Source organism: Apium graveolens, chromosome 4 (assembly GCF_009905375.1).
Source record: "Apium graveolens cultivar Ventura chromosome 4, ASM990537v1, whole genome shotgun sequence".
NCBI classification, from domain to species: domain Eukaryota; kingdom Viridiplantae; phylum Streptophyta; class Magnoliopsida; order Apiales; family Apiaceae; genus Apium; species Apium graveolens.
In genome coordinates this window covers 130,533,524-130,605,612 of record NC_133650.1, presented here as the reverse complement: position 1 = coordinate 130,605,612, position 72,089 = coordinate 130,533,524, and the positions used below count along the sequence as shown (strand labels likewise).

At 36.0% G+C, this 72,089-nt stretch overlaps 1 protein-coding gene, 1 long non-coding RNA gene and 1 other non-coding gene across 3 annotated transcripts; 1 reads left to right on the top strand and 2 right to left on the bottom strand.

Annotated features, from left to right (window-relative positions):
- Window positions 1–39,138: 39,138 nt before the first annotated feature.
- On the bottom strand, window positions 39,139–42,156 carry LOC141718985 (cytochrome P450 734A1-like). Its single transcript, XM_074521362.1, has 4 exons — window positions 41,677–42,156; window positions 41,108–41,352; window positions 40,641–40,998; window positions 39,139–39,585 (listed from the first exon to the last, which is right to left on the bottom strand). Exons 1-4 carry the CDS (start codon window positions 42,154–42,156, stop codon window positions 39,139–39,141), a joined length of 1,530 nt encoding a protein of 509 aa, XP_074377463.1.
- A 1,314-nt stretch (window positions 42,157–43,470) lies between these two features.
- On the top strand, window positions 43,471–45,917 carry LOC141716902 (uncharacterized). The gene is made up of 3 exons (XR_012573425.1): window positions 43,471–43,641; window positions 44,547–44,740; window positions 45,506–45,917. It is a non-coding gene; the product is annotated as an uncharacterized LOC141716902 (long non-coding RNA).
- Window positions 45,918–55,056: 9,139 nt separating this feature from the next.
- On the bottom strand, window positions 55,057–55,163 carry LOC141723156 (small nucleolar RNA R71). Its single transcript, XR_012576146.1, has one exon. It is a non-coding gene; the product is annotated as a small nucleolar RNA R71 (small nucleolar RNA).
- Between the last annotated feature and the right edge of the window lie 16,926 nt (window positions 55,164–72,089).

Sequence of the window (72,089 nt, the reverse complement as noted above, 5' to 3'; positions counted from 1 at the left end):
GTTTATACAATCAAATCGATTTTAAACACAAGTAACAGTAAACAGATATATTCAATATAATAAACTCTGTTATAATGGAACTGTTCTCTCTCAGTGATGAACAAATATCACTAAGAGCTTCTAGCTTACAGTGTATAATCTTCTCGATAATGATAACACATTTAGTGTAAACCTATGTCTGTGTTTATATAGTACACAGTTACAAGATAACTTCTAATTGATATGGAATATAATTCTGCCTCCTAAAATATATCAATCAGATATCTTATACAATTCTTTTAGTCCTCTAACTCTTTCCATGCATATCTTCTTTTGTATTAGTCTCGATCTTCTAACCTATAAATCAGCTTCCTTCCTTAACTGTAAGTCCTCCTGTACTTAAGTTCTGATATGAACTTAAGTCCTGATATGACCTTAAGTCTTGACTTCCAGTAAGTATTGATTCCAGTAAGTCCTAATATTTCTTGTTTGTTAAGATCTGAAAACTACATGAAACATATTAGACATGACATCTCAAATATATCTAACAATTGTAACCTAGCAGCTCTTAATGATATTGTTCATCACTGAGAGAGAACAACAGTTTTTATTGTAACAGAGTTTATTCAATATAGTTAATCTTTGTTACATACTTGTGTTAAATCGATTTGATTGTATAAACACTGTATTCAACCCCCTTCTACAGTGTTGTGTGACCTAACAGTAGATTAATACACGACCTATATAAGAAACAGGTGCTTCTTAATCATAAAATACTTGCACAAATAGCTTTATCGAATAAAAATTGTCTTTATATGATTTCCAATGAGATCATAAAAGAAGTAGATTGGAAAGAATCCACTGGAATATTTTAAACGGAGTTCCCCGGAGAATGAACTCCGGGAGGGTAAGTCAAAATAAATATTAAATACGATAAACACTAATAAAACTAAATGAACACACTCAAAAAAAAATTATTCTTGCCCGATTCTTTTTTTCTTACGACACGATAATTCAATCTATATTTTTCGAACAAAACATCAATCTGCGTTTGAGTTCGGATTTTACTTTTTTTAGTCAAGCGAAGAAAAAGTAAACCTATTTATTTCTGGATCGAAGACCCGCAGTTCTGGTGGTCGACTCGGTTCTTTCAAACTGTTTCTCATTATTCAGAAAAGGTAACAGAGATAAAATACGAGCTTGTTTTATAGCAATATTAATTAATCGTTGTTGTTTCAAGGTCAATCTATTCACCCGTCTAGATTATATTTTTCCTTGTTCGCTAATAAATCGGCTAATTAAACTCATATTTCTATAATTAATTCGATCCCCCGATTGAATCGGGGGCAAACGCCTATGAAAAGATCGCTTGAATTTAAGAAGAGGCCGCTTGGATTTATCCATGGCCGCTTGGATTTATCCATGGTTTGTTTAGTTTAGTCCTTATCCCGAAAATCCTATTACGGTCGGATCTAAAATGAATTATTATAAATAGGATTTGTTTGTTTATATTTAATTATATTATATGTTATATATAGAATATTTCACTATGTTATATATATAATGTCATTTTTACCCTTCCTTGGAAGGGTTACATACATGTGCTCGATTCGATTTATTTCTTTATCTCCCCATGAATCATATGTTTGTAACAAAATGGACATAATTTTTTCAATTCCAATCGATTAGGCGTGTTGTGACGAATCTTTTCAGTAATATATCTGGAAATACCCGTTGATACCTTATTAACACCGTTTCGAACGTAACCGGTACATTCTAAAATAACTGTTATTCGGGCATCTTTCCCCTTGGCCATGAACCGTCTTTGGATTTTTTATTTACTCAACTCTTCTATTTTCGATCCGAAATGAAGAAGAAGAAGGAAGGATAAACTGAAGTTATTAACTTGAAATCCAATTAGTAAAAATTTCACTGCAATCAATATCAATATACTAAAAAAATTTCTAAACTTTATTGCAAATTCAAATCACAGTATTTCATTTACATTTAAGTATCTTGTATAAGAGTCTTGTCCTAGATTTAGGCCCCACCCTGTTTATTTTACCTCCATCCCTAGTTTTGATGATTGAAAAAATTATGAATAATTTATTCAATTCAAACTTGAACCCAAGTCTCGAAGCTGTTGAATACACCTGTTCTTTTTTTCTCTTTCCTCCCTCTTATTATAAAAGGAAAAAAGAGAAAAAGGGGGCAAAGGACTAGTCATAAATATTTAATTGTATTTCAAATCTCCGTTATTTGGTACCATATCAATAACTAGAATTAAAAAAAGGGGAATTTCAACGCATCTAGGAAAAAATGATTAATCCCTATCAATAGACCTGCTAAAGACCCGAACCATAGAGTACTTAATACCGGTGCCACGGAAAGATATGTTTTTAGATCTCGCATTAAAAATCTCCTTCCTTTTTTATTGTAATATAAAATATGGTAATACATATATGATCAGATGCATATGTTAAGAACCTTGTACACAGAATCCCTAATTTAAATTGAAATGTACAACTATCCCGTAAATAATTTTTTTCTTAAAACATAAAAAAACGTTCCTCTCTTCCCAAGCATTCCCGAAAACTACTCATTTATTTTTACGACAGGTTCCGTTCCGTATTTCATACGTATATAAGACTTTTCTTTTACTATTATTATATGTTAAATGGGACAAAAAAATGAAATGCCCATATAAATTGTATATATCAATGGAGGAAATAACGATGTGGAAAATAAAACAGAGATTCTATACAATGACACTGGAGAAGGGGGGTTACGAGTTCCTTACCATAACAAAAATTGATGGATGTTGCCATAGATATCATCAATTTAGTGCTTCACTTCATCATTTCCTTAAATATTTTTAGTTGGGTTTCTTTTAGTAAGATATTATCAAAATGTCTACCATTATTTAGAAATTTTTCATTTTAGATAGATAATAATTGTTATTTTCAGTGATGTTTATGTATTAATGGTCGATGATTGACATTGAGCTCAGAGATAGTTTAATGTATAAAAGTTGGTATGTTATTGGTAAGTAAATAAGGAATATCAATGATTAAAGACAGATGTGACATTTACTCGGCAATAAGTTTAGTTTTTAAAGTTTTAAGTTCTTATAAATTTTAAAAAAGTTTGGAAACATTTTATTCTTTCAAAGTTTACTTAAGGTGATTATTTGGAAACATTGATGTGATTGGGTTGTATCAATATTTATTTTTCAAATAGGTTATTCTGTATAATTTTATTTGTCTTACAAAAATAATAACTTAATTAAATAATCGATTACTTAATGCCTAATGGTAACCTTGACTGCATAATTTCTTTAATTTTTTTTTTGTGAATAAAAATATAAATTTTTAAATTTTTATTCTTAAAAAGAAATTTTAAAAAATGATTAATGAAAATATATGGTCAATACATCTTAAATTACGTGCAAAGGTCAAATTGGACAAGTAAATTGAGATGGACGAATTATTTAAAATTGAATTATATAAAAAATTGAATAAATAAATGACAATTAAAAATTTTCAAAAAATTAAGTGTCCGGAGCATATATGTACAATAAAACCTCGATAAATGAATATTCGATAAATGAATAATCTATCAATATAAATAATTTTTTATGAACCCCACATAATAAAGATAATGTATATTTTTTATTTAATAAATGAACACTCTTAATAAATGAATAAAATTATCAATTTTGGAGATTTAAGTGAAAGTTAATTAAACGGCTTGCCTATCTATATATTCTTAATGACTACTCCTTAATTTACCCATTTTCCAAATGGGTACCCATAACCCATATTAAGTATAAAATCACTAGATCCATGGATATATCCACAAAATTTACCCAATGGGTAAATAAATTTACCCATGACTCATATTAAGTATAAAATCTATATATTCATGGATATATCCATATAAGTTTACCCATTTTTTTACCCATCAAAATACTAAACATGGAAATTTTTTGAATTTTAAAATTTAAACATCTTATCTAAGGAAAGATTTGCATGATTTTCTCACATCTGTTACTATACCAAATCAATCCATAATTTCAAAATTTCAAAATTCCTATTACATGATTATCTGATTTACCATTATTATCACGTGCATCCATTTTCAAAATTAAATCCATAATTTTGTTCTTCATCTTCTTTTCTTCTTTATTATATTTCTATGGATCTATATTTTGGGTGTGTTTATCCATTTTCATTTGTATATACGTTTGATTATTTTGTAATCATACACATTTACTTGATGTATAATTGATCATTATTTTTATCATCCGTATTTGATTTTGTTTTCATGTTTTGTTGTTTGTTTAGGTTTGATTACGGCGAAGAAAAATTGTTTGGGATCAAAAATTACATTTTTCTCAGCCAAAACAGGTAAAAATTGATGTCCCCTCGTGCAATTATACAAATTTCTTTTTTGAGATTTACATGTTTGATGAAATTTTTAAGAGAGGTTATTTTTATCCTCAGGTTCAATTTTGTTCCTAACGATATTTTATCATGTTTGTATTTATGTAAGTATCTAATTTGTTTATTATATAGATTTTAATTAATTAATGTATGTGTTATGGATTAAAAACTAAGATATATAATTGCTGTATTTATTACTAAGGAACGTGAGTTTCGAGGCTCGATTTGACTGCTCTTGTGTTTCGTGACTCAATCTACCTTAACAAGATGCCTATGTACCTTGCTGATTGCCAAGGATCAAGTCAAAAAACATAATTCTGATTTGTGGGGTGAGGCCCCTTATATAGATGTTGGGAGTCCTTGAATTGGACTTGGGTTAGGAGACTTGGTGGGTAAGTCTCAGAATTTGAATGGACTTAGGAGTCCTAAGAGGTAGGAAGTTGATTCCTTATCCCACCAGATTCCTTGGAGGCCAATCTACAAGGATTTATTTCTCCATTAGGACTCATCTTATCAGCTGACTTATCCCATATTAATTAATTACGAAATTAATTAATATTCTGGGTTTTGGGCCTTTTAAAATGGGCATAGCTGTTGGCCCAATTCTGATATGATTAATGCAGCATTAATTACTTACCCAGGCCTTATTTTCTTCCCTATCATTTGCCCCCCAACTTTTGGGAAACAGTGACTAGGTTTCGCAGAAGTTAAGTTCATTCGTTCCCTTACAGGGTATCGTTTTTGGCGTAAAGTGTGGAGCGACCTACACATTTACAACGATTTTCTTTTATTCCTTTTATTCAGGAATTATCTTAATTTTCAGGAATTTTTCCCTTAATTCTGGGATTTTTCCTTAATTTCCAGGAATTTTTCCCTTAATTCTGGGATTTATCCTTAATTTTATGGATTTTTTCCTTATTTTCTGAAAATATTAACATTTTTCAGGAAAATATTTTAATGAATTTCCTTAATTATCACTTTTTTTCCAGAATTTTTCTTCTTTTTTCTTTTTCTTTTTCTCTCATTTTTTTAATACCTGGTTCGACTAGGAATCCTGTTCGACCAGGATCCTGGTCGAATTAGCCTCTGTTGTGCCTTGGTCGAAGGAAATTCGAGGAGGGTGCATTCGACCTCAAGTCCTGGTCGAATTTCGGCCAGGATTTTTACCTTTTTTTTCGACTAGGACTTTTCGGTCAGGATTCATTTCTTGACCGAATTAGCTCCCTTTTTTAGCCCTGGTCGAAGCCTATTCGACCTCAAGCATTTCGATCAGAATTTACTTATGATTTCTGGTTGAGCTGGGTCAGGAATATGTCACATATGTAATTTCACATATTTGGATTTGGGCCCTTAAACCTGGGCTGGACTTTTTTCACTGGGCCTGGATTCTCCTGGGCCAACCCTTTAGTGGGTTCTAACTTGGGCCTATCTTTTAGGCTTTGTATTTTGGAAAACATTTGGGCCTCAAGCAGGGCTTTTATTTTGGGCCTTGATTTTGTTTTTCCCACTCAATTTTTGGCCCTTTTCCTGGGCTTTGAGCCTGGGCTAGTTTATATTCTTCCAATCTGGTCCTTTTGCTCAGGCTTATTCTTAATTGGCCTTTTTTCTGAACTGGGCTTTTCCTTAGGCCCAATAATTCTTGGGTTGGTCCCCATTTCTAAGCCAAATTTTAAGAACCTTTTGGAATTTTCGAGGTTTTTATGGAAATTTTCCAAACGTTTCTGGATTTTTCCAGAAAGTTTCCTAAAATTCTTCCAACACTCTGTAGAGCATTCCAGAATATTCCTGAATTTGGGCCAAAATGGGCTTTTCTAGGCCCATTCTCCCTTTTCTCCTCCTATATTAGGGTGGGAGGAGTGTGTTTTCATTCACACTCACCACTCTCCATTTCACACATCTTTTTTCACATATTCTAACTTCCTCCTCTCTCAACTCTCCTCCCTTAGAAGTTTTTCCGGCAACTTCTTTAGCCTTTTCCGGCTTCCTTTTCCATTCAAGGTTTTCAGGTCCTTCCCAGCTTCATCAATGGCTGATAAGAATTCCGAGAGAGCGGCCAAGATAGCCTCGACTTCAAAATGAGGTAAGGGTGTTGAAATTCGTTCTTCTTACATGTCTCTGATAGATATGATCAACACTATGGGGGATGAATACCCCTCCACTGCTCATCTTGATTCTTTTAATCATTACAACATTTGGCATAACATAGATTTCAATAAATTAAATGCACGTTATAATGTTCTTCCTCCCCTGAGATTAGTTCCAGTTTCTGGTGGCGAAACCTGACACCCTCTTTATTTACACAGATGCCCTCAATGCTGGGCTTAGGTTCCTTTTCCATCCCTTCTGTGGCGCCCTCCAAACCCGGGTCAGAAGTTTGGGGTCCACACACACACTATTTATAACCTACTTATAACAATAATAAAGATAATAATAATAATATGCAGTGACCCTACTTACCAACTACCACGGATCGCAACAGGTTAAAGTATGCAAACAAGCCAACCACACTAACTTATATTACAAACCGTTCAAATCCCAACTATCCAACTCAGAACTGAGTATTAAACATTATTACAAACTTTTTACAAACTTAAAATTATTCCAAAAGAAGCCTATTAGCTCAACTCGATCAACCTGAACCCCTAGCTCTCGCGCTGGACTGGGTATCCTCGGTACCAACCGGTTCCTTCTTAACTGGAAAAGAACATAAACAACATCGCACAAATGAGCTAACTAGCTCAGCAAGTCACAATGACAAAACTGAGAATAATGATCATCAGGGTAATATGGATACGATATCAAGTGAACAATGGATTATGATTTAGAATTGGATATTATATTTTCATGTTAAAAACCAAGGTTAGGCTGCTGATTAGTCACGTACTAACCCCGAGCAAAGCACACAGCGCTGCTTTAACTACTGGATCCAAGGCACATATTGGCCTAACTTGACCATTATATGGTCTGACCACGAATCTGGTCCACAATTTTATAAAAACAATCCAATTCTACCATAATAACATAATAAGCAGTAATAAACAATAAACATGATCATTAACAACATTGGACATTCAATAATGAAAATGGTTTCAATCTGTGTAAAGATCAATATGGCATTTCCAAAGCTTGGCTGTTAGGTAATGAAAGAATTGGATAACAAAGGAATCAACATTTCAGGGTTCCAAGGATTTGATCTTTCAAAGCATAAGATACAATGGTTTGAATGTGTAAGCAATTTGGTTCAGTGTGTAATAGTTAGTTTTTATGTATTTGTGGAGTAGTATCGTATGTTTGAGGTTTGTATTTGGGTACACAACAATCAATATTCTGGAAAGAATCAGGTTTACGGCTCAAGATCAATAACTGGAATCAAGGTTTAGGGTTCAGTGCTTCAAAGCACTTGCAATATAAAACAGGAATATCAATTACTACAATATCTCGAGAAAGTTCAGAACACTTGCCTGGTACTAGCTTACTACACTGCACTTGCTCTCAATCACCACTATCTTACTCCTTGACTATCTGTTTCCCTTTCCTAGGCCTTGCCTCTTCTGTTCACATATCAATAGCATCTATCATTATTTAACTCATACGATTCTATTCGACACATACTTCTATCTACCCTTCGTTTCACCCAAATCCGATTAACGGATTGAAAGTTACGAAATAAACAAGTAAATATTGAATGTACAGACCGACAGTTAACCAACAAGTCACATATAACACATAAAACGTCACATAATCAATGGTATATCATTTATAAAGAAGTCTCGGGTCATAAATAGGCTTTCGGATATTTAAAATGATTTTTAAAACATTTTTCGGAATTAAAAAAGATCGTTGAATCAATTTTGAAGTAGTAAATAGGGTTCGGTTGGCTAATTCTGGCTTCAAAACAATTTCATAATAATTATCGAGCCTTGAAAACAATTTAAAATAATATTTTAAAGCTCGAAACTATTTTTCGGAATTTTTAAATCATTTTTAAATAATTAAATCTAATTAAATAATTAATTAAAATCAATTAATAATTAATTAAATCAATTAATCAATCAATTTTCGAATTAATTGACCAATTAATCAATTAAAAATTAACTGAAATTAATTAACTAATTAATTCAGATTTATTTTTGAATTAAAAATAATTTTCGGAATTAAAATAATAATTTTTGGAATTTTCAGAAATTAAAATCGAATTTTTATAATTAAAATAAATAGAAAATATGATTTTTGAATATTTTTAAAATAGGAATCCTATTTTTGCAAATTCTGGAAAGTTCGGGGACCTAACTGTTTCTTCCCCAATAATTCAGGTACTAAACTGTAATTTTACAAGGGTCGCCGAAAAAACTTCGGGGATGGCCGAAGAATACATTCCCGGCATCCTCACCCCACCACAAGCTCCAGATATGATCTTCAGGCAACTATGAATTGATTCATGCAATCAAAACACAACAATCATCCCTGTTCTGGCCGGAAAATGGCCAAGAACATCGCCGGTTTCTGGCGAATATCGGGAATTTTCAAAACACAACTCCCTTCGATTCAGACATCCTCTGTTAACGAGCTATATACCAATCGATTGCAAATTTTATAAGGAACATAATCCACTATAAATCAACAGCTAATAACCCCTAAATCAAAAAGCCCCAAATTTCAATTGAAAACATTCATACGGGTTATAAACCCTAATTTTAAAATTCGAGAATTAAACCCACTTTTGAGCATGTTATTGAACTCCAAATCAGACGTATGACATATGAAAATCATCAGGAAAACAATCTCTACAACATGCAAGCATCAAATCATACATACAATCATCCGAACAAAAATTCATATTTTTAATAAAATTAATTCGAAAATAAATAATTTTTCAGGAAATAAACCTTGATTTCTGCAGTGATTTGGAACACAGAATCTGATAGAACACCTCAAGACCTTTGGATTGAGTACTCGAGCTTTTCAAATGGACTCCGGTAACACCTCCGATTGTTGGTTTGATTCTCAGAAAGGTTTATGAATACATGAATTTTCTTTGGAAATTTATATAATTACTGACTGCAAATGATTTTTGATACGAAATAAAATACGGTAAAGGCTATTTATAATTACGGAAAATTAATATCCCGTTGGATCATCCCGGATATAAAACGGTACGTTTATTTATAAAAACTGATCCAAACGGTATCGGTTTTCGGGATAATTATCCAAACCAGTACAATTTGTACTGCGGTCTTGGTCTCAGCGCCTGATTACACGTACTACGAGGTGATAATTGGGATAGTTTAATAAAAAGCTCCCGTTTATCGAAAATACGAGTTTTATTGATTTACCGAAACGAATATTTTATCGAAAATGTTGCGCAGGGACCCGCGCAGGACAAACCGTACGCCGGATCGAAAAAGTCAAAACATGGAATATGCTCGGAATATTATAATTAGGTTAGGAAGGAGTTCTCGGAAGAGTTTCGGGTTCCAAAAACGTAACAACGGATGACGTCGGTTGGTTCCCATTTTTATAAAATAGATTTTAAATACCCGGAAAAAGATTTTATAAATTTCATATGATTCTTATAAATTCATAAATTAACATAAAAATAGTTAGGAAGATATGACAATTATCTATATTTTATTTTGGACATATAAAAATTAAAATACTCAATTAATAATATTTTTAAACATCCAAACACATTTAACAGTTAACAATTAATTCACATAATAGATACTGAACACATATATTAATTATTTATTAGCAAAGATAATTACACGATATATCCTGAATATTACATCCTTCCCCCTTAAAAGGATTCTGTCCTCAGAATCTCCTAAGAAAACAAATGAGGGTACTTTTCTTTCATATCACTTTCTAACTCCCAGGTTGACTCTTAAACCTTTGGGTTTCTCCTCAATACCTTCTCTCTTTCTTCTAGAATCTCTATTGGACTCTCTACATATGACAAATCTGCCTGAAGCTCTATTGGCTCATATTCTATTACATGCCTGGAGTCTGGATTATATTTCTGAAGCATTGATACGTGAAAAATATTGTGAATGTGCTCCATGTGCAGAGGTAACGCCAATTCGTAAGCTACTTTGTCAACGCGCTTTAGAATCTCAAAAGGTCCGACATACCTCGGGCTCAGCTTTCCTTTCTTTCCAAACCTTGTTAGTCCCTTCCACGGTGATACTTTCAGTAATACCAAGTTTCCTTTTTCGAATTCCTGTCTTTCCTGGACTGGTCTGCATATTTCCTTTGACGGTCCTGTGTGACTATTAATCTCTTCTGGATAATTTCAACCACTTCCTTTGCCTGCTGCACCAATTGAGGTCCAAGTATTTTGCGTTCGCCTACTTCGTCCCAATGTACTGGAGATCTGTATTTGCGTCCATAAAGGGCTTCATAGGGTGGCATCCCAATACTGGCATGATAACTGTTATTATAAGCAAATTCTACCAGAGGTAAATGCTCGTCCCAACTTCCTTTGAAATCAATAGCACAAACACGTAACATGTCCTCAATCGTCAGAATCGTTCTTTCACTTTGGTCGTCCGTCTGGGGGTGATAAGCCGTACTCATATTCAATCTCATTCCCAAACATTCTTGAAAACTTTTCCAAAATCTTGAATTAAATCTTGGATCTCGATCAGATACGATAGACACAAGAACTCCATGACGAACTATAATTTCCTTCAGGTACATATGGACCAACTTGTCGAGTGAAAATCTTTCATTTATAGGCAGAAAATGAGCTGACTTGGTAAGTCTATCCACTATAACCCAAATGGCATCATGATTAGCCCTTGTCCTTGGTAATCCAACTATGAAATCCATGGAAATATGTTCCCACTTCCACTCTGGAATCTCCAATGGTTGTAGCAATCCACTTGGTCTTTGATGTTCGGCTTTAAATCTCTGACATGTATAACATCTGCTAACCTATTCCGCAATTTCCCTCTTCATATCTGGCCACCAATAACTTTCCTTTAAATCTCTGTACATTTTGGTACTCCCTGGATGGATGGAATATCTTGAATTATGTGCTTCCTATAAAATTTCATTCTTCAGCTCCGTCACCGGTGGAATCCAAATTCTAGAAGAAAACCTCAGAATACCCTGATCATCCTTCTGCGTGCACAATTCCTCACCTACCAAACGATTTATATCTTGATCCATTACCTCTCCCTGATATTTCTTTATTTTCTCTAGCAACTCCGGCTGAAAAGTCATACTGTACACTTTTGCTTCATTAGGCCTGCAAACTTTAATCTCCAATTTCAGTTTCTGAAACTCCTTATATATCTCTTCAGGTACTGATAACACATTTAACTTTTCCTTCCGACTTAACGCGTCTGCTACAACGTTCACTTTACCGGGGTGATAATTAATCGAGCAGTCGTAAATCCTTGATCAATTCTAACCATCTCCTTTGCCTTATATTAAGTTCCTTTTGTGTGAATATGTACTTTAAGCTTTTGTGATCCGTGAAAATCTCGCACTTTTCTCCATACAGATAATGTCTCCAAATATTCAAAGCAAAAATTATGGCTGCTAGCTCTAAATCATGAGTAGGATATTTCTGTTCGTGTGGTTTCAATTGCCTTGACGCATACACAATCACCTTATCGTGCTGCATTAGAACACATCCTAGTCCTTTATGAGAAGCATCGTTATAAATTACGAAATTCCCTTGATCGTTTGGAAGTGACAAAACAGGTGCTGTGATTAATCGTTGCTTCAATTTCTGAAAACTTTCTTCGCACTTGTCGTTCCATATAAACTTTTCATTCTTTCGTGTAAGCTTTGTCAATGGTGTTGCAATCCTTGAAAAATTTTGAACGAATCGATGATAATATCCCGCTAATCCCAAGAAACTTCTTACCTCGGTGGGTGTTCTCGGTCTTTCCCAATTTGTAATTGCCTCGATCTTTGCTGGGTCCACTTTGATCCCTTCATTACTGACTATGTGTCCTAAGAACTGAACTTCCTGTAGCCAAAACTCACACTTCGAGAATTTAGCATATAACTTCTTTTTCCTCAAAATCTCCAAAGCTGTTCTCAAATGTTCCGCATGATCCTCTTCCATTTTTGAATAAATCAAAATATCATCTATAAACACAATAACAAACTTGTCCAAGTATTCTTTGAAAATTCTGTTCATCAGGTCCATAAACGCTGCCGGGGTGTTGGTCAATCCAAAAGATATCACTAAAAATTCATAATGCCCATACCTTGTTCCGAAAGCTGTCTTCGGTATATCTTCTGGCTTAATCTTCAGTTGATGATATCCCGATCTTAAATCAATCTTGGAGAAGTACTTGACTCCCTTCAGTTGATCAAACAAATCATCATTCTGGGTAACGGATACTTGTTCTTGATTGTAAGCTTATTGAGCTCCCTGTAGTCAATGCACAGTCTCATGCTTCCATCTTTCTTCTTGACAAATAATACCGGGGCTCCCCACGGGGATACACTAGGTCTGATTACTCATTTCTCTAATAATTCTTGCATTTGCTTTGCTAGCTCCTTCATTTCAACGGGCGCCATTCTATACGGGGCCTTGGATACCGGTTCTGTTCTAGGTGCTAAGTCGATTGCAAACTCAATTTCTCTATGTGGAGGAAGTCCTGGTAACTCGTCGGGAAACACATCTGGAAATTCATTCACTACTGGAATATCTTCAAGTTTCGCTGGCTCCTGACTCCTGTCAATCACATATGCCACGAAATGCTCGCATCCTTGTCATAATAATTTCTTGGCTTGAATCATCGTTAAGAACTTCTTTACTTGTTTCTGACCCTTGAACATTACTATTCTTTCGTCTTGCATTTTCACCATTACCTTCTTATTTCGACAATCTATCTGGGCATCGTGCTTAGATAACCAATCCATTCCTAGGATAACGTCAAATTCTCCTAACTTAAATGGTATCAAATTTACACAAAACTTACTACCAGAAATCTCAATCTCACAATTCCCACAAACTTGATTAACATATACTCGTTCTTGATTTTCCAATTCCACAATCATTATTTCATTTAAATACTCAACTGGACAATTTAACTTACTAACAAAATCTTGTGAAACAAACGATCGAGTTGCTCCCGAATCTATTAACACTTTGGCACATTAAGAATTCACATTAAGCGTACCTGCCATGACATCCATATCCTGGATAGCATCCTTCACAGACATGTCAAAAACTCTAGCCCTTGGAGTCTCATTCACTGCTGGGGTAGATCCCATAATCCTCAATGCATTACTGACTGGGGCTGGTGTCTTGCAATCCCTGGCTATATGTCCTGGTTTCCCACATTTAAAGCACATAAATCCAATGGCTGGAACCTTCACTGCTGGATTCCGGATAGGCTGATTCTTATTTGCTGGTTCTCTTGCTGGCTGATTTCGGCACTCCCTTGAATAGTGCCCTTTCTGATTGCACTTGAAACAAACTACATTCAACTTATTACGAACTCCCCCGTGCTTCTTCCCACATACTTGACAATCTGGAAAAGTTAATCTCAACTGATTCGGCTGATTTGCATTAACTGGACGGTTGCCCTGGCTTCCGTCGCTTGCATTCTGTCTCCTGAAATTAAAATTCCTCCCTGGCTGAAACTTGCCCTTCTTAAAATTTGGAAACTTCCCTGGTTGTGACTGACCTTCATTCCCTTCAAATTTCCTTTTCTTGCTTTCCTTCTCCTTTTGTGACATTTCACTCTCTGTCTCTGCGATCATAGCCTTCTGTACAACTCCTGCATAAGTATCCAATTCAAAAATGGCTACCTTCCCTCTTATCCATGGTTTCAAACCTTGCTGGAATCTTTTAGCCTTCTTCCTGTCAGTATCCACATACGACGACACATACCTTGACAATTCCTCAAACTTACTCTCATAATCTGTTACCGACATGTTTCCTTGCTTTAGTTCTGAAAACTTCAACTCCATCTGATCCTAGACAAACTGAGGAAAATACTTTTCTAAAAACAATTCCTTAAATCTCTCCCAAGTAATAACATCTGTACCTTCCAACGTCTTCACCATCTCCCACCAATAGGTGGCCTCATTCTTCAAATAGTAACTTGCAAACTCAACCTTCTGTTCTTCCTTGACTTTTACTAAGGCAAATGCCTTCTCTATCTCCTTTAACCAAACATTTGCTTCAATCGGCTCTAAAGAACCCTTGAATTCTGGTGGGTTAATTGCCTGAAAAGTTTTGAAAGTTACCTGGGGATTGGTCTGTCTTTGTTGTTGTTGTGCCAGGTGAACTATTTGTTGGGCCAAGATTTGAAGAATCTGGGCTATTGCTGGGTCGATGGGTCCTGGGTTTGCATTCTGGTTTGTATAATCTTGGTTGTTAATATTGTTGTTGTTGTTGGTTTCTTCATTCTGGGTGTTGGTGCGGGTATTTCTTCTGGGAGGCATTTTCTGTAAAGAATCAAACAACTTATTTAGCTTTTAAACCAAATTCTTTGCAGAAAAGAAAAGTTTTGTAAAACATAATTATTTTTTTTGAAAATAGTTATAACTAAGTAAATTGCGTGCTTCTTTACAGAATATAAATAGTTATGGAAAATAGGGTACATGGTATCATAGGGGTATAACTGGTGCAATAAATAAGGTAAAGTAAAACAGGTGCAGTAAAATGAATGACAATACTGGAAAGGAAAGGTTCTGATATATATAAATCAAAAGTTTTAGGTAGTACAAGCGTAAAGACGCTTCGGAAGTAAAAGCAAAAGGGTACAACAACCTACTCACTAGTCAGCATAGATAGTCTATAAATACAACCCAAAAGTCTACTGATACACACTACACACTACTGTACATACTACATAACCATCACAATACTGCTCAGCATCTCTGGATCTCTAACTCATGGCAAGTCTGGACCTCCAATCTCCTCAAGCTCCTCTGAAACCCACTTAGCCCACTCCACTAGGAAATCAGGGGTGATGTCCTCATGTGTAGCCTCAGCAATTCTCACTGTAGCTGCTCTACGAAATGCCTGGAGCCTCTCTCTGAGTCGCCTCTCACCACTCCCAACCTCTCTGGTACGCATAATATGTAGTAACTCCTGAATCTGACCCTGTATGAATCGTTGCTCCATAAGGCAAGCCTCAAACTGATGATATGGGACATGATAGGAAGAGAACTGGAAAGGTACTCCTGTAACTGAGTGACTAGTAAAGCCTGAATCAGCAGGTGGGGGTCCTCTGATAGGTGGTCTCATGCCTGAGGGTGGAATAGCCTGCAATGGTACGAGCTGCAACACAGGTGGAGGTAGTATAGCCAACACTGGTGGAACAACAGGACGTGGATCCGAAAACGACCCTCCAACTGAAGGCTCTGAGTGATCAGCTGATACGGGGATAAAAGAGTCGGCCATCGCTGCTATCTGAAATCATATCGCAATATAAGAATCTCGAACCATAACGCGAATTACACTAATACCTGTTATACCGAAGCACTCAACCTCTCGACGTTCTATCTTTCTATTCCTTACTTCTAATCCTAACCCTCTACACATTCCCGTCAACCTAGGCTTGTGTGAGTGACTTATAACATGTAGCTCTAATACTAAACTTGTGGCGCCCTCCAAACCCGGGTCAGAAGTTTGGGGTCCACACACACACTATTTATAACCTGCTTATAACAATAATACAGATAATAATAATATGCAGTGACCCTACTTACCAACTACCACGGATCGCAACAGGTTAAAGTATGCACACAAGACAACCACACTTACTTATATTACAAACCGTTCAAATCCCAACTATCCAACTCAGAACTGAGTATTAAACATTATTACAAACTTTTTACAAACTTAAAATTATTCCAAAAGAAGCCTACTAGCTCAACTCGATCAACCTGAACCCCTAGCTCTCGCGTTGGACTGGGGATCCTCGGTACCAATCGGTTCCTTCTTAACTGGAAAAGAACATAAACAACATCGCACAAATGAGCTAACTAGCTCAGCAAGTCACAATGACAAAACAGAGAATAATGATCATCAGGGAAATATGGATACGATATCAAGTGAACAATGGATTATGATTTAGAATTGGATATTATATTTTCATGTTAAAAACCAAGGTTAGGTTGCTGATCAGTCACGCACTAACCCCGAGCAAAGCACACATCACTGCTCTAACTACTGGATCCAAGGCACACATTGGCCTAACTTGACCATTATATGGTCTGACCACGAATGTGGTCCACAATTTTATAAAAACAATCCAATTCTACCATAATAACAGAATAAGCAGTAATAAACAATAAACAGGATCATTAATAACATTGGACATTCAATAATGAAAATGGTTTCAATCTGTGTAAAGATCAATATGGCATTTGTAACGACTGGGAACTTTACGTTTATATTATATCATGATTATAATAAAATATGTGTATTAATATGTCATTTATGTGTGATTATCTGATAAACCCTAATTGTTACGTGATACGTGTATTCCATGTCATTTCTGTATTTTTTTAAGGTATTTTTCAGATATTTTATTATGCATTCATAGGTTTTATTTCAAACGTTTTGCAACCCAAACAATGATTTTAAAGCCAGTATTTCAAATAAAATAATGGGCCTTATTTTTCATCAAACGGCTTTTACGATCGCAATATTCTGAACATCTAGATATTTTATAAATTTTCTCGTTTTACGAAAAATGACTTTTTCGGGCCCCATTGGGTGTCAAAAACCCCACAAAAATCACATTTTTATTTTTATAAAATTATAGGACTTTCATTTATATTATTTCTTTGCATTTTTGCATTATTCACAATTTTTGGGAATTTTTGGCATATATATTGCATATATAAAATATTTATAAATTATATTTTAATACTCAAAAATTATAAAAATTAGGGCCCAATATTTTTAATTAATGTATAATTAGCCCCTTAATTTTAATTAGGAGTATTATTTTTACTACTATAAATAGCCTAATTTTTATTTAATTAATTATAATTAATCTGCAAAATCTGCAAAATTACCAAAAATCCTCTGAAATCGGGTCGGGAAGAACTGGTTCGGGTCAGGAATTCAAGTCGTGATTTTGATCTGATTACAGCACCAAAACAAGTGATTCGAGTATCCAAATTGAAGGTTTTGATCTGTTCTTTCTGTTTCTTGCATCAATTTCACGTTTTATTGCATCGTTTTTTTATTTTTGATTTCTAGGGTTTATGTTCGAATTAGGGCTTTTTGATTCTGGGGTTATTTTGATGTTTTGATGATTGATATAGCTTTGTTAGATGATTTACAGTCGATTCATGGTGTTCAATTGAACAAATGTTGCTTGGATAGTGATTCACGATTTCTAGGGTTTAGGTCGAATTTTCAAAACACAACTCGATGATTTCTGTGAATAATTGGTTCTTGTAATGTTAGAGCTTTGATTGTATATGTTCTTAGCTTCATTTTGCACTATATAACGTTTGATGTTATGTACAAATGAGTGATTTGGATTTTTTGCCGGAGTTCTTGATGATTTTGATCGGAGAATGATATCCAGGGATGTTTCTGGTCGATTTTGGCCTGAAACAGATTGGGGAAATAGTTTGGGATGTTTTGGGATCAAAAATGGAACCAAACGGTGTCCGTTTGGCCAGGAATTGGACTCGCCGGAGTCCGGTGAAGTCGCCGGATTCTGGGTTTAAACCCAGATTCCGGTGGTGTTCTTCACAGACCCGGAATCCAACCCGGTTGACCCGTTTCCAGAACCCGGTTTTGATCACATTGTCAGATGTCTGTTTTCTGACATATGTTTCTGGAAATTATTTTTACTTTTTATTTTTATTAATTTTAAAAATCAGTTTTATTTATTTTGTAAATTGATTAATTAATTATTTAATTAATTAATTTATATTATAAATAATTCTGAATTATTTTCTAAAAATTAGATTGAATTATTTTCTTAATTATTTATTATTTATTTATTACTTATTAATTATTTAAAAGTGATTAATTATTTTGATAATTAATCAAATAATTTTCAATAAATCATAATAAATTCATTTTAATTTCAAAAATTATAGAAAAATTATTTTTAATTCTGATTTTCTTAAATAATGATTTAAAAATTATTTTTGTGTTTTAAAAATTAGTAATAATTATTTATAATGATTAATAAATGGAATTATCAGTATTTAATTAATAATAATTCAACCGTTAGTCCGTTTTGCGTGAAACGAAAGCCCGTTCACTCAGAAAAATAAATCCTTTTCATTAAAAATAATATCAAAGCTTAATTTCTTTTAGAAGTTAGTTGATCTTGTGACTTGTTTGATTATCAGTCGAGTTACGTGCCGAGACGAGTCCGAAAAATTCCGGAAAAATAGGAAAAGAGTCAGATAACGATCAGTTGAGCAATCAGCGAGTTGATTTTGGTTTTAAAAATTATTTTAACCATAAAAATGATTATGTGCTTATGTGTATTACGTGGTTAATCGAGTCTTACTTGCTTATATGTAATACATGAGTCAGTCATAAGCGCATGGGTAGATGTTAGGATCGGTTTGAAGTCGATTCAAGATGCAAATGAAGTACGACGTGACTTAACCAGTCTGTTTTACCAACAGAAGCTAAGCCAGCCAGGCCAGTTGAGTCGGTAATAGTCCAAGGTGATAGACAGAAGTGATTCAATTGCAGTGAGTCGCGCAGAAGGCAAGTTTCTCCCCTATTCTAATTTCAGAATAGTAATATTCATTTCAAATTCTTATTACGCTTGTATTCCTTTAATTTCTTTATTCATATCTCAGATCGATTCTTGAATTATTCTTTTCATTTGAATTTATTATTCATATTCCAATTGTTACTCACAATTATTGATATATTCTGGTGATTAGAATATACCAAAGCATACCGATTGTTCCGGTTGCTATTCCAGGGACTGGATAACATTACTTTTGGGATTAAGTCTACTTAATCCTAAGGACCGGGACATAACCGGATCCTTGAAACGGGCCGTAGTGCCTGGGTGCCCGACGGGATCTATATAGTGAGATATAGATCTGCACTCTATCCTGGCTGATCAGCAGGGTATAGCTGCGAACTTGAGTCCAATTTAGTTTATTTGTACTCGCCAGTAATGGCCTTCTTTCTATTCTCGTGAGGTTATATCTTGGCAGATATACCTGGGATGGCGGATTCATTTAAAATGCTTTAACACTGTTTATATTTTTGTGGACTTGTTGAGCAATTTTTAGCTCACCCCTTTTGTTGTTATTCACCTTATTGTTTTCAGTTAAGAAGGAATATGAAACCCATCAGGACACGAGTGGTAAAGAAGCGGGTCAAGCCTCGGGATCCTCTCATACCCAAGGTGTTGATCCCAATTCAGGAAGAAAGCTTTGAGTTGCCCGAGCAGGTGGAGTGTTGATAGATAGTATGTGTGTGTTTGAATAAAAGCTGAACTTAGTTTAAAAATAAATTAGACAATGGTTTGTAATAAAGAGAGTTTGTGAGATTTTAAATGTTGGTTTGTAATAAAAGTAGTTAGTGGTTCTTGTTTTCATACTTCAACCTAAAAAGGTCATGGTTAGTGATAAAGGGGTTTAATGTCATTTCTTTATTATTTATTAATAAGCTTGTACAGGTTTGGTAATTAGCTCGTAACCCCCAGACTTATACCCCGGGTTTGGAGGGCGTTACAGTTTGGCATCAGAGCTGTAGGTTTGGTCCCTGAAAACAAGAATATTAGGATTAAGATAGGATAGGGAGATCACATAAGATAGGGATAGTCAAATTAGGAAGAATAGTGTTAGGATTTAGGTCAGAGTAGAATAGGGAAATAATCTTAGGATTGTTAGTGACCTTTTCTTTTCTTTGGTACATTATCAGATGGCATCTTCTGGTTATTCTGCATCTTCCGAGAGGACAGTCACTGGGCCAGCAGCATCAACCATACCTCCAGTATCTGAGTATATGTTTCCTCCTCTACCACTTCCACCACCATTGCCACAGGAGCCGGTACCACCAGTTCAGGGGATAGTTCATGACCCCATAGAGATGTTTGATCCTTTTGAGTTCTTCGAGCCGATAGTTCCTTTTCCTATTGAGCATCAGTTTATACCAGGTATTGAGCAGGAGTTACCACCACCACCATTGTTACCTCCTATACCAGTGCATGCCCCAGAGCCGGACATAGTTCAGATGATTCCAGTCGAGGGGATGGGAGAGCATGATGTGGATCTACAGCTAGGATTACCACAGCAGGGTGCAGGTATTCCGAGGGTTCCTTCCCAGGAGTCTGTAGGTCAGGTTGCTCAGCCGCATATGGTACCATACCGTGAGTATAGAGTTATGAGGGATGATATGGAGTATTGGCGGGCACAGTGTCGAGAGATTATGCATCTGTTTGATCAGAGGGACAGAGGACCGTTAGCGGCCCTACAGCTGGATTATTACAAGAGACAGCGATTACAGTCAGTGTTGATGAGTGCTACTTGGGAGCTTGATGAGTTGACCCATGATGGACCTCCTTTTTTTTGCAAATTCTGGAAAGTTCAGGGACCTAACTGTTTCTTCCCCAATAATTCAGGTACTAAACTGTAATTTTACAGGGGTCACCGGAAAAACTTCGGGGATGGCCGGAGAATACATTCCCGGCATCCTCACCCCACCACAAGCTCCAGATATGATCTTCAGGCAACCAGGAATTGATTCATGCAATCAAAACACAACAATCATCCCTGTTCTGGCCAGAAAATGGCCAAGAACATCGCCGATTTCCGGCGAATATCGGGAATTTTCAAAACACAACTCCCTTCGATTCAGACATCCTCTATTAACGAGCTACATACCAATCGATTGCAAATTTCATAAGGAACATAATCCACTATAAATCAACAGCTAATAACCCCTAAATCAAAAAGCCCCAAATTTCATTTGAAAACATTCATACGGGTTATAAACCCTAATTTTAAAATTCGAGAATTAAACCCACTTTTGAGCATGTTATTGAACTCCAAATCAGACGTATGACATATGAAAATCATCAGGAAAACAAGCTCTACAACATGCAAGCATCAAATCATACAAACAATCATCCGAACAAAAATTCATATTTTTAATAAAATTAATTCGAAAATAAATAATTTTTCAGAAAATAAACCTTGATTTCTGCAGTGATTTGGAACACAGAATCTGATAGAACACCTCAAGACCTTTGGATTGAGTACTCGAGCTTTTCAAACGGACTCCGGTAACACCTCCGATTGTTGGTTTGATTCTCAGAAAGGTTTATGAATATATGAATTTTCTCTGGAAATTTATATAATTACTGACTGCAAATGATTTTTGATACGAAATAAAATACGGTAAAGGCTATTTATAATTACGGAAAATTAGTATCCCGTTGGATCATCCCGGATATAAAACAGTACGTTTATTTATAAAAACTGATCCAAACGGTATCGGTTTTCGGGATAATTATCCAAACCACTACAATTTGTATTGCGGTCTTGGTCTCAGCGCCTGGTTACACGTACTACGAGGTGATAATTGGGATAGTTTAATAAAAAGCTCCTGTTTATCGAAAATACGAGTTTTTTTGATTTACCGAAACGAAAATTTTATCGAAAATGTTGTGCCGGGACCCGCGCAGGACAAACCGTACGCCGAATCGAAAAAGTCGAAACATGGAATATGCTCGGAATATTACAATTAGGTTAGGAAGGAGTTCTCGGAAGAGTTTCGGGTTCCAAAAACGTAACAACGGAAGACGTCGGTTGGTTCGCGTTTTTATAAAAAAGATTTTAAATACCCGGAAAAAGATTTTATAAATTTCATATGATACTTATAAATTCATAAATCAACATAAAAATAGTTAGGAAGCTATGACAATTATCTATATTTTATTTTGGACATATAAAAATTAAAATACTCAATTAATAATATTATTAAACATCCAAACACATTTAACACTTAACAATTAATTCACAGAATAGATACTAAACACATATATTAATTATTTATTAGCAAAGATAATTGCACGATATATCCTGGATATTACACCTTCATTCCTCACCTTCTAGCTAATTTACAAATAAACCCAAGCCAGCTTCCTCCAAACGCTTGAAGGAACATTTTATGTTTTATGGTTTGCTGCCTTAGGGAAGGTTTTCCCCTTTCTGTAGCTGTTTTTAGGAAGATTTTTCAGTGTTATAACAGCTCTTCTAGTATTTGTGGTTGGGTCTATGTTAAGCAAAGGCCCAAAAGTAAGCATATCTTTAACAGCGCCTCCATCCCCGATAACAACCAAAATTGGAGGAATAGTTTTGTCGGGTTACGTTGGGAGAATGGCGACTGGGGCACACTCTTCAGATCTTCCTTCAGGAAGGTTAGTGATGGTAGCCTCAAATCCATTCACTTAACTCCCGAGGAAACTATTATTTATAATGAGCTTACTCGGGATGATGGCACTATTACCAGCTGGACTCTCTTAGAGGAGTTCTCCCTCATTCATGTGGGACTATCCTCTGTTTCTCAACAGGGTATTTTTCTTCCCTTCTCAATTTTATGTCATTTCATGAATTATTGACACCACTTATTTTGTTTTTTGTCTTGTTTTACAGCTGCTAAGGAGATCAACGAGGATAATGTGCCTCCCGTTGAAGAGACTGCCAAGATGAAGAAAGCTCGACTCGCAGGCTTAGACACTCGAGGGAAGGCCACGGAGCCTATCTTCTTACGGAAGCACAAGGAGCCCATGAGGGAGGCTTCAGCTGAGGGAGCCGAAGCTCCTAGTGCTCCTATTACTGTTGCTGCTCCTGTTGCTGCTACAGGCGCTTTCCAGCCTCTCTGGGGATTCCGCCGAGGGGATACCGTGGTTGGATCCACGAAGCATGCTTGGGATTGGTCATAACATGGCGTGACTCCCAAAGACTTCACGGACGTGGTGGCTACTCCTGATCTTGAGAGGATCAAGCTCATGGGAGCTCAGTCCTTAGCCTCGGTATGATTATTTCTTGGAATTTATCCTTCTTACTTGTAGCAATTACTTGCCTTACATTTTGTTTATTATTTTATTTCAGTCTAACGCCTATTTTCAAGGCGCTGTGAGGCAAGCCGAGTCATGGAAGAGGGCTTCTGACAAGGCCGACAATGCCCTCAGGAGGCAGCAGAAGAAGTATGCTGCTCTAGAGAAGAAGTTCAAGCGCAATGAGGAAGAACTCGGAGAATCTAACGCCGAGCTGGTGGTGCTTCGGGCCGAGAAGGATAAGGCTATAAATAACTATCTGGACTCAGAGGAGTTTACCCAGTCCATGAGGATAAAGGATGACTCAATCTTCCCCGGGTTTTTTAGGACTGGTTGGGACACGACCCTTGGGACCGTGAACGAGGCTTATCCTGATATTAACCCGGTGGACTATGTCTACCCTGATGACGAGGCTTTGCTGCAGAGGTTTCGCACTCGAGTAGTTATCTCGAATCACGTCCCTCAGGACCCGCTTCTTCCTCCTCCCGAGTCTTCTTCCAGGCTTGCTGAGGACGACAGCTCTTCCTCCTCTTCCGAGACGACAGAGACTTCTAGCGAGAGCGGAGGGGATGACGATATGGATGCCGAGGGCACCTCAGCTCCTTAGAGTTTTTTCAGCCCTGTGTGGCTTGTTTACTTCATCTTATTTTCGAGACTTTATTCATCAAACTCTTGTAATATTTATTTGATCTATTTTATTTATCAGATTTTATGCTTGCATTTCACGCATTTGGTTTTTCTTGCCTTGCCATAGAGATTCAAGTATATTTCGAACACTTTATGAATTTTCATAAATTGTTTGGGATTCATCCCTTACACGAGTCTTAATAAACCTCAAAATAAAACTAGAACATATAACTCCTAAGCAAGCAAAGCTTCAAGGTGCTTTTCAACCTACTTGTCATCTTGATAAGTGAGAATCGTATTCAGTCGCCCTACACATAGTAAACCTTCAGATTTTGTGCATGCCAAGTTCTTAGGACTTCAAAACCATCCATAGTCTCCAGGTTGTAGGTTCCTCTACCTTGAACACTCTTGACTTTGTATGGCCCTTCCCAATTCGGGGCAAGCTTCCCTTTCTGTTCTACACTAGAAGATTTTATCTTCCTCAAGACTAGGTCACCTTGTTTGAAAAACCTTTCTTTAACCCTTAGGTTGTAGTAGAATGAAGCCTTTTTCTGGTATTCCACTATCTTCGCATGTGCCTCATCTCGCACTTCATCAATTAAGTCCAGGGCTAACCTTTGTCCTACCTCATTCCCCTCAGCATTAAAAGCTTGAATCCTGGGAGAGGAATGTGATATCTCCACGGGAACAACTGCTTCTGCCCCATATGCTAACATGAAGGGAGTTGCTCCAGTCGTGACTCTCCAGGTAGTCCTATAGGCCCATAGTATTGGGAGTATCTCATCCACCCAATTATTTCTTGATTTCTCGATCCTCTTCCTTAGTCCATTCAGTATTATTCGATTTGCTACCTCTGCTTGCCCATTGGCTTGCAGGTGAGCCACAGAGGTGAACCGTAACTCAATTTCATTTTCTTCACAATACTTCTTGAATTCCTCGTTGTTGAATTGTGTTCCATTGTCGGTGACTAGGATACGAGGAATTCCATACCGGTACATAATATTTTCCCACAAGAATTGTGCAACCTGCTTAGTTGTGATTTTGGCCAAGGGTTTGGCTTCAATCAACTTAGTGAAATAATCAATGGCTACAATCAGGAACTTCCTTTGTGTCGTGGCCATGGGGAAAGGCCCCAGAATATCCATTCCCCACATAGAAAAGGGGATGGGCGAGTTGATAGAGGTCAACATCTCGGGGGGTTGTCTAACAACCGGTGCATGCTTCTGACAGCGGTCACACTTCTTCACATATTCTTTGGCATCAGCCATCATTTCCGGCCAATAGAAGCCTAAACGGGTTATCTTATGAGCCAAGGCCCTGCCCCCCCAAGTGTCGCCCACAGATACCTTCATGTACTTCTTCAAGAGCCAATCGTGCCTCATCGGGCCTGAGACACCTTAAGTAAGGAACCACAAAAGATTTTTTGTACAGAATCCCATCTATCAAAGAGTACCTTAGTGCCCGAACAACTAATTTCCGTGCTTCAGTAGCATCGTTTGGCAACCAACCGGTTTGAATGTGGGCCTTAATGGGATCTATCCTTGACGTCCCCAGGCCTACAGGAGCTACAAGCTTAACATCTATGCCTGGGCTTTTATTGCCGTCCATGGTTTGTACTTGATATCGAACTCTCCCAGCTCTATTGCCCACTTGATCAACCTCCCACTAGTCTTGGGACTATGAATGATATTTCTCAGGGGCTGATTTGTTAGCACCTCAATTTGATGAGCCTGAAAGTAAGGACGTAACTTTCTTGAAGCCATCATCAAGGCTAGAGCAAATTTCTCAATAGTTGAATAATCCAACTCAGCACCATGCAGAATTTTGCTGACATAGTATACGGGTTTCTGGATTTTCAGTTCCTCCTTAACCAATACAGCGCTCAAGGAACTCTCTGAAACAACTAAGTATAAGAATAAAACTTCATTCAAAGCTGGCTTGGCCAACAACGGGGCATGGGCCATATATTTCTTTAATTCCTTGAATGCCTTCTGGTTTTCCTCATTCCATACAAAGTCCTTAATGTTCTTTAGTGACTTGAAGAATGACAAACACTTGTCTCCTGACTTGGAGATGAATCGTCCCAGCGCAGCAACCCTTCCTGTGAGCTTCTGAACATCCTTGACAGTTTTTGGTGGTTCCATGTCCAAGATTGCCTTTATTTTATCGGGGTTAGCCTTGATCCCTCTCTTGGAGACCTTCAATCCCAAAAAATTTCCAGACCCTACTCCGAAAGCACACTTTGTAGGATTTAACATCATCTTGTGGTACCTCAGGACCTCAAAAGCTTCCCTCAAATGGGTTATATGATCAGTCTTTACTAGACTCTTGACTAACATGTCATCAACATAGACTTCCATAGTCTTGCCAATAAGATCCTTAAAAATTTTATTTACCAACCTTTGATAGGTGGCTCCTGCATTCTTAAGACCAAATGTCATAACAAGATAACAATAAATACCAAAGTCAGTGATGAATGATACCTTTGGAATGTCACGCTTGTGCATCTTAATCTGATTGTACCCACTAAATCCATCCATGAAGCTCAGCATCTCATGCCCAGCAGTGGCATCAATCAAAGTATCAATCCTTGGCAACGGAAAACAGTTCTTAGGGCATGCATCATTCAGATCAGTGAAGTCTATACACATCCTCCACTTTTTATTGGCCTTCTTCACCATTACAGGGTTTGCTAACCATTCTGGAAATTGAATCTCCTCAATGAAACCAGCCTCTAAGAGCTTCTCTACTTCCTGTTTTATAGCCTCTTGTCTTTACGGGGCAAAGTTTCTTTTTTTTTGCTTCACTGTCTTCCGATTTGGGTCCACATTCAACTTGTGAGTAATCAATTTTGGGTCTATGCCTGGCATATCAGCTGCTGACCATGCGAATACATCACTATTTTCTTGCAAAAATCTCACCAACTTCCCTCTAAGGGGCTCCTCGAGTGTGGCTCCAATGAAAGTCATCCTCTCAGGATTCTCGGGGGCTAAAGAAATCGAAACCAAGTATTATGCTGGCTTTCCTCTTTTCTCATCATTCTCTCGGATATCCATATCTTCAATAGGAAGAACCTGCCCCCCAACTCCATCTGCCCTCAAAGAGGCTACATAACGGCTTCTAGCCATTTTTTGATCTCCTCTCTCTTCTCCAATCCCATTCCGGGTGGGAAACTTCATAACTGAATGGTAGGAAGAATGGACTGCCTTGAAGGCATGTATCCCTGTTCTCCCCATGATAGCATTATAAGTAGAACTAGCCTTTACCACCACAAAGTCCAATATCTGCGTTGCTTGCCTTAGTTTCTGACCTATGGTGGTTGGCAACTTGATTATCCCTTCCATGGGACACTCTACTCCCGCAAATCCATATATCGGCATGTCGGTTGGGGTCAATTGGGATTCATTATATCCAATACTTAGAAAGGCGTCTCGGAGCAAGATATCCACTGAAGCACCATTATCCACAAGGACCCTCTTGACCGGGCTATTTCCTATTATCGGTATTATGACCAACGGGTCGTCATGTGGAAATTTCACACCCTCTAGGTCAGAATCATCAAAAGCCAATGTTACTTTTGTCCTGGCCCTCTTCGGGGCTTCTCCAATAATATGCATAACTTCTCTAGTATATGATTTTCTGGAGTTCCTGGATAATCCAGCAGCAGTTGGTCCTCCAAAGATTGTGTTTATCACAGGCCCTTGAGGTCGTGGCCCTCCAAAAATTGTGTTTATAACCGGTCCTCTAGGATGGGGATTCCGCCCCTGATCGTCTTGGTCCCTCCTACGATCTTCAAAGTTATTCCTTCCATTGTTATTCCTATCCCCTCCTTCTCCAGTGTATTTGTTCAATCTTCCTTTTCGAACGAGGAACTCAATTTCATCTTTCAGATGTCTACACTCATCAGTGTCATGACCAACATCTTTATGAAATCTGCAATATTTGCTCTTATCTAGCTTGGCAGGATCAGCCTTCAAGGGCTTAGGCCAACGAATATCTCGATCTTTTTCGATTTCCATCAGGATCTGGCTTCTGGGAGTATTCAACTTAGCGTATTCAGTGAACTTTTGCCCAGGTCCTCCCTTCTTGGGGGTTGAATCAGGGTTTTGCTCAGTTCTAGGATACTTATCCTTAGCGATATATTCCAGGTCAGTTTTCCGCTTTTTACCTCCAGTGGGCTCATTATTCACTATGGTCTTCCTCATGCTTTCTTCCACTTTGATGTACTTCCCTGCCCTATCCTGGAGCTGCAGCATGCTTTCAGGGGGGCGTTTGGCTAAGGACATCTTGAAAAACTCATCCTTAGTTCCTTGTTACAATGCTATCATGGCTACCTTATCATCAAGGTCTAGGACTTTTAAAGCCTCCTTTGTGAAACGATTCAGGTAGTCTCTCAAGGATTCCTTTGTTCCCTGCACAATGCTCAGAAGAGATGCTGAACTTTTCTCATGTACTCTCCCGCTGATGAATTACTTAATAAAAGCCTGACTTAATTCTCCGAATGACCCAATAGAGTTTGGGGGCAAACGACTATACCACCTTTGAGCCATACCCGACAGGGTTTGAGGAAAGGCCCGGCACTTAATAGCATCATTCACGGGCTGCAACAGCAGTGCATTAGAGAATGTCCTAACATGGTTAGCGGGATCTCCCGTGCCATCATAAGCTTTGATAGTTGGCATCTTGAACTTCCTTGAGATATGGGCATTCATTATTTCTTCAGTGAAGGGCGGAGTAGGATCATCAGGATCTCCAAGCGGAAGAAGATTGCTTGGATCAGCCCTTGGGATAACAGCCCTTCTCTGTACTGGACCATCCAGGTATATGACAGGAGGAGGATTTCTCCCCCTAGGAGGTACTTAGGGTCTGGTGGTCTGGTACGCCTCCAAGTCGTGCCTCAGCCTTTGAATCTCAGCCTCGTGAGCCCTGATCCTTTCCTGCACTTCTTGGGGATTCATCCCTTGGGTGCTTTGAGGACGTTGGCTACCATCAGTCATCGGCTCTTTGCCAGCACGTCTCCTTCTTGGGGCTACTTCATCATCCGAAGATTCGGAGTCTCTCTCAGTGTAAGGACCAGAAAATTCCTGATCCTCGGGGATAGGAGCTAAACCTCATATGTAAGGGGGCGATTGCCCTCGTACTTCACTCCGTCCAACATGTCCACTTCCTCCAACCTCGGGGTAAAGGGGCATCCCATAAGGAGGGTTAGCAGTCACAACAGTTGAATATTCGTAACCAATGGGTCGAGAATTCACAGGTGCATGTAGTTGTTGAATTTGGGGATTCGTACCTTGAATAGCCGAGGGAATCGTCCCTTGTGGCTGAGGTTGAGTTGCCCCTATCTGGGCTTCCCCTTGGGTAGCTGCATAAGTTGAGTGAGAAGGTATTTCCATGATTCACGAAACCACTTGGGTTGTCCCCGATGGTGTTCCTTCCTCAAGAGCTCTAATTGTTTTCCGTGTTATCGCCATGGTTGTTGTTGTGCTGTCCCACAGAAGGTGCCAAATGTTATGGATTAAAAACTAAGATATATGATTGCTGTATTTATTACTAAGGAACGTGAGCTTCGAGGCTCGATTTGATTGCTCTTGTGTTTCGTGACTCAATCTGCCTTAACAAGATGCCTACGTACCTTGCTGATTGCCAAGGATCAAGTCAAAAAATATAATTCTGATTTGTGGGGTGAGGCCCCTTATATAGATGTTGGGAGTCCTTGAATTGGACTTGGGTTAGGAGACTTGGTGGGCAAGTCTCAGAATTAGAATGGACTTAGGAGTCCTAAGAGGTAGGAAGTTGATTCCTTATCCCACCAGGTTCCTTGGAGGCCAATCTATAAGGATTTATTTCTCCATTAGGACTCATCTTATCAGCTGACTTATCCCATATTAATTAATTACAAAATTAATTAATATTCTGGGTTTTGGGCCTTCTAACATGGGCCTAGCTGTTGGCCCAATTCTGATATGATTAATGCAGCATTAATTACATACCCAGGCCTTATTTTCTTCCCTATCAGTATGATACTTATTGAGTGTTGATTCTCAGCATACGAAACGAGTATGGAGAAACTCTTGCTCATCCAGAGCATCTGTAGATGGGTGATGATTGTTGATCGAATTTTCTGTGGGTGCATGTAAAAAATATTCAAATGTTAATCGAATTTTCGAATTTCTATTCTGCCATATTTCTGCTCTATAGATGAAACAGGTTAGTTATTCTTCTCTCTCGATCATGAATTATGAATTGCGATATTGATTTCTGACATGATGAATGTTATTTTGATAGTGTTTGATAAAAGTTCTCACCGGAGTTTCTTTTTTTTTTTCTTATCATATTTGTTGTAATTACAGGTATGATGAAAGGGTTAAGTTATCTAAATTAACTACAAATTTCAGTCATATTTATGATTTTTTCAGGACAACCAATTGAATAAGGAGATGCAGTGGAGTGTTCTTTATTCTTTATTGGTTCACCAATTCACGGTAACAACATCTCAAGCTATAAAGTTGTGTAATTATTTGTAACCCGTATTTCTCTGAACCTACATTGAATCATTTTTTAAAGTTATAATCTTGGTGTGTAGAAATTATTTATTATGTATCGTAATTATTGATCAAAGTTCATAAATTTTTTGTTGATTTAAAAAATATCAGTTTAATGAGTTTTTAATTAGTGAACGATGGTTTTGTTTACATTGTCTCATCTATTTTTTAGACCACTTTTGTAGTTATTAATTGAAATTTATAATTTTTATATCGTAGTGTTTATGTATATATTTGTTGATTCTTCTGAAGGAGCACTAGAGGACTAAATGACCACAAATCTTTTTGTTGCATGTGCATTAATTAGCAAGGATGGGAAATTGGCATTGAGAGATTAGGTAGTACGTTGCTCGGATACTTAAAGGATTGAAAACCGTTGTGCTCAGCGCTCTGCAACCTTTGGAGCATAAAAAAAGTAAGATTTAATCCATTAATAATCAATTTTACCTTTTTAAAAGGATATCTTGGAGGTATGCACCAGTTTTTTACCTTAAGGTTGTCAAAAAAACCTCGCTGCCAAAAGGTTTATAATCTTTAGAATAATAAAAAAAAGATTAAACATAACATGTATTAATATTTAAAACATAAATTAAATCAGGTAAACGTGCACCTCCATTGACCCTTCCATCATGCAAATCAGGTACAAGTTCCTAAGCACTGGACTATAATATTGGTGTTATAAACTATATGTATTTTATAACATTTGTTTTTACATGTCAATTACCATATTCATATATTATCTTCTGTTATACAGGCACCTTTTCTAAACTGATTGTAAGGTATTACCCTTCCATTGACCCCGAAAGAAAAATGATATATGTACCTTAATCTTGCAATTATGTCTCCGTCGTTCCTTTTTCTTTCTTTATTACTTAAGAGCGTTGATGTGTTTCATTATATATTTACTTGCTCCAAATATTTTATAAGAGATTTGCTTTATTACTTAGTCAGCAAAGGACTTCATGTTGGCTGACAAGCCTGTGATAAGTGATGATTCAAATCTTCTTGATCCACCTCTTCTTGATAAGCTTCTTGCCAACATAGGTACATTCTCCTTTGTGCATCAATTGTGCCCAGATGCATTTGTAATACGTCTAGAAATAGTTCAAAGAATTGATGAATATGATTAACAAGAAACAGGTGAGGCAAGATATTCGGTATCACCTACTCATGAAATCGATAATAGAGGATCACCACCACCAAATGCAAGCATTGCTCCACATGCTTCTGTATGACCACCGGTTCCTGCAGCACCTAAAGGCCATTTTTTTATCTGATGTGGGATGGTGATAGCAGTAATAATTCTATTGTGTCCCTTGATCAACCTAAAATGCTTGATGTGTAAATTTTCAATTGGCACACCAGGCAGTAAGCTCACAACAATAACATATATATGTTATAAATTTCCTATTCAGCCAGATTGCAAATTCTGTTTCACCTACATGTAAAATACTCATGTTACTTTTTGCTTGCAGCGCCACTACCTATTGTGTTGCCTGCCTGAACCGGTCAAGGTTTAAAAATCATTGCACAATTGATACAGAAAATGGCCAGATGTATTACAACATTGTGTAGGAGAACAATTCACATGTTGATTGAGTTCAATAAGAATACATGTACTCTTGGGAAAGACAAAGTGGTTTAGCACACCGGAGCATAAAAAGTCGGGCTTGATGCAGAAGCCAGAGTCTTCCAGTTTTCTGGTTTTAAGGTCAGCTATAGAGTTGAGATTTAAAGTGTGGTCTTCATGTTTGTTCTTAATTGATAAGTCATCAGTGTGATTTTTAGTTCAAATCTGATTCTATATTTTAGTAATGGAAAAACAATCAAGTTTATTTTTATATTATTCAAAGTCATCATTGTATTAAAGTTATTATGCCTATGAATTATGACCTTATTACTGTATGATTCAAACTTAGCTCATATTATTCAAAAATAGTCATATCGTATTTAAGTTACTGTTAGATTTGAAAATCTAAGTAACAAATGTGATCAAAGAAAAATTGATTATTTATTTGTCCATTATAAGTTTTTGTATATTTTTCATAAGCGAGAATGTGTACATGTATATATTATGTTCTTAGACTCGGAGAACTGTAATGGAAGTTTGGGACTTTGGGGCACAGAGTTGCATTGTTTTATTATATTGTGCATCTTTCTAATAATCATGTGAAAGTTTTGCAGAATGGAATGTTCCTGATAAGGACTTGGAAAGGTTGCATCTTCCTCTCATGGTTACTCATAAAGATAATGAGGAGAAACTTACTACTGCATTTACAGTGTCAGTGATAAGTAAAATCACTTACCAGCCTTATTTTTACATTTAGATTTTATTATCATATTATTGTATATGTTGTGGTCAGTAATATGACATTTTCTGTTTCTTAATCATGAAGTTTCTTATAATAATTAAATGTAAACCTGAAATTTTAGTTAAGTGCAAATCTTTCTTTGAAAAGCAATAGCATGATAATTATTGACCAGATTGTAATTAAATTTAATATAGGGCTTAGTTCAGCATCAATTATGCTAACACTTGCATATGCTTATTATATCATGTAGGATGCAAAAAAAGGTACAATTCCAGGGGATTGACCCTTGCATCCAAAGATTCGAAACCAGAGGATTTTAACCGTCTAGGACATATTTTTCCATTGAGATACAGGGAGGTGTTTTTTGTGAGATTGTGGATGAAGATGGTTCTATGGCTCGATTACCAAAGCTTCAGGGATTTGCAAATAAAGAGAACATTAAAGATTGTGTCAATAGATGATCTTATCAGGTAGGCTTGGAAATTATCCTTAGGTACATTCTTCACTGTCATAACAAAAGATCTGCAAACATTTCTTTGACTCTTTAACTCCTCAAAGAACTTTTATGAGTTTAGACTTTTCATGGTTATGCTTATTCTTTGTTGCTACTAATGGCCTAAAAATTCAATCATGTGGCCACTTTCATTTAGAGTTGAAGTTGACGATCATGTATTCAGTAGTACTACTATACTTAATAATATCATAATCATATTAGCTCTGTATCACACTATCATCTTATGTGAGAAAGTTACCTTGGTTTTGCACTTAGGCTACAAGATCGAATTGGCAATGTATGTCTAATTTTAAGTGCTCACTTGTGTCTTTTACTGACCTGTGGCTTTGGTATATAGAAGTCGGCAGGTTCAAATTAATCAACCAGCTTCTTTATTATGATGTGGACCAAATGCCAACGTGCATTTATTTTTTGAGAGCTCGGATGCTGAAGAAAATGGTAGTCTTCTTGCAAAAGCTATTTAATTCACGCCACCGAGCATCTGTTTTTTGAGAGCTCAGAAGCTGAAGAAAATGGTAGTCTTCTTGCAAAAACTATTTAATTCTTCGGGAGTAAGTTGGTAAGCAAAAAAGAAATGTTAACATACCACGATCTGGTTACCAGCTACTCATTTGCTATGTTAATTACCTTAACATATTTATGATTGTTCTTTAATGTATATTTTATGTGATCTTCACATTTTGCAGAGTGGTTTCATGAGGTCGCTTCTAGATTTACTGTTGAAAGAACTGTTATACTTATCATATTTAGGTGCAACAGTTTCCAAAGTAAAGCTCTTTCAGTTTTCTCCCATATGCATGTCATAGAGTTGATGTAGTTGAATTAGATGGGTCACGTGTTATTGGATTCATTAAATTAGAAAATAATTTAGAGTGCAGGCTTTCTTACCTCTTTGGATTAAAGGTGTGTTAAATACTGTATATATTTTTGAAGTAAAAAATAAAGAAAAACCCATATATTTACTGGTTGTGAGCACCTGTAGTGGTTATTCTAAATACAAATGACCCCTTTTGGGCTTGATTAATAATGTAGAAGCAGAGTTTCTTTATTGAATGGATTACGCTGTTAATTTTCCAGCAGTTTGATTATGCTGTTTTTCATTTTTATAGAGTGTTGAGGTCTTCAACATCTTAAAAATAAATCACCCTGCCCTAATGACACTATAAATTATGAAACAGAAAAAAAGAAACCAATGATTGATAGGTATTATACATGTCGGGAACATATAATTGCATTTTGATTAAAATATAACTCGGACATTTATTTTACTTTCTCTATTTACCCCTCTCTACTTTGCTTTGTAATCTGCAGGTTCAAGTGTTATTTGAATGAAACTTCAGGTTTACTTTTAAGGATTTACTTACAATTACTTAGGTAGTAGATGCAGAAAAACAATTTTTAAGCATGCCTGGTTTGGATATGTAACTTCGATTTACCCCTCTCTACTTTGCTTTGTAATCTGCAGGTTCAAGTGTTATTTGCATGAAACTTCGGGTTTACTTTTAAGGATTTACTTACAATTACTTAGGTAGTAGATGCAGAAAAACAATTTTTAAGCATGCCTGATTTGGATATGTAACTTCATTCAGGGTGGTTAGAACCAGCAGAGGTTGGTGGCAGGTTCTTTTTTCTAAAAAGATTAAGAAGAGTTTCTTGAAAAGTATACTGCTTTACGGAAAGGATGGGGTTTGCAAGACAACTAAAACAAACTTATCTAAATCAGATTTTGCAGTTTTAAAATGTTAACCGATTGAATATGGTTTTGGGATTTACAAATTATGGTCCCATTAATTGGTACTTGGGTTTGTATGAATAATCTCTTGATGCCTTTTTTAAATTGTTGTTTGTGTTAATTAGTCCCCTCCCTTATGGGTTAAAAATGGATGCAAAGTGTTGCACGTTTCGTTTTCAACTTGTGAGCATAAGAGGACTCAGCAGACTGTACCGACCAATTTTACAAAGACAAGTAACATCAACCCAAGTATAGATATCATATTATGTACCCAAATGTAGATATAGGTTTATGCGGGGAATTTTAGGTCATATGATTAACCCAGCTGATATGAGATTTTGAAACTTGAAAATTAGAACATAAAATCTTGACATTAAATTTTAATGAATCAATTTGAAAGCTAACAATATTGGATTTAGTAGTTACAGATTATTTTTAATCTATTTTTTTCAGTGATAATCAGTTTTCTATATATAATATTTTAGATATAGGTTATACATTAGGTAATTGTAACATTTATTAAAATATTTTCAAATTTTAAACGATGATAAATGATTTAGTTAATCATAAAAAATTGATTTTATTTTCCGAAAATATACTAAATTTAAGTAACTAAGGTAAAGTAATTTGCAAATGAAGTATAAATATTTTAGTAGATAGTAAATTATATATTAAGATAATTATTATACTTTTTTTTAATATAAATGTAAATGTCATAAATTGTTAAGCATTGAAAATGTGTACAGTTGTTAAATCTTTTTCAATTTATAGAATTTTATTTTGTTTTAAGATATTTTTTTCTTATAAATATATCAACATTACACTAAAAATTATTAAATTATCATAACTTAAAATCTCTAGACTGGATAGAGGTATAATATTGTAATAACAAGGATAGTAGTATAAAAAAACACATTATACCTTTAGTATATTTTATCATAATTTCCTCATTTTTTCTTTTCAAAATATTATTTTTTAATTAAGTTGATAATCTGCAAGTATTATTTTTAGTGATTCTCACACAAATTTTGTTTTTAAAATTAGTCTTATAAATTTTTAACTTGTATTTTATCATTATAAGATAATATTATATATCAATTTAAATAATTAACTAATATTATAAAACTATAAAGTTGATTAAAACTAATAAAAGAAATCGAATAAATTCTTTATACCGGTAGAAATTCAAGTTTACTATATTTTTAATAGCGTATTTCCCCATAAATATGATATTATTGTTAATTTAGTAGGTAAAGATTTTAAATAGATAAACCGCCTTTGCATTTTTATTAGCCTTAAATTATGAAGTTGAATAGAATTTGTTTATACCTTTACAAGCACAACATATATCAATACACATCAAAATATTTTCAAATTTTAAAGAATGGTAAATTATTTAGTTAATCGTAAAAAATGATTTTATTTTCCTAATAATACTATATTTAAGTAATTAAGGTGAAGTAATTTGTAAATGAAGAATAAATATTTTAATAGAAAGTAAATTGTATAACAAAATAATTATTATTCTTTTAATATAAATGTTTAGTCCATAAACTGTTAAGTATTAAGAATAACTAAAATATGTACAGTTATTAAATCTTTTTCAATTCATACAATTTTATTTTGTTTTAAGATATTTTTTTTATAAATATATCTTCATTACATTTAAAGTTTATTAAATTATAGAGTTTTTACAATTATCATTTTATCATAACTTAAAATCTCTAAATTCGGTAGAGGTATACTGTTGCAATAATAAGGATAGTAGTATAAACAAAGAACATTATAGCTTTAGTATATTTTAACATAATATTTTTAAAATATTATTTTTTAATTAAGTTGATAAGTTTCAAGTATTATTTGCAACAGTTATGTTTTTAAAATTAGTCTTATAAATTTTTAATCATCTATTTTTTAAAAAATAAATTCCTTACAATTTTATATTTTCGGTTAAGTTGTGATTAAACGTATTTAACCGATTAATTGTAAAAAAAACAATGCAGAGAAACTGAATGTTACTTATTATTAATCTAAGGTATAATTGTTATTCTGGTGTATATATGGTATTTTTTTAATTTTTTAAAAAATTATATTTTCAACTTAAGTAATTATTTGTTTTAATTTTATTTTTGTAGAAAACATATTTATTAGCAGTTAGCTATTTTTTAAATATAAATCAAGGGGTTTGAATTAGTTTTGGTTATTTAAAAGAAAAATTATATGATTAGTTCACGTAATTTTGTTATCTTAATTTTACTAATTTATAGAGCCCGTGTTATATCTATTTGTATTAAGTTTGTTTTTTAATTATAAATTATATTATTAACAAGATCAATAATACATATGCTTAATTATTAATTTAAATCAGATCAATTATTATTTGTTGACATATTACTATGCATGATTACTAAGCATTCCCACTAAATATCTTTTTAACCACTATGTAGTCCATATTCATCTAATATTAAAGATTATTACATGCATGAGATACAAATCAAAGATTTTACAAGAACACTATATGTATAGGATACAAAACTTGAGAATTACATGAATTTGAGCAAGTAATGTTCTTAAATTCCATATAACATTAATCGATTAAGTTAAGGTGTGTATACTTTAAAACTCTATCAATCAAACAATATAATCTCAAGTTCTAACACCATATATATATTGTATGAAAGCAAGATAAACTATATAGACAAAGAATCGATTCATACCTGCATTGTAGAGAAAGAGTTTGATTCTACCGAGAGTGGTGTCTTCTTGGTAAAAAGAACTTACTTTTTGCTTGAAGAAGTTGAGAATCTCAAACTCACGATAGTTTTACTATCTGGGCTTCTTTTAAGACAGGACTTTGATTTTACGTGGGTTTCTTTTAAGACAGCATATCTCAAAGTCAACTTATTTAGATCGTTTGGGTTTTTTAATTCTTTTAATATTTTCTCCTTTTTTATAATTTTTTAAAACAACGATTTTTACAAAATAGTGTTATATATTATGTTTTAATATATGTGGGTTTTTGTATTATTTTGATTTTAAAATAAAATATTGCAATAAATTGTATGTTATGCAATATTTACTGGATTTTTTTAAAAACTATTTAATTAAAATAATATTTACTCAGTTTTGTTGTACAAATTATTAAAATATTGACCACTAAAAACGTAAAAGAGAAATGTTAAAATATGAGTTAAGAGACTTTTAATTGGTTAAAATGTGAGAGAAAGAAAAATAAAATAAAATACTGAGATTTAAAGTTAAACTATAATATCCATTTTATATTTCAAAATAAACGGAACCTAAATAACTGTAATAAATAAATTAAATTTATAAAAGTTACAAACTTCGAGAAAAAATTCAAAATTTAAGAAATTTGCAGCGGCTCTTAGCGCAGACAAAAAGTCCTAGTGATTTGAAAGGGCAGTTGAAGTGGTACATCTCTAAAAACAAATTTCGTTGTGCATAAAAAGAACTTACAAAACTGAAAAGAAATTAACATGGATTAACAAGACATTATGTAAGATCAACAGTCACGAGAAGATAACGGAAGAAAATAATGGCATGTTAAAGTTTGTATATGAAGATTTTCCGAAAATATTGCAATCATATGTATACCTTCTGTCCCTTGATTTTGATGGAGTCAAATTAGCTAAAATTTGACCGAAATATATTAATATATTTTAATTAAATAAATAAAATGAATTATACTATTAAAGAATGTTTTTAACTTACTTTAATATAATATTTTAATTTCTTTTAAATAATATAATAATAATATTTAATTTTTAGTGAAAAATTGGTGAAATTGACTTATATAAAATAAATTTTGACAAGTAAAAATTGAGGTGAGGTAGTATACAGGATGCCAACTAAATTCCATAACAATTTAAAACTGTCACATTAACTAGAACCGTGATCCACGGTTACAAAGGTTGAGAAAGAAAACTACAAAAGGCTCCGCATTTAAGTTCCTAACCGAGAAAGAATGATCATAAGTTCCTGACGGAGAAAGATGATGACGGACTGATCTTTCTGACAAGGACATGCGCACCATGCTGAGGCTGCACCATGACCAGCATCATTGGAGCATGAACATATGATGGTGAAACCGTGAAGGATAACTGCTTAATTATGGTGGCCAGGATGATTTTAGCTTCAGCCATTGCCAAATTTCGGCCAATACAAATTCTGCCGCCTAACCCAAATGGAAAGTAAGCACCCAAATGCTTCGGAGGTTCAACAAACCTTGCAGGATTAAACTCGTTGGCGTCCGGTCCCCATATCTCTGTGTCATGATGGACAACAGTTTGTGGCATGTACAGTTCTGTTTTAGCAGGGATGTTCAAGTTGCCAACTTTAATATTCTTCATAGCCTTCCTCGTGATAATGTTATCAGGGGGATAAAGTCTAAGTGTTTCTTTGATTATCATGTCAACCTGTCAATAAGAAATGGAAAGTTACGGTTTATATCGTGAAAAAATGATACGGACTGATATGGGAAAGTCGTTAACAAGATTCATCCACCATATTCGATTTCAAACCAATATATCAAGATATCATGCCATGCAGTTCTTATAGTTATAGCATATGTTTAACTATCTTGTATAATTACTTTCTAGGAATAATAGCATATTTAAACATGATGTGTGTCAGGATTTATGATGATTTATTTGTGATATATAGATTGTAACACAACAGAATAAAAGAGTCCAGATAATGCAGATGGTTCAGACTTTCCAGGTTAATCTTTCATGAATTATTCAAATGTTTTCAAACAAAATAATTTTTCAACATTATTTTATCCGTTTGTTTGAACAACAAATCTGTTAGACATTGTCTATAGATACAACTCATCACGTTATATTCTTCATCTGAAACATCATTCATGTTCTCTATTCATTCGTTCTAATATCCAGTCGAACAAGATCTAGTTTGAGTTATAATTCATATTCTTATTACTTGTAATCGTGTATTCATATCAACTTGTGCCCAGTTGTGGCAATGCTTGATTTCAAAGGATAGCAAAGGTAGTCAGAGGGTTAAGGTATAGCAAGTGTGCTAGGTAGCAAGGTTTGCTAGGGAAAGAATTTCTATCAGTGCTATCCATTTGTAATCAAGGAAAAAATTGTAAGTTCTTTTATTGAAGTTGATATAATAGATTTTCTATGCTAGTTGGCATAAGAACTTGGATGTAGGCCATAGAATAAGATTAAGGGCCGAACCAAGTGAAAACTCCTGGGTTTTTTATAATGTTCAATTTTCATATTACTACATTTATATTTCAGCGTTTTACGTTTTTCCGTTAATTGAGACTGTCTCATTGTCTGTCTCATTTGTCTCATTCGGTCTGTCCCATTTATATAAGAGACTGTCCCATTTGTCATATCATTTAGATAATTGTTATATTGTTTAGGCCTTTGAATTTCAAGGCCAATGACAAACCATTGATTTATCAAGAACCATAGACAAAATTGGCAAACATTTTACTTACAATCTTTAACTCTGGCAAGTTTTCTGCAGTTAGATGCTCATTTCCTTTGCATACTTGAAGAACTTCTTCACGGGCTTTTTCTTGCCATTCTTGATCTTGTGCTAAAAGAAGAATTGCCCAAGTCAAAGTATTTGCTGTTGCTTCCCACCCGAAGAAAAATGTCTTGCACTCGTCAATGACTTCCTCAATATCCAGTTCCCCTCTAAGTTTATTCCTGTTACCACTAGACATTAATTCACCTAAGAATCCCTTTGAATCTTCGCTTGTAATTCTACATGTGTCGATAAGCATCCTCATTGATTCTCTGGTTTCCTTCGCTAATTTCCATCTCAGTTTGTTATATTTAGAAGGAAACAACCTGAATGTGAAGTCATATTTGAATGCCCAGACAATTTAAAAACGAGCTTAATATTTATGTAAATAGAATTAAAGAAAATGGTTCGATTAAGGTTGTTTTTTTAGATCACCTGAATCCAGGAATGTAAACATTCTGCAAGGCCTTGTAGCTAAGGAACTTCTGTTGTTGTTGCAATTCAAAGATGCGCATCCCCTTTCGGAAATTACTCCCGAAAGCTGTTCTTGATGAAACTTCACCAGCTAAGTTATAGAATTCTTTGTGAACATCCATTTCAAATTCGTCCCTTTCTCCTATTAGTTCTCCCCACTTATCCAGCATCTCTGTGACACTAGCTATCATCTCTGGCACCCAGGCCTGTAAAACATAATTTATAGCTATTAAAAATTTATTATGATAAAAAAAGTGCACAAACAGGGAGAGATCTAAGGTTTCATATAGAGCAGAGGGACACCGTGCACAACATGTTACAGTGTAGCATACTATTAGATACCCGTTTTTTGTCAAAAAGTTATAAATTGACATTTTAGATGTTACAGATGCACAAAAAATTTAAAGGATGAAAATATTTTAGTTTAACAAAAACATTAGTTATTCATTAATAAAAAATATTACATGCTACAAATGCACAGAAGAGTTAAACGATAAATAAAGAAAAACGACAGTAATAGTGTGACAAACCTTCACTTTCTCCAGGTTGAATGCTGGGGTTGCTATCTTTCGGTGAGCAGCCCATTTGTGACCCATCAACCCAGGAAGTCCGTCACCGATGAGCGGCTTAGCCAAGGGATTGAAACTATCCCTATCAATATTATCTATCGTTCCTAGTAAGATCTCTTTGATCATATCTGGATCTACCAGAACCAGCCTTGGAGTCACCCCGAACCAACACAAAAAATTCTTCCCATACTTGGCTGACCATCGATAATAATCTGGCAATACACGGTGCACAATATCATGTTTAAAAGGAATTGACTTTGACAAGGCTTCGTCTGTCATTCGTATCATTTCTGCTGTGTTTCCAAAATATGAACCACAGTTTGGGCCCTTTATTCCTTGTTTTCTGAAAATTTGTTGAATTCTGCATGGAACCCATATTACTGAGTACAGAAATTTTAAGCTTGCAAGAACTGTCAAGATCATAACAAAGAAAAAGGCCATGTGTATAAATGTAGCAAGGAAATGGGAGATATGTGCTTGAAGAAACTAGCATCTCTCGGCTACACCAATATATATAAATTAGCTTGGTCACCTTGTATTCTATCTGGATATTAAAAAAGATTCGAGATTGTGAAATTTTCTTATCTAATTAAAATATAAAAATTTATTAAAATCCAGATAATAATATTATATCTCACTTTAATACTCTTATTAAATGTAGTTGCATACTTTTTCAAAAAAAAAAAATCTTCTAAATAAAAATATAATGTTCAAATTTGTATACAAAAAAGAAATTTTAAAAATGAATTCAGGAACTATACTTTATAGTTATCTTTAAATGCGTGTCAAGCATGTAAAAAACAATATAAAAAAATGAGAAGGACGGAGTTAGTATATTTTACAGCTATACTAATTAAGATCTGGATGTTTTTGAAATCTCCTATATATTCAATCTGATTTTTTTAAAAAAAAATCTAATTTGAATTTTAGAAATTTAAAAGAATCTTGTGGATAACAAAATCTTAATTATCTACCCATTAAATACTCTTATGTACTCCTATACTATATTATTAAGATCGGGATATTTTTGACTTCATACTTGAATATTGTATTCAATTTGAATATAAAAAGTACTCGCTTTCTTCCATTTCATTTGTCCAGTTTTAATAATTTTTAACGAAATTTAAAATGCGTTGACCGCATCATTTCATTGATATTTTTTCTGAAATTTTATTTTTGTGAATAAAAATTTAAAATTAGAATTTTTGATTTCAAACTTAAACGTATTCAATTTAAATGTAAAAAGTATGTTATAATACCGTAGACGGATTTTAAGAATATTTTCCTTTTTTATCGTAGGTATATATGCATTATATATTTGGATTGTAAATATAATGACTCGTATTTTTATATTATTAAAAGTGTAATTATTTAATAATTAAATAAATAAAATATGTGTATAGGTTCTGCTTTATTAATTATTTCAGAAGTTTTTCGGATTAAACTCACCCGCACGTTTATTCGTTAAAACATTAAATGCAGGTATGTCGTGCGTTTGAAAAATGCTTTAAAAATTATGAAAATTTTATTTTATAAGTTTTTAAATATCCTGATAATTTTAAAATTATTTTAGTAATTTTTCAAATTATTTTCACTGTGCATTTATTCGTTAAAAATCGAAACGCGGAATAAAATTTGGGCTCAAAAGAGGGTACGTGTCAAGTTAGTGGACATGTGTTTCACTCTCAAATAAATATTAATACGTGGCAGCGTCACAGAGGTTAGTAAATATTAATAATAATAAATAAATAAAAGAACACCACCGCACCACCGCCTTCTCTGTACAATCTCTCGAGCTCATCTCTCTTTTCTCTCTGATCAGTCTCTCTCACTCTCTTCTTCCTTTTCTCTGTGTTTCTCCCTCTCCTTTTTTATTTCATCCCGTACTTCTTTTTCCCCATGTGTTGTGCCGCCTGTAGCTGTTCGGTAAGTGCCGCCTGGTTGATTCATTTTCCGGCCGTGATTTCTCTGGCCATCCGCGCGTGTATTGTGTGTATTTGCTGTGTATACATACGTGTACGTATAGCTGGGTGTTGATATTCGGTGTTCTTGGTTTTGAATGTTTTCCGGCCACCTGTTGTCGTGCTGATGTTCCGTTTGTGTGCGGTATTAATTCGAATTTTCTTGAATTTTTCAGGAAATTATTTGATTAATATTTATGAAATAAATGATAATTTCGTGCAGGAAATTATTAAAAATAATCGGTGAAATTCGTGATTGGAAACCCGATTCGGGTACCTACGAATTTTGCCGCCATCGAGGCTCATCGTCGACGGCGGATCATAATGAATTATTCTGAGTCCTAAAATTTTAAAATATTAATTTAGTTCGTAAAGTTATTTTCAAAACAAGGAATATTTATTTTGTATTTAAAGATTGTATCGAGGTTTTGGTTGCGTGATTGATTTGTTTGAGATTATGACGTCGATTATGTTTCGACGGGTAGGCCGATAAACAGAGCAGACGCTGCCCGATTTTTGGAAAATTAAAATTGAAAATACGGGGATGTATCCTGTGATTATCTGGATTACCAGTCGAACGTATATAATTATATAATTATAAATAAGTATTTTACGGAACCTACTTGCGTGTCGTGATAAAATATTTTGTAATATAACTGATAACCCTGTTTTCCCGTAGCGACGGATATATATATATTTTCTAAAAATGATTACGAAACTGAGTCTTGAGTATATGAACCCTAGTTGTTACGTGTATTATAATAATATGTATAACTACGAGTTGGGATTTGATATCGTTCGGGTAGAATTCATAACGAGGATATGTCAAGCATAACTAGTTGTCTCATATAGAGTATTTTGACTCTGTAGGTTCTAGTCGGAAGACCCGAGAGTTGACGTCGGACTAATGATAGCCTAGTGATCAGTTGATAAGCTCAAAAAAGTGCCAATAGAAGGACCTGAGTGTTGCAGTCGGATCCAGGATAGTCTAGTGGTTAGACGCTAAAGGCTGAGCGTCCAAGTCGGTCCAAAGTCAACCGGTAATAGTTGTAAAGCTCTACAAGGCAAGTACCCCTGACCATTCTTTTATGGTTCAGTATATTTGAATAAACTGTTGTTTTATTATCGAATAGGAATAGAAACGTTTTAAGTTACGTATCCCCTGTAGTTGTAGTTAATTATTTTATATTTGTTTTGGGGAAAAATAACTTCAAAAAGGTACCTATCTCCAAATGAAAATGATTTGTGAAACCATTTTACGTGTGTTGTTGAATGAACAATTTTAAACTGAGATAGGTACTAGTGATTTGAAAACTGGATAAAAACGATCAGATATTGGATACACTAGAGTGGCCTATTGAGGTTCCGTAAGCGGCTAACTCGGTTGTGCGCACTACTAAACCGATTAGCCCAGCAGGTCAGAGACCTAGCTAGTCTCCGAGTTCCAGAACAGGTTTATGGGATGGAAGATGGAGTCGTTTGGTGTTGATAGCCTGATCAGCTTTCTTCACATGTCCAATACATATCTGATTTGGTTTTATGATTCTCATAACGGAACAAGTGGTTTATACAGTTGAGTTAAAAATGTGAATAGCATGCTAAAATTGGACTCTGGTATTTACACACAGCACACGACTAATGTTATTGTTTTACTGAACATGCTAGTTTTTAATATCCAGCTTATACATGTTTTACCTGTTGTGTAACAATTTATGATTTATGTTCCTCTCAATGTTTTCATAAACTGTTTACTTGTTATTCATATATTGGTACTGCTGAAAAAATTGATTGCTCACCCTTGCAAAATGTTTTGTATATGTATATTTCAGATGCCTAGGAGACCGTTCTGTTGTTGTCAGGGCAGAGTTCTAGTTCCTTCCATACCAGGTTCCTCTTAGGTAGTTATATCAGACCAGAGGTGGTCTGTTGAATTGTTGTATTAAGTTAGTTTTGTCAGACTTGTTAAATAAGTTTGATTGTAATAGTTATGTAATCTAAATCATACTTAAACCTGGAAAAGATTTTGGGAAGGAGGGGGTCATGTTTATGTAGTAATATTGGTTTGGATTATATTATGTTTCTTGTTATTATTGTTCATGACATCAACTCCTGACCCCGGGGTTGAGGCCGTCACAGTTGATATCAGAGCTACAGGTTTGAGTCCTTGATTTAGGTTAGGAATAGAGTCGAAAGGGAGTAGGAAATTATATTCAATAGTTTGAGTCAGCAACTGATTAGAGGAGCGAGTCTAAGAGTCCAGTCAAGGGTTTCGAAGGCGTAACCCTGACATCTATTGAGGTTTTGCTGGAACTGCCCTAACTTTTAGTGTGTCTCCTTCGTATATGTGTATTATTGGTAATGTTCGATAGAGGTTTTAAGTTCTTCCTCTCGAGAGAACGAGTCTGATCATGAGAGTTCAGATTTTTCTCGGACCCTCGGTGTCTTGATTGGAGAACGATCAGTGCCAGACCCACCTGTCACTTATTCCATGCTTAGCGATGTTGCTGGACCGAGTGTGCGACCTCGGTGAGTTCAGATAGTATGTTATGATAGTAGTCAGCGGCTGCTATGATAACCAAGTTTTGTGAAGTATGTGGATTAATATCGTTGTTATATGTATGTGGATTAGTATCGTTGTTATATCTTGAACCCTTATACGCATTTCTTGAGACACATTATGTTTTCCAGAATAATTGTTTACCATCTAATAAGTTGCTTATTTTCCGTAAGAAATTCAAAACTCGAAATAAGCAACTCAAGGTTGTGTTGATTCATCATGATCCAGATTCTCCTCCCTACATATAAATTTTCTATTTAAATATTATTTCTTACCTCAGTAATTCTATCGAATGATTGGGGCAGACAATGCATATTATTTGACTATTTGTCTCTGTGACAAAGGGTCTGGTGGGACGCCACCGAATTATGTGTTATAAATATATGGTACTAAGACTGGCCATCTTATGTACTTATATGGTTGTTCTCAGTCATATTGATATATTCTTCACTTTTCTTTCCTTTGTAATTGATCCATTGACTTCAAAATTTCATTTGATATTCCATGGCAATGAATTCCCTCAGTAACCTCTACAGTTAGACAATTCTAGTTATCAAAAGTAAACAAAGGTTGACTGTCAGGAGGAATAAAGGTTCTATATCAGGTTGCTATTATGAAAATAAAGATAGCAGAGAGGATTCAGGATCCAATGGCGAAGGTTGCAGCCTTTAAAAAAGTTAATTCAGTGGTGGACGAGTCATTTGCAGGTGATAGGAAATCGCCTTTAGAAGGATGGTTGGTTGAAACTCAGACTAGTGTGCCGAAAGGGTCAAGAATTCCTTAAGTTTACTTCGATTCACTAGTATGCTCTATGTAGTTTGTGGCAGATATAGTCATCCCAGTTTTGTTGTATATCAGATTAGTTTAGTTGTTTTAATTTTAATTACTGGAGCATGGTTAAGAGAAATGGAGAAAGCTTTCAACCTCGTCCAAGTGAGTGATAATTCTAAGACCGATTAGGCAAGCTATTCTTGAGAAATGAAGCAAATTACTGGTGGGAGTCAACCAGGGCATCAGAAGAAGAAATTCCTGTTATATGGGCTAAGTTTACGGAGTTAGCTAGGTTTATGCCAGACTATGTAAATTCTGAAGCTCAGAAAACAAAGAGGTTTCAATATGGATTGAAACCAGAAATTCGGAGTTGAATTATAATTTTACAACTGAAGATCTATACCTCGATAGTTCAGGTAGCCATGATAATAGAGAGTGATCAGAAGTTAGCCGTTAGAGAAAAAGATGATAAGAAGCGAAAAATAGATGATATGGAAAAAAAACAAGATCATAAGGGGATCCATTCTAAAGCTTTAGAAAAAGTTTGGAAGGAATAAAGGTAAGGGATTTGAAAGACAAAACCTTTCTCAGAACAAGTTTAGTAACACCTTAACCAGTTCTAATCGAGTAAAGTCGATCAGGCCACCAATATCAGAGTGTAAACAATGTGGTAAAAGGCATGGTGGAGTGTGCAAGGCTAATGTTGAATGCTTTAAGTGTGGACAGAAAGGACACTAGTGTCGGAGTGTAAAGTGGAAAATCCAGGAGTCACCTGTTATAATTGTGGCAAGGTAGGACATATTTCCAAGAACTGTAGAAGTGTTTCCCAAGATGGCATGAGAGGTAGTACATCAAAAGACCCAATATCTAGTACACCCAATGCTAGGACTTTTAAGATGACTAAAAGGTCAGCGGCTCAAGACCCTGATGTGGAAGCAGGTACACTCTTCCTTAATTTCATATCATCTTTTAAAGTATTGATCGACCCTGGAGTATCTAAGATATTTATATATGTAGGTAGAAAGGATTTAATGTTGGGATATTTAAATGAACTCTTAATTATAAGTGGCTAATCAAGATAAAGTACCAGTAAATCATTCCTGCCCTAGATGCCCTATAGAAATCATAGGACATTCTTTTTCGAAAGACTTAATACCTTTTGAGTTAGGAGAAATTGGGTGTTCCATCATTAGGCAAATATTAATTTCCAGGAGAAGCAAATTGTAATGTTTATGGAAGCCAATGTTAAGCTAAGTTTTCGAGGGCATAAACAAGATAAGAAGTTCTTTCGATCATGTGAGCAAAGGAGTTATTAAGACAAGAATATAAGGTATATATAGCACATATAGTGGATAATAAGAACAAAGCACCTAATTTGGAAGAAGTTCCGGTGGTAAATGAATTTCCAGAAGTCTTTCCAAATAAATTACTAGGACTACCCCTACACCGTGAGATGGGAGTTTCCATTGATTTAGTACCCGAAGTTGAACCAGATCAAGAGCTCCGTACTATATAGCTCCAATTGGAAAGAAGGGATTGGCTCAGCAACTCCAGGAATTGTTGGACAAATAAGTGATTAGACCAGATGTATCCTAGGGGGATGCCCCAGTGTTGTTTTTGGCAAAGAAGGATAAGAATATGAGGTTATGTATTAATTATCAAAAATTTAAGGAACATAGTGTACAAGAAGTACTTGTATAAATGTAATTGTATTTATTGATAATATCCTCATCCACTCAAGGACTAAGGAAGACCAGGCCGAACACCTGGAAATTTCCCTACAAAGGTTGAGAAAGCAGCAACTGTATTCTAAGTTTTTAAAGTATGAATTCTGGTTAGATTTGATTAAGGACTACGATTGTTCTTTTAATTACCACCCAGGAAAAGCCAATATAGTGGCAGATGCCTTGAACAGAAAGGAAAGATTGAATGCGATTAGGATTGCTGAAGAATTAACAAGGGAATTGGAGAAGTTAGAAATTGAAGTTCGAGTGCCAGGAGGTAATAAGGAAAAATTGTATGAGATCACTTTTCAAGAAGAATTGATGAGAGGAATCAAGAAGTGCCAAAAAGAGGTCATGAATCAAGGATTGTACAGTTTGACTGGAGAAGAAATTTGTACTCAAAGGGATAGCAAAGGTATGTTTAGGTTTTCCTCGAGAATATGAATTCCCAATGTGACTGAGCTGAAGAATGAGATTCTGCGAGAATCCCATAATTCCAAGAAAGCACTAAGATGTACCAGGATTTGAAGCAGAACTTTTGATGACCAGGAATGAAAAAGGAAATTGCCGATTGAGTGAGTAAATATCACACCTGCCAAATGGTAAAAGTGGAACATCAAAGACCAAGTGGGTTGTTATAACCCTTAAAAATTCCACAGTGGAAATGAGAAGAAATTGCGATGGATTTTGTAGTAGGACTACCAAGGATGAAATCGAATTATGATGTTATTTGGGTAATTGTTGATAGGTTGACGAATTCTGCATATTTCCTCCCAATTAACGAAAGATACCCTTTGGATAAGCTAGTGAAGTTGTACTTGAATGAATTTGTGACCAAATATTGAGTACCTGTTTCGATTATATCAGACCGAGACCCAAGGTTTAACCCGAGGTTTTGGACAAAATTCTAGGAATGTTTAGGAACTAAGTAAAGATAAATACCACCTATCATCCTCAGACGAATGGTCAAAATGGAAGAACAATTTAGACGATAGAAGATATGTTGAGAGTATGTGCTTTGGATTTTAGAGGAAACTAGGATGATAATCTACCATTGATTGAGTTTTCCTATAACAATATTTATCATCCCAGTATAGGAATGCCACCCTTTGAAGCCTTGTATGGACATAAGAGTAGGTCTCCACTTTATTGGAATGAAATGAGAGAAAAGAAGTTGTTAAGTCCTGAGTTAGTGCAGCAAACCAAAGACGTAGTGGTGTTGATTCAGAAAAGATTAGAAGCAGTTCAGGATAGACAGAGAAAGAATGCGAACTTGTATCGAAAGGAATTGGATACATACATAGGGTCGTTAGTACTGTTGGAAATGTCACCTTAGAAAGGATTGGCTAGATTTGAATAGAAAGACAAGTTGAGGCCTAGATATATCGGGTTGCTCAAGGTATTGGGAAAGGTAGGTAAAGTTGCCTATGAGTTAGCACCGCCGCCGCAGCTGCAGCATATTCAAAATATGTTCCACACATCTTTACTGAAGCGGTATATTCCTGATTCGAGCCAAGTCATTAAGTATGAGCCAATCGAGCTTCAACCAGATTTGTCCTATGTCGAGCGACCAATCCAGATTATAGACTTTAAAGAGCGAGTCCTTAGAAATAAGTCGATTCCTATATTAGAAATACTCTGGAGAAATCCCCGAGTAAAAGAGACTACTTGAGAATTAGAGTCAGATATGCTTGACAAATATACTCACTTGTTTAATTAATTAAGATTCTGAGGACAAAATCTTTTTAAGGGGAGAAGGATATAACGACTCATATTTTTGTGTTATTAAAAGTGTAAATATTGAATAATTAAATAAATAAAATATGTGAATAGGTTATGTCAGTTGTGTGTTGCTTTATTAATTATTTCAGAATTTTTTTGGATTAAACTCACCCACACATTTGTTCGTTAAATCATTAAATGCGGGTATGTCGTGCATTTCAAAAATGCTTTAAAAATTATGAAAATTTTATTTTATTACTTTTTAAATATTCTGATAATTTTAAAAGTATTTTAGTAATTTTTTGAGTTATTTTCACCGTGCGTTTGTTCGGTAAAACACGAAACGTGGAATAAAATTTGGGCTCAAAAGAGGGTATGTGTCAAGTTAGTGGACACGTGTTTCACTCTCAGATAAATATTAATACGTGGCAACATCTCAGAGGTTAGTAAATAATAATAATAAATAAATAAAAGAACACCACCGCACCACCGCCTTCTATGTACAATCTCTCGAGCTTATCTCTTTTTTCTCTCTGATCAGTCTCTCTCTCTTCTTCCTTTTCTCTCTGTTTCTCCCTCTCCTTCCTTATTACAACTTGTACTTATTTTTCCCCTTTGTTTTGCCACCTGTACCTATTCCGTAAGTGCCGCCTGGTTGATTCTTTTTTCGACCGTGATTTTTCTGGCCATCCGCGAGTGTATTGTGTGTATTTGCTGTGTATACATACGTGTATGTATAGCTGGGTGTTGATGTTCTGTGTTTTTGGTTATCCGGCCACATATTGTCGTGCTGTTGTTCTGTTTATGTGCGGTATTAATTAGAATTTTCTTGAATTTTTCAAGGAATTATTTGATTAATATTTATGAAATAAATGATAATTTCATGCGGGAAATTATTAAAAATAATCGGTGAAATTCGTGATTGGAAACCCGATTCGGGTACCTCCGAATTTTGCCGTCGTCGACGATGAGCCTCGGCGAGTCGACGGCGGGCCATGATGAATTATTTTGAGTCCTAAAATTTTAAAATATTAATTTATTTTATAAAGTTATTTTCAAATGAGGAATATTTATTTGGTATTTAAAGATTATATCGAGGTTTTGGTTGCATAATAGATTTGGTTGGGATTATGACGTCGATTATGTTTCAACGGGTAGGCCGATAAACATAGGAGATGTTGTCCGATTTTTGGAAAATTAAATTTGAAAATACGGGGACGTTTCCTGTGATTATCGGGATTACCAGTCGAACGTGTATACTTATATAATTATAAATAATTATTTTACGGAACTTACTTGCGTGTCGTGATAAAATATTTTGTAATATAACTGCTAACCCTATTTTCCCGTAGCGACGGATATATGTATTTTCTGAAAATGATTCAGAACCGAGTCTTGAGTACATGAACTATAACACCCAAGCCCACAACCGAATGCGTACCGGACCCAACAACCCACAACAGGTCAGTCTGAAAAAGCTAGCGATTTGGTACACATTGGTTGTTTACTTGTATCTATAAAGGTCTCAAACACTTTTATTCTTATCGATGTGGGATGTCACAAAGACTCCCTTTTATAAGTTTGACCTCCTCGTCGATCTCACAAATAAACATACGGAACCCGGGCAGTGTCTCTACACTTCTGACCGGGCAGAGCTCTAATACCATTTATAACACCCAATCCCATAACTGAATGTGTAACGGACCTAACAACCCACCACAGGTTAGTCCGAAAAAGCTAGTGATTCGGTACACATTGATTGTTTACTTGTATCTATAAATGTCTCAAACACTCTTATTCTTATCGATGTGGAATGTTACATGAACCCTAGTTGTTACATGTATTATAATAATTTGTATATCTACGAGTTGGGATTTGATATCGTTCGGGTAGAATTGATAGCGATGATATGTCAAGCATAACTGGTTGTCTCACATAGAGTATTTCGAATCTGTAGGTTCTAGTCAGAAGACACGAGAGTTGATGTCGGACTAATGATAGCCTAGTGATCAGTCGACGAGCTCAGCAAAGTTCCAATCAAAGGACCTGAGTGTTGAAGTCGAATCCAGGATAGTCTAGTGGTTAGACACTAAAGCCCGAGCGTCCAAGTCGGTCCAAAGTCAACCGGTAATAGTTGTAAAGCTCTGCAAAGCAAGTACCCCTGACCATTCTTTTATGGTTCAGTATATATGAGTAAACTGTTGATTTATTATCGAACAGGAACAGAAACGTTTTAAGTTACATATCCCCTGTAGTTATAATTAATTATTTTAAATCTGTTTTGGGGAAAAGTAACTTCGAAAAGGTACCTATCTCCAAATAAAAATGATTTGTGAAACCATTTTTACGTTTACTGTTGAATGAACGATTTTAAATTGAGATAGGTACAAGTGATTTGAAAACTGGATAAAAATGACCAGATATTGGATACATAGGGGCCAGAGTGGCCTGTTGAGGTTGCGTAATTGGCTAACTTGGTTGCGCGCACTACTAAATCGATTAGTCCAGCAGGTTAGAGACCTATCTAGTCTCTGAGTTTGATAAGTGGATTTTATATCTACTTGGAACTCTTCATTACAGGCTTAAGTTGGTATTTTGGACTCAAGATATTGGTATTTTTTATGTGTTTTTGTGTTATTGCATTAGAGGCACTAGTTGGATGAGGAAAGGAGCTTTACAATTATTTATGTTGATAAGAGATCAGATTTTGAAATCAAGACCATTCTCAAGTTGTAGAGAATCTCGTTAGCTTCGCATGGACTGTTGAATCGTCAAATTCCGATGAACAGAGCTCAAGTTATGTACAAAAGAAGAATTGCAGTAAAAAATCCAGAAGAGCTGCATGCCCGCGCCCCAAAAATCACCATTCCATCGCGCCCGCACCACTTACCGCGCGCCCGTGCGACCCTTTTGCCCCCAGAATCCTTTTTTGAGTGAAATTTGATGATTTTAAGAGTTCAGGTCCACCAGGGGCCTATATAAACCAATAAAAAGATGTTTTTAATAACAAGGAGTGAAGGGAGAGGAATTGAAAGACCTAGAGAGCACAAGAAGGCTACGGAGAAGAATAGTTTTGTATTCTTTAATATAGTTGATACTTTTCATGCTTGTTTTCGATTCGTCTTAAACCCTAGTACTTTTATATTGTTTATTATCATGTTTTAATTGGAACCCATGGTGACGATGAGTTCGATTATGAACTAATCGTTGTAATGGGGTTCTAACGGATTTATCTATGGATTTCAATAGTTAATTGTTTTATAATCTTTAGTGTGTGGTGATTTATGATTTCCTAGTTTGGTTGTGCTTATTAGTCTTTGATGCGTAGCTAATATCTAAGATTCTTTGTTAACCTCCATTGAAGCAACAGTGAATATAGAGGTTTAGAACTTGCCAAGCTAACATAGGTTTATGTATGAATTGACATTCATAATTCGTGGGTAATTTTAACCAACTTATTCACCCTATGTAATCACGATAGATAACTTGCTCTTCAACCGTTATGTTTTCAAATCTTATAGACATATAGGGTCTAAACGTAATTGGTGTCTGCTATCTTCTATCTTAATTATGGATGCTTAGTAGTATGGTATACGTACAACGAAAGTTGACATATACTAATTTCGTGTTATCTGATTAGTTGTCATCATCATCACATGCTAAGGTTAATGACATAACTTTGAATGAAGTATTTAATGAAGTTAGAATTCCATGTTTATTCTCATATAAGTAATTCAATCATAATTCTCTTAGTTAATGTTATTTAGTATAATCTCTTATTTAAATCAAAACTCAAATCATTACTTGTCTTAGCATTGAAAAATAATCGTACATTGTTGCATAAGTGCATAATCTAAAATTAACCTAAACCAGTCCCTGTGAGAACGAATTAATTTATATCTTATACTACTTGTGATCGCATACACTTGTGTGTATTTTCGCGTTAGAATTACAGCGAATAGGGTTTTGGCGCCGCTGCCGGGGACTCAGTGTTAAATTTTAGTTTATGTGCTTGACATCAGTGGTCGTTAAAGTTCACTAATCCAGATACTTTTACTTTCACGGTTTACTTGTTTATGTTTCAGGTACTCGAGAGAGCGTGTATGTGAACACGTTCTCAATCTCTTAAGGAAACTATTGAAGAAGTGGAAGAAGAAGTTCTTGAAGAAGTTGATAAAGTTGAAGAAGAAAGTGAAGAAGAAGAAGTAATCATTACAATGGGAGATCCAGCAGCAGCAACGAAAGCGTTGAAAGAGTATTCTCAACCAAAGATCATGGACATTCAATCGAGCATTGTCAGGCCAGCCATCACGGCTAATACCTTCGAGATCAAGCCTGGCACGATCTAGATGGTCCAGATCTCAGTCAGTTTGGGGGTGCTCCAACAGAAGATCCTACCATGCATATTAGGGACTTCATTGAGATTTATGACACTTTCAAGTTCAACAATATCTCTGAAGATGCTGTGAAATTGAGGCTTTTCTCATTATCTCTAAGGGATAATGCTAAGGGCTGGTTACACTCTCTACCATCTTGTTCAATTGCTACTTGGGTAAATCTTGCTCAAAAGTTTCTCACTAAATTCTCCCACATGGCAAAGATAGTTGCAATCAGGAATGCTCTTACTCAGTTTGCGCAGCAATCAGGGGAATCTCTATGTGAAGCTTGGGAGCGTTATAAGGAGATGCTGAGAAAGTGTCTGCATCATGGAATGCCCGACTGGATGGTGATAAATTATTTCTATAATGGTTTGGGAGCACAATCAAGACCGATGCTCGATGCAGCATCAAGTGGAGCTTTATGGGCTAAAAGCAATGAGGAAGCTTATGAGCTGATCGAGATGATGGCTGCGAATAAATATCAGAACCCAACCCAGAGAATGCCACAAGGCAAGGTAGCAGGAATTCTTGAGGTGGATACAGCTATGGCTATCACTGCTCAGCTAAAGGCGATAGCTATGAAAATCGATTCTCGGGCCAACTATGGAGTTAATCAGATAGCCAGTGTTTGTGAGTTGTGTGCAGGTGCGCATGCGACGAAGCATTATGTTATATCTTGTGAATCAGCTCAGTTTGTGAGCAACTTTCAGAGGCTGCAACAGCCATTTCCTGCCACGTACCATCCTAACAACCGTAATCATCCGAACTTCGGCTGGACCAACAATCAGAATGCAATGCAACAGCCGTACCAACAGTTTGGAAATATGCAATTCAATCCTCCTGGTTTCCAGCAACAGTTTGTACCAAGACATCAGTTTCAACCATAAGGGATGCAACAACAATCTCATGGAAGTGTCGGTTCATCTTCTAATGAAAAATATGAATTGGATAAATTGAGGTTTCTGTGCAAGAGCTAAGCAGTTTCTATCAAGACTCTGGAGAACCAAATAGTGCAAATTGTCAATGCACTATTGAGTCGACCTCAAGGAACTCATCCTAGTGATACAGAAGCTAATCCAGGCAAGATGGAAGTCAAAGAATAGATTAATACAATCACCTAGAGGTCTGGAAAGGTCGCAAACCCTCAAAATCATCAAGACGAAGATTCTGAAAAAAATCCAGAATGTAGGTGCGCCCGCGCCCATATCAAGCGCGCCTGCGCCCTTGCCAATTTTCAGAAAGTGAAAAAATTGCTGATACAGTTGTGAAAAAGGATGGCGAAGCGGAAATAAAGAAAAATTATACTAAAAACACTACTCCTAAGCAGAATACATGAGAGAAACAAGGCTACCCGCCTCCTCCATTTCCTAAAAGGCTTTAAAAGCATAAGTTCGACAAGTAGTTTGCCAAATTTTTGGAGTTTGCACATCAACATACCTTTTGCAGAAGCTCTAGAACATATGCCGAGATATGCTAAGTTCATGAAGGGTATTCTATCTCGGAAGTTGAAGCTTGAGGAGTTGAAAATCGTTGCTCTAACGGAAGAGTGCAGTGTTGTGCTGTAATAGAAATTGCCTCTGAAGCTTAAAGATCCTGGTAGCTTCACTATTCTTGCACTATTGGAAACTTGTCTTATGACAAGTGTTTATATGATTTCTGAGCTAGCATCAATATGATGCCCTTATCTGTCTTCAAGTAACTTGGTTTGCTTGAGCCAAAACTGACAAACATGTCCTTATAGTTGGTCGATCGGACCATCACTTATCCACGAGGTATAGTGGAGGATGTTTTGGTCAAGGTGGACAAACTCATCTTCCCTGCTAATTTTGTAATTCTGGATTTCGAGAAAGATGAGAAGATTCCCATCATCTTGGGAAGACCATTCTTGGCTACATGACGAACTATGATCAATGTGCAAAAAGGAGAGCTTATGATGAAGGTTCAAGATTAAAAGGTCACTTTTAATGTGTTCAAGGCAATAAAGTTACCCACATATAAAGAGGAGTTCTTTATAGTAGAGCAGGTCGACTCTGTCATAAATTCGGAGCTTGAGCAATTGCCAAAGTCAGATACCTTAGAGAGATCCTTAATAGGGGAATCAGTTATTGAAGATGAAGAAGGAGCAGAGCAACTGTAGGTTTTGAAAGCACCTTCGTGGAAGAGGAAGTTGGATATGCCATTCGATTCTCTTGGGTTAGCAGAGCTGAAAATTTCTCAAGAGCGTCTTGAGCCGTCTATTGAAGAAGCTCCCACACTTGGGCTCACACCGCTGCCGGATCATTTGAGTTCTGCATTTTTAGGTGCACCCCCTGACAAGGGGTTGGAATATATATGATAATCTAAAGGGTGACCGGCCGGTTCCTCCCGTGCTTACAAAGGGTCCCTCTCGTGCACCACAAATAGTTGATAGGTTTGGTCTTGGTCATGCGCAGTATAGAAGGTTGATTCGGCGTATTGAGACCATGCATGACATCCACCGATATTTTGCTGAAGATTTGACACATGCTCTCGGTACTGTTTTCCGAGACACTGGTGTCGAGGTTGATTGACCACCTGATCCTCCACCTGAAGAGGGTGATCCTCCCACTAACTAGGTATACCTTGTATCCTTATTATTACATTCAATGAGGACATTGAAAATTTTAAGTTTGGGGGTGATAATGTAAGGATTAGTAGTTTGTATGTGTCCATATAGATTCATATTACATGTGTATTTGTAGTTTATTTGTAATTCCATTCATATGTTTGCATGATTTGTTATTTAGGTTATTTTTGTTTGCATATTTTGTCATGTTATTATGTTCCATGTAGTTGCATTTGCATGCATATAACATGATCCCTTAGGTTGAGCTATTTCTATCTGATAAGTTGATGTTAATTTGAGTGTGGTGATGACGAATAGAGGATTGTTTAAGTCTTAATGAATTGATTTGCATTCCAGAAAAAAAATCACAAGTCTTATAGGAGGATTGCGTTTGATCTAGATCATGATCATACTTGTTTACTTGTTGAGATTGAATCATTTGGTTATATTTAGAATTTTTGGTTTTCTCGTAATGACAAAAGAACACTGAATTTTAATCTGGAGAAAAGCTAGGATTTCATTGCTAGTTGTAAATAAGGCTAGGCGTCAAATGGCTAGTAGCTGACTCATATTTTATGAGTAGTCTAGGGTTGAATGAGATGGAGCGAAACTTACTCTCAGAAATTGTTGAAAAAAAAAGAAAAAAAAAGAAAAAGAAAAAAATTGTGTTAGTTATGCATAGTTGATCAAGAGTGAGCTCTTTAATACTCGAGTTATTAAGTTCTAGGGGACTTTGTGCCTAGTGACCTAAGGCTTGTATAGTCTAGGATCCGCTAACCTAACGCTCGTTACATGGGTATTATTGAATAAGTCTTTTGGGAACTCATTCATTGCACAGTCAAATAAGCATTTTTGTGATGTGTTCAACAATAGCGTGAATCCTTGTATAACTCTAGTAAAAATGAGGTGTTGTGAGTCATTATGTGTTTATTGTCTATTCTATTTGTAAACTTGCGATTGTTTTGATGAAAGATATGATATGATTATTGATCTAATAACGAGAATATATCTATTAAGCATCGCATACACGCACATTTTTGGTTTGTAAGTTGGTTTATAGGCTTTATTCGAACTTTGTTTTAAGTCATTGCATTCTTGGAGACATTCGCTTATTGGTTGGTTATGGTTATTCTGAGGGGATCGTGGCATTGTCATTTAGTTGCATTTTCACGTAGTTGCATTCATGCATTAGTTTTGTTTTGTAGTTTTTTGAGTCTGTTTATGCTTGAGGACAATCATCGATTCAAGTTTGGGGGTGTGATAAGTGGATTTTATATCTACTTGGAATGCTTCATTACAGGCTTAAGTTGGTGTTTTAGACTCAAGTTATTGGTATTTTTGATGTGTTTTTGTGTTATTGCATTACAGGCACTAGTTGGATGAGGAAATGAGCTTTACAATAATTTATGCTGATAAGAGATCGGATTTTGAAGTCAAGACCATTCTCAAGTTGTAGAGAATCTCGTTAGCTTCCCTTAGACTTTTGAATCGTCAAATTCCGATGAACAGATCTCAAGTTATGGCCAAAAGAAGAATTGCAGTCAAACCCGTGCCCAAGAAATCACTATTCCAGCACGCCCGCGCCACTTACCGCGCACCCGCACGACCCTTCTGCCCTCAGAATCTTGTTTTGAGTGAAATTTGATTATTTTAAGAGTTCAGGTCCACCAGGGGCCTATATAAACCAATAAAAATGACGTTTTTAATAACAAGGAGCGAAGGGAGAGCAATATGAAGACCTAAAGAGCACAAGACGCCTACGGTGAAAAATTGTTATTTCTAGTGAACTAACAATGAGATTTACAGAAGGGGGGTTGAATGTAAATCTCAAAACTTTTTCAAGTTTTGAGCAGTTTCGAAGGCTGTGTGTTTAAGATAAACAAGTGTGTGAATTGCTTTAAGCTAATACAGACAGATATATATTCAAGCACAAAAGTACAGAACACAACAGACCTTAAAAACTTTTCTGGTGGATTTGTTGTTCCACCAGAGATGGTATTTCAGAAAATCTGTGATTCAAGAAGTTGATCACAGCTGCATCCTAGTACAAACTAGATAATTTTTCTCAAGATTTTTCTAAACAGCTCTGGAAAAATTCTATCTAATTACTAGCTGCTACTTGGTTTATATATCACCAAGTTTACAAGTGAAGACAAAGATAAAAAGTACAATAATAAAATAAGTTCTCCACTTGTTTCTTCTCCATTTTACTCCAGTGCATTGTTGACTATTGCCTCTTTATACTAGAGTAGAACGGCTGCTTTTTCTGATGTTCCTGAAATAGGCTACCACATCTCAGTTGTCTCTGTCAACCCATGTGCCTCTGTTTGTAGGTACAACTACCACTTGTCAACTGCTATTTAACAGAACATCCGTTGAAGCCTTCATCCGTTGATGGCTTTATCCGTTGATGTGTTAGCAGTTGAAGCTTTATCCGTTGATGCACTCATCCGTTGAAGGATGTTATCCGTTGAAGCTTTAGAGACATCCGTTGAAGCTTTGTTTCTCATCCGTTGAAGGTCTTTAAGTTATCCGTTGACACCATTTCATTTATACAAAATTACAAGGCATGAAATATTTACAATTGGCCTTCCTATCTGCATATCCTTTAGTAGTCAACATGACTTATAATTTCCCTCAACATTTAAGAATTATATCTCAAATTCAGAGACTGAAATGTGCTACAACACTAGACTTATTTCTAAGTAAAGCTACACCATCAACGGATAGCCAAAGTGGTCTTATCCGTTGAGGCTACAAACACTAGATTTCTACTTAAGTGTTTTGTTAAACATATCATCAAACTAATGCACATATATTCCTAACAATCTCCCCATATTTATGTCTATAAGAATTGTAGACATAAATTCAAGGTTAACTTGATGATAACAAAACACTTAACAAATATATGAACTGAAACTAAGTAGAAATTTAAAAGTGCTGCAAAAGTGTATGTACTAGAAGGTAATTGAAGATTTACAGTGTTTCCAAGGGTGCTCCTCTAGCCTGAGCAAATCATCTTTTTCTTCATTGATCCCTGGTTTTCTTTCCTAGCCCTTTGTCATTTTCCTCAATTTGGAGTTGGAGTTGTCTGAAGAATTCAGCTTCATCTTCATCACTGATATCCAACTTAGATTGCATTTCTTTGAGAGTTTCATTGCTGGCAATCTTGAGTTGGTCTTCAAGTCTGAAAAATCTTCTGACTCCTTTATTATCTCTGAATTCCATCAACCAATGAGTTGATTTGTGAATTGTATTTCCCCTTTCTTGAATGAGTAAGGTTCTGGGCAAAGCATTGGGCTCCCTCCAAGTTTTCCTTATGTTGGCAATCTTGTTGAGAATTTCAGTCTTGGCAGTCCTGGTAAAGCCAGAATCCTTTTGTATGGCTGAAAAGACTCTGATCAAGGTAGAGTAGCCTTCATTCAGAATCCTGTGGAGAGGCCATGTTCTTTCCCCAGCTCCTTTGTATCTGAACACCAATCTCTCTGGTAGCTGTCTGTAAGCAGCAATTCCCCTTACATCCTCCAGCTCATCCAGATAGAGTTTAATGTCTGAAATTTCTTTTATGTCACAGATGTGAACATAATCATCTTTAGAAATGGGTGGCTTAGGGTTAGGTTTATGTTTTTGAGTGAATTTCTTAGAGTTTAGGGGAGGTGTAGATTTGGATTTTCTTTTCTGTTTCTTTGGTAGTGGAAGAGTGGTTAAAAAGGTAGGCAAATTGATGGTGTCCCAATCAATAGGTTCCTCTTTTGGGATGATTGGTTCACCATGGATGTTTATAGTGGGATCATCAACAAAGGGTTCAGGTATTGAAGGTAGAGATTTAGTTTCTTCAGTGTTGCCTTCACTCCTTCTATGTGCCTTGGCCTTTCTTCTGTTTCCCTTCTGCCATTCCTCTTTTTCCTCCATGCTTTCACCAAATATACTCCCAAAAATCTCATCTAAGTTTGCAATCTTGTCTTCACCCCTGACTTCAATTCCTTTCTCATTTTCAACTAGACTTGACTTTAGCTTTTGTTCAAGCTTTGCTTGTGCTCTTTTGTCAGCCTTGAGTTTTTCAGCTTCTTTCTTTAACCTTTTGGTTTCTTCCCTCTTGGCTATTGAGAATTTGGGATGTCCTTGCATCACACATATGCTCTTTCCCTCTCTAAAGATAATAGCCATGTTTCTCCTTACTGCCTCATCCATGGTCTCCTTGTGTTTTATGATGCTTGTACCCAAAACTTTGTCTTCATCAGGCTTTGGAAGAGGAAAGTCCACTTCTTTCATCTGAGCAAAGTCTAGAGGGTTCTTTGTGGAGTCCTTGCTGGATTTGGTGTTGGGCTTGAGAACCATAGGTTTTAGATTCTTGAAAGAAGTCTCTCCAACCTTATTTCTCCTTTCTGGCTTGTGCTCCATATTGATTGGTTCAACCTTTGTGCTATGTTTCACAGATATTGATTTATCTTGTGTTGAGCCAAACAGTTGTTGCATCCTTTCATCAATTCTTCTCCTTTGCTCTTTCACTTGAATTTCAGCTGCTGTTAGCTGGATTAAATCAATTCCATCAGGCTTTCCTTTGATTTGAATGATTGGAGAAGTAGTGATGGCAGGAACTAGCACTTTAGATATTTGGATTTTTGTAGATGGCTCTCCTTCCCCTTCCCTTTTTCTCTCCCCCTTTTTGTTATCATCAAGGAGAGGGGTCAAGCCCTGTGCTTTTGCCAGCTGCATAAGTAGATTTGTTTGAGATTGTTGGTTGTGAAGAATGGTGGCCACAGAATCTTCAATAACTTGAACTCTGTCTTCCAATTTGGCCAGCCTCTTTTCAGTATGTGATTCCTTTTTCAATCTCAACAAAATGTCCTGCATTGTACCAAAGGGCATGACTGAATCCAATTTTTCAGAATTGTAGGATTTCAAGTCAGCAATATCCTTTCTGAGTTCATCTACACTCAGATTCTGTCTTACTTGCTGCAACTTCATGAGATGCAGTGAGTCCAAGTGAGCTGTAAGGATAGCCTTTGTACCAGCATGAGAAGATTTCTGAATGGCCTGTTTGATAGTACTGATTTGTTTGACTAAGGAGACATTGAATTGCCCTGTTGTAGACTCCTTTGTGAAGGCCCATTCAGGTAGATTTGGAATAGAACTAGGGCCTTCATCTCCCCCTAAGTTCATGCTTCCATCAGAAGAAACAAAGTCATCATCATCAGAATTTACTCCAAATTCTTCAAATGACTCACCAGCTGTTGAAGGCATCTTGTTAATAGCAGTTTTGTCCCTTTGAAGAGATGCTGTTGTATGTACTAGATGTAGTGTCTTTTCTGCCTCCACATTGCCCTGTGCAGCCAATACTTGATAGGCTGAAACAGGATGAGTAAAAGTGTCAGCATCCAAGGAAATGTTATCAATTACAGCTTTGTAATGTTGCTGAAATTGTCTTTCCTTTTCAGCATCATTCACAATCATTGACTCACTAGCAATGGATGGATCCATCCTTATATCTGTTGTACCTGCCTTTCTCTCATTTTCTCTATGTTCTTGCATCAGGGGCTCCCCCTGGCTCACACAACTCACTCCCTCACCTTCACCTACTAAGGTGGTACTCCTCTCACTTACTTTTGCCATGCTGGAAGAAATAGCATGTATATTTGAGCTCTTAATCTCTCCTTTTGCCTGGGAGCAACCCAGCCTCTCAAATTGTCACTCCCTTCCCTCAGTCCTAGAAGTGATTGTACAGTAATCAAGTCTTCTACACTTGGAATTGTTTCAGTTGTGTGTGTAGAGACTATCAACGGATGAGGAATAGCCGTTGAAGGTGAAACTGATGGTATCAACGGATAACTGCTGTTAAGCTTATCCGTTGAAGAACAACCACTTGTCAACGGATGAGTGATATCCGTTGAAGAAGGAAAAGAAGTAGAAATTGAAAGTGATATAACTGTTGAATCTGTGTAGATTGATATGAGTTTTGGTGACACAGATCCTTCAATTACATCTGAAAGAATTTGCGGGTGATCCAACAAATCATCTAAAAGATGATGATCACCTGTATTTGAGTGGGGCTCCTCCCTGAGTTGTAAAGAGGGAGAATCAGGAATTGATGGAAATAACATATCCACATCTAGAGATGGTGAGGAAGTGTGTGGTGATTGATGTGTGTTAATTGTGAGAGAATGGGGCTGTAACTCCACATTTGTTGGAGCCACATCAAACTGAGTTTGAGAAGGCATAGATACAGATGGATGTATCTGTGCAGTGTGTGCACCCTGTGTAGAAGATTGGGTTCTAGCTCTCTTTCTTCTAATAAAGGCTTTTGTTGGTGAGTGTTTGGCTTTAGTGTCCCTCCCTCATTTGTGTGTTCCTGGTTGGGAACTATTTTCAATAGTTACATCCTTTTGGGAGGATGCAGCTAGGGATATGCTAGTAACCTTTTCAACCACCACAGCTTTTTGAGAAACTGTGGCTTGGCTAGCTTGGGAAGCACTTTTCTCTCCTTCCTTATCCTGGGGGTTTCTTTGATGTTCACCCCTCCCCTCACCACTCACACCCTGTTCACTCCCCTCAGGGTTAATGGTAGGTGTTACAACTGTTGTCTTTTGAGAAACAACAGAGGTGGTTTTCTTTGTCTTTGATTTTGAAAGTTTAGTTTTGGTGACCTTGGTAGGAATCTGTTGGGGCATTGTCACAGATTCCATGGCCACACTAGAAGATAAAGAAATAGAGGGGTTGGAAGAAGTGGGAGTTGTAGAAGCAATTACCTCACCTACCTGTGGTGCATTCATGATTGGTAAATATACCAATGGCACACTGCTGTTGAGATCCATTCTCAATAAATCTGCAAGAACTCTTTTCTCTTGTGCCCAGCACTTGAGTTTATTATTCTCATTCGTAATGACCAAACCTTCAGCAACATGGTTAGCCAATAACATAAAGAATCTAGCATAATAGATGTTATTAGGTCTATTAGCTTTGTTACCTAATCTAGTACCCAATTCTAGCATAACATAGTTGCTAAAATTAAAATACCTATCAGAAACAAGCATATAGAGCATATTAACAAGAGATGAAGTTATGGCATCAAAATTGCTAATTTTCCCAGAGAAAACCTTGATAAAGGCATCCCCAAGAAAACTCCATTCTTTCCTAAGGCCTTTTCTTTTAATACTCCCTAAACTAGCAGAGTTAAGAGAATAACCTATGGAATCTAACATGCTGGATACATCATTATCAGTGTGTGGTGTCATGGCATTGTTCTCAGGTAATTTAAAACATGCTAGTAAGTCATCACAGTTAACACAGTGATTTTTACCTTTGAGAGTGAAGGAGATAGTCATATCTATGGAGTTGAACTCAGCAGTTGTCCAAATCTCCTCAACTACTTCACAGTAAATCGTTGGGGCTTCCAGCATTGCATAGCTAAGTTTACAGTTTTTGATGAAGTCCATCATTTTGTGATAATCTGAGTGGGCTTCATTCTTTTCTACCAAAGCTATGAAATTGTTCTTCTCATAGATGAACCCAGATTGAGACATAATCTTTACTGCTGGTGCCATTGTTGTGAGTAGAAATTACAGAGAATAACTTGAAGGTTTTGCAGAGAGAAAATGGTAAAAGCTTTAAAATTTCAAGAAAGCGTAAAGTAAAAATGAAAAATCAGAAGGGTTTATATACTTTCTCAAACTAAAAAAAACATAAATAAGAGATTAAACAATAAATATGTGTAAGTGAATTTCAGCCGTTTAAGAATAAACTGTAAGTATTCTAAAAACTACCTTTAAAACAAATACATACAGCTGTATGTATGAGTATCAACGGTTAAGACAATAGAATCAACGGCTGTGAAACACTTGAATCGACTGATGTGATATTTCAACGGATAAGGTAAACTGTCATCCGTTGAAGAGCACTTCAGTTTTATCCGTTGACGGATAAAAATTCCAGAAATGTATATGACTTTCAACGGATAATGAACATCCGTTGATAGAACAATTTTGACTTTCAACGGATAGGGAATATCCGTTGATGGACTAATCTATGTTAAAAATCAAACTTGTTCTTGCAGCTAATACATTTCAGGTTTCAATTCAAATTGCAATAAGGACATGAATTTTAAGAGTAATTAAGCATACCTAGCTCACTTACCAATCTTGTGAATGTTGATTCATCAAGTGGCTTGGTAAATATGTCTGCAATTTGTTGTTCACTTGGAACAAAATGAAGTTCCACTGTACCTTTCATCACATGTTCCCTAATGAAGTGGTACTTGATATCAATGTGCTTGGTCCTTGAGTGCTGCACAGGATTCTCTGTTATGGCTATGGCACTTGTGTTGTCACAAAAAATAGGAATTCTATCAACATGTAGTCCATAATCAAGGAGTTGATTCCTCATCCATAACACTTGAGAGCAGCAACTTCCAGCAGCAATATATTCAGCCTCAGCTGTAGAAGTAGAGACTGAATTTTGCTTTTTGCTAAACCACGATACAAGCTTGTTTCCCAGGAATTGGCAGGAGCCTGTTGTACTTTTCCTGTCTATTTTGCAACCTGCATAGTTTGCATCTGAGTAGCCAATTAGATCAAAACCAGACTCTCTAGGGTACCAAATTCCTAGATTTGGAGTCCCCTTGAGATATCTGAAAATTCTTTTAATAGCTACTAAGTGAGATTCTTTAGGGTCAGCTTGAAATCTAGCATAGAGACATGTAGAAAACATTATATCTGGTCTATTGGCAGTTAAATATAAAAGTGAACCAACCATGCCTCTATAACTTGTAATGTCCACAGACCTTTCAGTCTTATTTAATTCAAGTTTGGTGGCAGTGGCCATGTGAGTTTTTGCAGATGAACATAATATTAAGTCAAACTTCTTTAAAAAATCATAAATATATTTAGTTTGACTAATGAAAATTCCATCACTAACTTGTTTAACTTGTAAACCAAGAAAATAGGTTAGTTCTCCCATCAGGCTCATTTCATAATTACTTTGCATTAGCTTAGCAGACTTTTTACAAAGCTTATCATCTGTAGATCCAAATATTATGTCATCTACATAAATTTGAACAAGTATACTAGAGCCATTAACATTCCTAAAGAAGAGAGTTTTATCAACAGTACCTCTAGTGAAGTGATTCTCCAAAAGGAATTTTGATAAGGTTTCATACCAGGCTCTAGGTGCTTGCTTCAGTCCATAGAGTGCTTTCAACAGATAATACACATAGTCTGGAAAATTTGGATCTTCAAACCCTGGAGGTTGACTTACATAAACTTCTTCTTCCAATTTCCCATTTAGAAATGCACTCTTGACATCCATTTGATAGACTTTGAAATTGGCATGGGCTGCATAGGCTAGAAAAATTCTGATGGCTTCAAGTCTTGCAACAGGAGCATATGTCTCATCAAAATCTATTCCCTCTTGTTGAGAATAGCCTTTAGCAACCAATCTGGCTTTATTCCTTATGACAATGCCATTTTCATCCATCTTGTTTCTGAATACCCATTTTGTGTCAATAGGACTCTTGTTCTTTGGTTTGGGTACCAGCTTCCAAACTTTGTTTATCTCAAATTGGTTCAGCTCTTCCTGCATAGCTAATATCCAATCTGGATCCAATAAAGCTTCTTCCACTTTCTTAGGTTCCTCCTGAGATAGAAAACTACTATACAGACATTCATCTTGAGTAGCTTTTCTTGTTTGCACTTTAGATGATGCATCACCAATGATCAGTTCAAAGGGATGATTCTTGGTCCATTTCCTTTGAGGTGGAAGATATACTCTAGATGAGGTGGCCTCAGTATTGTCATGATGTGAGACAGAGTGTTGATTAGTTGAAACTCCCCCTGAGTTGTTGGTCTTTTGCAGGGAACTTGGAGTTTTATCAACTGATGATGTAAATCGATTATCCGTTGATGAACTATGATCAACGGATGCTTCATTTTGTACTTCAACGGATGATGCACTATGTCTTTCAACGGATACTGCATTGCCTCTATCAATGGATGCAGAATTTTGTGCATTATCCAAGGGCATGTTTTGAATCCCTTTTGAAGTGTCATCTCCATCAGTCTCCTCTTCACTATCATCACAATATATCTCAATGTTGTCAAATTTGAGTCTCTCATGGTGTCCCTCATCTGTTAGTCCATCAATCTTTTTATCATCAAACACAACATGCACAGATTCCATAACAATGTTGGTTCTTCGATTGTAGACCCTATAAGATTTTCCAACTGAGTAACCAACAAATATCCCTTCATCAGCCTTTGCATCAAACTTCCCTTTATGGTCAGATTGATTTCTCAGTATAAAGCATTTACATCCAAAGACATGAAGAAAGTTTAGAGTTGGTTTTCTTCTCTTGAACAACTGATAAGGAGTCATGCCTTTAGCTTGATTGATCAAAGAAATATTCTGAGTGTAGCAGGCACAATTAACAGCTTCAGCCCAGAAATATGTTGGTAACTTTGATTCTTCAAGCATTGTTCTAGCAGCTTCAATTAAAGATCTGTTCTTTCTTTCAACTACCCCATTTTGCTGAGGTGTTCTTGGAGCTGAGAACTCATGCATGATTCCATTTTCTTCACAGAACAGCCTCATTGTCAAATTCTTGAACTCAATTCCATTGTCACTCCTGATATTCCTAACCTTCAAGTCAGGATGATTATTGACTTGCCTGATGTGATTGATAATGATTTCACTTGCTTCATCCTTTGATCCAAGAAAATAGACCCATGAAAACTCTAAGAAATCATCTACAATCACTAAGCAATATCTTTTTCTTGCAATTGACAATACATTGACTGGTCCAAACAAATCCATATGTAGCAGCTGTAATGGTTCATCAATTGTTGTTTCAAGCTTCTTTTTGAATAATGCTTTCCTTTGTTTGCCTTTCTGACAAGCATCACACAAACCATCCCTTGAGAATTCAACAAGAGGAATTCCTCTAACTAAGTCCTTTTTGACTAGATCATTCATTGTCTTGAAATTCAAATGGGATAGCTTCTTGTGCCATAGCCAACTTTCAACTGGACTTGCTTTGCTGAAGAGACAAGTAATAGATTCTGCATCAGTAGAGTTGAAGTCAGCTAAGTACACATTTCCTTTTCTAACTCCAGTTAGAACCACTTTGTTGTCTTTCTTACTGGTGACAACACAGGCTTCAGAATTGAAGGAAATTGTATTCCCTCTATCACATAGTTGACTGATGCTCAGTAAGTTGTGCTTGAGACCATCAACTAATGCAACTTCATCAATGATGACATTCCTTGTTGAAATCAAGCCATATCCCATAGTAAACCCTTTGCTGTCATCTCCAAAGGTTATGCTAGGGCCAGCTCTCTCCTTAAACTCTGTGAGCAGGGAGAAATCTCCTGTCATGTGTCTTGAACAGCCACTGTCCAAGTACCATAGATTTCTTCTATTTCCCTGCACACCATAAAATCAATCAAGTTGATTTTGGTACCCAAGTTTCCTTGGGTCCATTCATGTTAGCCTTTCTCCTAGACTTCATTCCTCCTGCATCTTTAGACTTAGGTAACTTTGAGTCAACCTTGATCTTAGATGTAGTTGGTTGAGGTGTAGGGTTAGTCACAGAATCATTTAGCACATTTGGAATTTGATAAGGCATGGATTGTGCAAACATGTTATTCCACATAGGCATATTGTATGGCATTTGAGGCATACTAAATGCAGCAAGATAAGGATTGTTAAAATATGGCATGTTTGCAAAATGTGCATAAGGATTCTGTTGAGACATAACAGGCATAGCATGCAGAGGTGATGCAGACATATTAGGCATGGAAGAGGGTACATGTATGGGAGTTTTCTTAATAGATTTGCAATTAGCAGATAGATGATTAACACTATTATAATGCACACAGCTTTTTCTAGGAGCATACTTATCAGGTGTGTAATTGTTATGTTTGTTAACCCCTACCTTCCCATTTCTATTAGATTTCCTTTTAGTTTCCTTTTTATCCTCAACCACTTTGAGCCTATTCTTTAACTGTTCTAAGGTCATGTGTCCTATATTCACCTTACTGAAATCTTTGGATGTGCTTGCTTCTTCTTTGACAAAGTTCTTGGAAGTTGAACCAAACTTTTTGTTGAGTTTCTTTAGATTTTCACTGTTAGAAACATCTGCCTGTTTTAATTGAGGAACCTTCAACGGATGCTCCTTTTCTTCCTTCAACGGATAGTTTTCATCATCCGTTGATTCCACATCCGTTGACAGCCCATCAATTAATTCCATTTTCTTTTTGTTTTTATCCCAGGCAGTCTCACAAAATGATTCAATTCCTTGGACCTTGACAATTTGAGCACTAACATCCCTAGATGTCTTCTAGGCTTTAATCACCTCTTGCTCTCTCTCTAATTGATTAGAAAGTATTTCTACTTTCTTAACAGATTCAGCTAGTTCATTTTCAACAGATATACAATGTAGCTTAGTTTTCTCTAGGTCAATCAACTTATCTTCTAACACAGCATTTCTATTACTTCAAAACAGATTGTTCTCTTTAATCCTACTATTTTCTTTAGCAAGAGATTTAAGAGACACACGCAAGTGATACAATTCAGTAGACATGTCATTAAAAGCATCATTGCACTCTTCTTTAGTTAGCTGTGTTAAATCAGTAGTGATTACCTGGTTGCTTGATGAACTAACTTCATTTTCCTCAGAATCAGCCATGAGAGCCAAGTTGACATATTCCACATCTTCATCCTCTTCTTCTCCATCAGCTGCCCAGTCTTTTTCTTGAGTAATGAAAGCCTTCTCCTTTTGCTTGAGCAGATCAAAATATTTCTTTTTGTAATCTACTTGGTCAAATTTCTTCTTTTCAGTAGTTGGCTTTCTGCACTCACTTGCAAAGTGTCCACTTATACCACAATTGAAACACTTGAACTTGGATTTGTCCACCATGTTCTTATGAGGTTTAGTGGCTCTAGTGTTTTTCTTAAATTTCATCTTTGCAAATCTTCTGGACAGAAATGCAAGATGCTCATCAATACCATCAGAGTCATCTTGGCTGGAGTTGTCTTCATTCTCAGCAACTTGCTCCTTCCCCTTGCTTGATTCTGATTTGCTTGTGCCATCTTTGGAGTTTAATGTTGATCTCACAGTTTCTTGTCTACATTCTTTCTCATTTTCAGCTACCAAGGCAACTGAACCTCCTTTCTTTCTTCCCTTCTCCAATACCTCATCCTGTTCCAGCTCTAGTTCATAAGTCTTCAAGATTTCATATAATCTTTCAAGAGTTAAGTCCTTATAATCTTGAGAGTTTCTCAAGGAGACAGTCATGGGTTTCCATTCCTTTGGCAAGGATCTTAAAAATTTAAGATTTGAATCCTTCACCTGGTACACTCTACCATACAGCTTCAGTCCATTCAACAGCTTTTGGAATCTATTGAATGTGTGATTTAAAGATTCATTTTCTTCAAAATGAAAATACTCATACTGTTGAATGAGAAGCTGAATTTTGTTTTCTTTTACTTGTTCTGTACCTTCACACAGTAGCTGAACTGTGTCCCAAACCTCTTTGGCAGTTGTGCAATTTATCACATTATCAAACATATCCTTGTCAAGACCATTAAACAAAATGTTCATAGCCTTCTTATCCTTGTGGACTTCTTTTGTGTCTTCCATTGTCCATTCTGCTCTAGGTTTTGGAATGGATTGACCAACAACAATTGTGGCTGTAGCAACTGTGGCTACTTTGTGGGGAATGTGAGGACCATTCTCAATGCAGTTTACATAACCTTCATCTTGGGAGAGTAGATGAAGGTGCATTTTCACCTTCCAATGGTGATAACTGTCTTTGTCAAGAACTGGGATTTTTACTCCAATATCCTTCTTACCCATCTTTGTTAGTTTCCAAGAACTTTAAACTCTTTGTGTGTCAAGAGCCTGCTCTGATACCAATTGTTATTCCTAGTGAACTAACAATGAGATTTACAGAAGGGGGGTTGAATGTAAATCTCAAAACTTTTTCAAGTTTTGAGCAGTTTCAAAGGCTGTGTGTTTAAGATAAACAAGTGTGTGAATTGCTTTAAGCTAATACAGACAGATATATATTTAAGCACAAAAGTACAGAACACAACAGACCTTAAAAACTTTTCTGGTGGATTTGTTGTTCCACCAGAGATGGTATTTCAGAAAATCTGTGATTCAAGAAGTTGATCACAGCTGCATCCTAGTACAAACTAGATAATTTTTCTCAAGATTTTTCTAAACAGCTCTGGAAAAATTCTATCTAATTACTAGCTGCTACTTGGTTTATATATCACCAAGTTTACAAGTGAAGACAAAGATAAAAAGTACAATAATAAAATAAGTTCTCCACTTGTTTCTTCTCCATTTTACTCCAGTGCATTGTTGATTATTGCCTCTTTATACTAGAGTAGAACGGCTGCTTTTTCTGATGTTCCTGAAATAGGCTACCACATCTCAGTTGTCTCTGTCAACCCATGTGCCTCTGTTTGTAGGTACAACTACCACTTGTCAACTGCTATTTAACAGAACATCCGTTGAAGCCTTCATCCGTTGATGGCTTTATCCGTTGATGTGTTAGCAGTTGAAGCTCTATCCGTTGATGCACTCATCCGTTGAAGGATGTTATCCGCTGAAGCTTTAGAAACATCCGTTGAAGCTTTGTTTCTCATCCGTTGAAGGTTTTTAAGTTATCCGTTGAC

Excerpts from the sequence above, each read along its gene's own strand:
- LOC141718985 (XM_074521362.1), bottom strand. The coding sequence starts at position 42,156 with ATGGCCTTTTTCTTTGTTATGATCTTGACAGTTCTTGCAAGCTTAAAA. Across the intron at positions 41,353-41,676 it reads TCAACCTGGAGAAAGTGAAG|GCCTGGGTGCCAGAGATGAT; the intron begins GTTTGTCACACT and ends TATGTTTTACAG. Across the intron at positions 39,586-40,640 it reads ACTTGCCAGAGTTAAAGATT|GTTGACATGATAATCAAAGA; the intron begins GTAAGTAAAATG and ends TCTTATTGACAG.